This window comes from Glycine max, chromosome 6 (assembly GCF_000004515.6).
Source record: "Glycine max cultivar Williams 82 chromosome 6, Glycine_max_v4.0, whole genome shotgun sequence".
In the NCBI taxonomy this organism is placed as follows: domain Eukaryota; kingdom Viridiplantae; phylum Streptophyta; class Magnoliopsida; order Fabales; family Fabaceae; genus Glycine; species Glycine max.
Genome location: NC_038242.2, coordinates 19,434,092 through 19,506,180, shown reverse-complemented (window position 1 = coordinate 19,506,180; position 72,089 = coordinate 19,434,092). Strand labels below are relative to the sequence as shown.

General features: G+C 34.4%; 2 protein-coding genes across 2 annotated transcripts; one reads left to right on the top strand and one right to left on the bottom strand.

Annotated features, from left to right (window-relative positions):
* Nucleotides 1-11,818: 11,818 nt before the first annotated feature.
* LOC100817381 (hexosyltransferase GAUT11) lies at nucleotides 11,819-16,273 on the bottom strand. Its single transcript, XM_003527072.5, has 2 exons — nucleotides 15,605-16,273; nucleotides 11,819-13,630 (listed from the first exon to the last, which is right to left on the bottom strand). Exons 1-2 carry the CDS (start codon nucleotides 15,755-15,757, stop codon nucleotides 12,179-12,181), a joined length of 1,605 nt encoding a protein of 534 aa, XP_003527120.1. The 5' UTR covers nucleotides 15,758-16,273; the 3' UTR covers nucleotides 11,819-12,178.
* Nucleotides 16,274-20,569: 4,296 nt separating this feature from the next.
* On the top strand, nucleotides 20,570-24,960 carry LOC102664473 (homeobox protein knotted-1-like 2). The gene is made up of 3 exons (XM_006582506.1): nucleotides 20,570-20,840; nucleotides 24,082-24,260; nucleotides 24,910-24,960. Exons 1-3 carry the CDS (start codon nucleotides 20,570-20,572, stop codon nucleotides 24,958-24,960), a joined length of 501 nt encoding a protein of 166 aa, XP_006582569.1.
* Nucleotides 24,961-72,089: the final 47,129 nt, after the last annotated feature.

Sequence of the window (72,089 nt, the reverse complement as noted above, 5' to 3'; positions counted from 1 at the left end):
TTGTTTGACTCGACAACAACCACCAGTATTGAAAACATATGCTTTGAACAAGGAACAATTGATTAAGACCCGTGAGGGTCCCTTGCGTCAAGCTGGTGACGTTAAAGAAGTGCTTACTGGGACAAAACCTAGGAATTCTAACCTTTTCTTCTTTTCTATATACATGTTTATTATACTGTTTAAACTATACTGTTTAGATAGTTGCATAGTTTATCTGATATCTTTGTGATTTGGTGCTTGATGCCTAATGCCTTGATTGTTTGAACTTGCTGGCTTAATACATGTCATTTTGATAATTGATTAAGTTCAAATTCAAATTGTTAGCATGTTGGTTGTTGTTGAATCTAGGCTATGTTTTAATTCTGCTGTTGTACGCTAAGCGCACATAGCCCATTTTTGCCTACGTGCTAAGCTGAAAGCTTGCACTAAGCCCAAATATCTCTTTGTTAGAAAAATTTTGCTATTTGGACTTAGTGTGAGATTACTTGCTAAGTGTGAGCTTCCTGTTTTGTGTTCTAGCTAAGCGAGCACGTCTCGTTAAGCTCATAAACTTCTTTGTCTGAAATGTTTTTTAAATGGGGCTTAGTGAGGACATGTAGGCTATGCATGACTTTTTGTACGCCAACACCCACTAAGCGCATCCCTCGCGCTAAGCCCAAAAACCTCTTTGTCTGAATTTCATTCAAATTGGGCTTAGCACACACACATTCACAAGCTAAGCGAGAGGAACTTGCTAAGCCAAACCTCAACTCTGGAACTTTAATAGATTAATTGGCTTAGTGAGCCACCATGGGCTAAGCGAGTACCAATTACTCGTTAAGCGCATCATGCACGCTTAACGGATCTTGCGGACCAAAATAACCTGCAAATCATGCTGAGTCGGGTCAACCCGCGCCCAACCCAATTTCTCTCGAGTTTGCAAATTGGGCTTAGCGCACATGTTCGTGCTTAGCGTGAGTTTTCTTCACAAAAAAAAATTATTTTTTTGAGTTAGAAAGGTGGAATACCAACCGTTACCATCACTGCGTGGTAAGCGAGAAAAGCTCTCACTAAGCGTGATAAACGGTTACCGCCTAAAGCCGCTAAACAAGACTCTCTCACTAAGCGTGACAATAATTAATATGTCTAAAGCTATAGGAGTTATGCGCTAAGTGTGAAGCTCGCGCTAAGCGCACAACTCATAATTGTTTAAACCTTTTCTTCTTCCCTCTTCTATTTTCTTTCTCCTTACGCTTTAAATCACTCATTCATGCCTTTACTCACTCTTGCTCTCAAACGCACTCACTCAAGCACAATCACTCCTCCCTTGTGCATCATTCATCTTCCTTGCTCCCAAGTACATTCCATTTCTCCATTTTCTCTTTTTCGTTTTATTTAATTTTTATAATTTTGTTGATTGCATATATATGTGTCTTGATTTCTTTTTGTTCATTGAGTTTATACTTTGCTTGTGCGGTTAATTGGGGTACATTGTGTATATACATATGTGTTGTTGCATTTGTTTGTACTGTTCATGCAATTTTGGGTTTTGAAATTCAATGAACTCGCTAAGTCGGGCTTTCACTCTTAGTGAGTTTTCATGCAACCTGGGTTTCTAAAACATGAACTTGTTAAGCCGGAATGTAGCGCTTAGTAAGTTTATGAATTTCTGGAAATTTTGGATGAACCCGCTTCATAGGTTTGTTTAATTACTTTGGCAGTTTTGGGTTGATGTTCTTCAACCCTTATGAATGTAATTTTCTTGAATCTGTACTCGCTAAGCGCGCCCTACGCACTAAGCGAGTCTTCTATTTTGATGTTATTGTTACTTGGGCTTAGCGCTGGCTACGCGCTAAGCCTTAAATGTTTCTTTGTTTTCCATAAGTGGCTTAGTGCTGGCTACATGCTAAGCCCAAGAGACTTTTTGAATTCTGAATACATGCTTAGTACGCACCCTCACACTAAGCGGGCTAGACACTGGGACAATTTTTGCAATTGCCTGGGCTAAGCGCCACTCTTGTGCTAAGCCCAAATATCTCTTTGTGTGAAATATTTTGCTAATTCAGCTAAGCGCACACCTCACGCTAAGCCCAATTCCTTCTCTGTTTTAAAATTTTGTTAATTGGGCTAAGCGCGCTACTCACGCTAAGCCCACACCTCTCCTAAAGGTTTTATTTTTTGTATGGGGGCTTAGCGAGCCATATGCGCTAAGCCCAAATATCTCTCTGTTTCCTGTCTTCAATAATTGGGCTGAGCACGCACCCTTGTGCTAAGCCTAACCTCTTTTTTCTGAGTGTTTTGCTAAGGTTGGCACTAAGGCCCAATCCACTACATATTACCTTTATTTGTACTTTTTACTTTTGACTTTAACTATTTTAGCTTTTAACTTATGTTTTTTGTCTTTTTTTTTTTTTTTTGCATATGGCTTCTAAAAAATGCAAAGCTTCCATATCATAGGCTATGCTATAGAAACTTGAGCTAGAATAAGACTCCACCAAGTTCACATCAGAAGTGCCCTAGCACAAATATTAGGAGAACATTCATGTCTGGAACATCCTTCTGGAGAGGAACATACAACTGTCCTACTTTGATTTTGATGAGTTCTTGAAGGAGCTCGAGCGAAGGCATTGGGACAGGAAGCTCACTAGGCTTCTAGAGAAGAAGATAGATGTGGCCTTGGTGAAGGAGTTTTACTCCAACATTTATGATCCTGAGGACGACTCACCTAAACAGTGCAAGGTCCGAAGGAAGGTCATCAAGTTCAATGCTCATACATTGAACACTTCCTAAAAACACATGTGGTCGCACGAGAGGGCTAGAGGTACCCTGCCTTCTCCTAGTTTCTCCATACCTACCCCGACCACCAGGCCATTGAGGTCAAGCTCTGCCTACCTGGAGGTCATTTCATTCTGAACATTGAGGGAACTCCTTGGAAGATTCTGAGGAAAGATATGACCACCCTGGCTCAGATGTGGAGTGTTTTCTCCTACTCTAACCTTGCCCTTACCTTCCACACCTTTGAACTCAACATGGACCAAGCCCACTTCATTTATGGTATTATTACGAAGATGGACATGGACTTAGGCAGCATGCTCTCCTCTCAGATCACCCAAATAGCCCAGTCCAACTCTTCCAGGCTTGACTTCCCAGCTCTCATTGCGTCTCTCTATGATGCCAAGGGGGTCCATTCTGATATCTTGACCTTCAAGTCCTTAAGCCCCGTTATTAACTTGGCATAGATATTGAAGAACTAGTGTTGGTCCCTCCTGCACCACAACTAGCTCCTATTTTTGCATCCACTCCTCCTCCACTGTTGCCACCATCTCAGGAGCTTTCACAGCCCATGTTGCAGAGCATTCATCACGGCTAGTTCCTAATCATGCAGACATTGTAGTAGATTGGGATAACACTCCACCTGCCCATCATGATGCTAGAGGAATTCCTCTAGCGGTGGCCTAGCCCGAAGACCGACCTTCTTCAGCTGATGGGGGTGAGCCTACTACTACTGCTACTAAGGAGACCATTATTGCCACCGTTGAGGAGTCTTCTAATACTGCTGCTGCTGTCGAGGAATAGCCTACTACCGCAATTGTTGTTCCTAATGAGCCTATTCCTGCTAAGGACCCTGCTGCTGATGTTGTGGATCTAGGACATAATGAGGACTACATTGTTGATATCTCGATGGCTCAGACTCCAGCCTGGGATCCATCATCTACACATGATTAGGCCATCTAATTCTATATTTTATTAATTTATTATTTTGTATTTATTGTCTTCTTTTTTGGTGATATTACTTGTACTGTAGTACTTTAGTTTATTGCTTAAGTAAAATGTTTTGCATGATAGATAATTATTTGATATATTTTGATTTATTTATTTGGCAATTCTTTTTTGGAAGTATGCGTAGTTGAACCGACTGCATGACTAAGATAAATTGCGCCTGATTAGTAATTTTGTGAAGTTTCCAATTTGTGAGTGAGCACACGTTGTTGATGATTTTGTGAATTGAATGTGCGTGAGTGAGTTGGTTAGTTTGCATGACAGGAAATTGTGAATGAGAAACTTAATGCTTCACAGTACTGTGTGAGTTGTGTGCACCTTAATTGTGAGAGAAACGACTGATTTTATTTTCTTGATTTTGCATGATTCTTAAATTGCTTGAGTGCATACATGATATGGATATGATCAAGGCCTTATTGTTTTTAAATTTCAGTCACTTGGCCAAATAGCTAACCTTGTGGTAAATGGATAATTGAATCCTTTGCACCCTTTTAAGCCTAAATGTGAATAATTTTGTCATTGAACCCTAAGCCAAATTCCTGTGCTTTTGTTATACACATACACCTTTCTAGGTTGTAGGAGAGCATTGTTATGGATCAAGACAAATTTGTTCCAAATTTGAGGGTGTCTTAGATGAATTTTGATTCAGGGAAGTGATTTATCAAACACACATAGAGAATTAGAACTATGTTCCCTTGTAGTATCTATTAAAAAAAGAGAAGAAAAACAGAACAAAACAACAGAAAAAAGGAACAAGATCTGAAGGTAAATATATATCAACAAAATCTCTGTGTGTTGTGAATAATGACTTGATATAAAGGTTTGGTGGTCACCAGCAGAAATGGATTCTTCAAGTGGACAGGGAATGAAGAATGCTCTCCTAGAACCTAAATGTTCGAGTTATGAGAAAAACCATGATTCCTTGTTAGTCCAGCCAAGTTACAAGCCTGATAAAGTCCGTAGTGATCCATATTGTGTGTGTGTAATTGCATTGATTAGATGATGTGTGAATTTGAGATTTATAATTTTAGTCAGTTTAAATGATAGACACGAAGCAAAGACACTTGTGTGCTGAGTGAAACACTAGCCTTGTGAGGAGTGAAGCATGGTTAATCTTCTTGAATACTTGTCATGCCAGCTAACTCTGAGTGCATTTTTTGCACGATTCCATCATAAAACCATGACTTATGTGAGCTTAAGAATTAGAAATTGAACTTGTTGAAGGATATGCAATTACCTCAGTTATTGTGATTGGTTACAACTTAAACATTGTCATTGATCTAACTTAGTATAGTTTTAGTTTACTTTTGCTTGAGACAAGCAAAGCTTTAAATTTGGAGGAGTTTGATAAGTGTTATGCATACGTTATTTGTATATTGAAATCACATAGCAATTATCTCATTTTCTTATGTTTTATTGCATATTTTGTGTTAAAACAGTAAGATTTAGCTTCTTATGAGTTTTTATTCAGAAGATACTAAAGTTAATGATTTTAGAGTAATTTTTGTTGTATTTTGTGTATAGTTCAATGTAGCAGAGACATAAAAGAGGATGAATGAACAAAAGTGACGTGCTCAGTGTGACCTCCTCGCTCAACGAGTCAGAACCGCTAAGCCCAAGCTAGCCGCTTAGCACAAAGAGCCACATTGGAAGACAGTTGTCACGAACAAGTGCATTAAGTGTGCATCCTGGGCTTAGCGATTAACCACTTGATCCAATTGGACATGCGCTCTTAGTGCGAGAGTTACGCTAAGCGCACAAGAGAGTTCTGATTGGCCAATTAGTTGGTGCAACATATAAAAGGAAAGAAAACATATTTTGTTTCCTTATGCACGAAGGAACCAAAGGGAGCAAAGAAACAAGGAAACAGAGGAAAGCAAGAAGCAAGTGCAAGGGAAATCCTTTTCCAGAGCTCTAGCCGATCCGTTTCAATCCATTTTTCTTTCATTTTCTTCCCTTTCATCCCACCTTTATTTTTTGTAAGTCTCTCATGGCAATGAGAGCCTAGAATCACCCGTTATTGGGAGCTCTGCATACTGCGATGTAATGATTCTAACATATTTGTTAATATAATGTTGTTATTATTATTCATCCCTGTGCTTATTTACATACGTATGATCATCCATCTTTATGTACTGCCTTAGGATATAAATATTGAGAAATGCTTGTATGTTAAGAACTTGGGAAGGGTATCTAAAGTGAGTAATATATAGGTTCATGCATCTCTGCTCTTAATGGAAATTATTTAGTAATCAATTGCCAAGGGATTAGGAGCGATATTAAGTGATTTAGGTTTTTTCATTCGACGGATTTAGTTAGAATAGACTAGTAGATGCAGGTAATAACCATATTAATGTTAAGAAGAGAAAAATTCATTAAGAGATTACATTAAGAGAAGTTCTGGCAAGTAGAGCCCCCAACACATTCTTTAGATCACCACAACACTATCTCACAACTTTGAGTGTTTATTTTCTCAACCTTCATGTTCCTTGCTTTGTAGTTAATTTTTTTTAATTATACTTGTTGTTAATCAATGAACAAGATTCGATTTGAGTCAATAATTGCTTAATCATCATTATATATATATATATATATATATATATATATATATATATATATATATATTACTCTGAGTACATGCACAATTTCTGTGGAATACGAAAGTCGATCTTATCGTTTTATACTCCTTGGTACACTTGCCAAAAAAACAACAACTCACCTGTCATAGTTGCCGGCACATACGCCAATGAGCTTTGTGCCATGTTAGCAACAGGCAAAGGTGAAACAATACTGTGTGCAACTGTTGCAAGAGATGTTGCTGTCTTGATGGAATTCAAAGGTGTTTTTCTCAAGGAAGCTGCTAACTGTGTTGTGCATGAACGCACATCAAAAGGCCTTGTTGGTTTGGTTGATGTGTCTGCTGCAGGAGAAGTTGCTATGCCTTATAACACATTGGGCATGTTCCGAGCATGTGCTACTGAAGATGGATATTCAGAGATTGCAATTTGGCCTTCTTCCTAGATTTTTTGTCTTAAGGAAACTTATTTGTTTTCTATGATTAATTTGTTCCAGATTAATATCTTCCTGCTTAAGTTTAATCACCTTTTCATCATCGGTTACTTTGCAAGCAGCATTGGTAGTGTGTGTGTCCTACAATTCTATGTGATCAGCGTTTAAATGCTATCATGATTTTCTCCGTCATTGTGTGATTCAATGTCAGAATTGGAGTGTTATCGGGAATTTTTGGTAGTGAGACCTAATGTAAATGTACAACTATGCAAACATATGGAAATCACAAAGTTGTTATCTCACACTTTATTTAAGTGTAAAATATATTTTTATTTCTTAAACTATTTAGAGGGTTTTTTAGTCCCTCCACTAAAATGTTGACCGATATTGATTCCTCATCTATTTTTGTTCGACTGTTAGTCTCCGCCGTTAAGCATTCTCAATAAAGGATAACATGACATTTAATTTTAAAATATTTGTGGCGGTTTTTATTTTTTGGAGGTTCAAAATCATAAAAAATAGACCAAAAGAATGTAATGAACTTCCCTCGAATCAAAACACATTTTATTTTCTTTCTGGTGTTTTTTAGCTTGCAAAAAAGAAAACTGTCACAAATATTTTAAATAATTAAAATTTAACTGATATGTCTCACTAAAAATCAAACGAAAAAATATATAAGAAAACAAGATCAATCAACATTTAATAGAGGAACTACAAAATAAAAACATAATTTAAGGACAACCCTTTATTTAATAAATTTCCTCATGATTTTATTGTTTTTAGGATGAGGCATCCTTAGGATTTTTGGATTGCTTAGGGTGAGGCATCCTTATAAAAAAACAAAAATATATTTTGGATTGTAAAGATTGTGTTGTTGTACTATTTTGATATTAATTGGAAAAAATCTTAAACGTGACTTGGGGACTAGAAGTAGGTAAAAAATGGTTGGAGACCAAATCAAAATAAAATCATGGTGCAATTTTTTCTAGCCCTACTCATTTAATTTAGTGTATTCAATTGATAATAATTTTGCATATCTTAAATATATTTGTAGCATTTTTTTAAAAATTACGGATTTAGTTATCGTTATCAATTGAATTGTTTCTACTTGGTTGTTCCTTTTCAATACATTAATATATCCTCCACTTGTTTGATAAAAGCCATTTGCGAGAAAATAAAATCAAACTCAGTTCACCCATCTTATTTTTACTAGCCATTTGGGTAACAGAGGGAAAACTGGAAAAGGGATTAGGAGTATATAAACCTAGGGAGGAGAGGTCACATAAAAATTAAAAGCAAACTTCATTCATTAAGTATGAACATACTTGCATTCTCTTTTATTTAATGTTTTATTCCAATAATATTGGTATCAACTCTTATTCTTGTTATTGCCTTTTAAAAAAAAATCAACTCTTATTCTTGTTTGCGTGATATATGAAATAATTTATTTGTCAAGTTTACGTTGCTAATAATGTTTGACAATTAACTAATTATTGGAGGTTGATGCCTTTCACATTTGAAGGTTGATTGATGTCTTTGATACAAATGAATAGCATATTTATAAAATCAACTTTATTATCATTAATTCATTTTTTAGTTTTTTCTGTTCATCATTAAGACTATCTTTAGTCATATATATAATAAATAAATACATAATTAGTCAAGACTAATAAAAATGATTAAATTGGTTAATTTTAATTTTATTTTAAAATTGTCTATGATATTAAATGATTTTTTTCTTTCAAACCACATGTATCATCTACCCGAGTCCATCATATTCGAACTAGATAGGATCATTATGTATAATAAAGTTTTCTTTTCAAGTATTTAACACAATTACTTACTCAGAACTCGAATCCAAGATCTCTTTGATTAAGTTGGAACAATCTCTTGTTAGATTATTCATGTGCTTGGTGGTTGACATTAAATGGTTTAAATGGTGGTTGTTTTTCAAAAGATAATTTTTTCCAGCAAATGTTTGTTTTGTTAGTACCCTATAAATGCATTCACTTTCATGTGAAACGGGTGTATATCTTACAATTAATTAAAACAAAAACTTTGCAATTAATTTATTTGAAAGTAGTCTTATGTTTCTTATAATTGAGACAAAATGTGTTTTGTTTCTTATATGTAAGACGAGAGATAGTATTACAAGGGATAGAAGTAGAAAAAAGTAATTAATAACATTAAAACATAAAATGATTTTAAAACTTATTTTTCTTCTCACATGATCATTATTATGGAATGGAGGAAGTATCACAAATGGCTATGTTTGACAAATGTTTTTAGCTAATTTTTAGTTTTTTACTAGCTAAAAAGTTTATTTTTTCTGATAAACTAACTTTCTTTTAATAATTTCTATTAATTTTTTAGTAGATTCTAACATTTTTTAAACATTACTCAAAGTAACATTTTTTAAACATTAACTTCTATTTTTTTTAAATTTACTCTTTTTTTATTCCTAAAATATTTATTTAATTTTGTTATTACCTTTTTAAGTAGAACACAATTTTATTGTTTATATATTTTTTTCACTCATTCCTCCCTGTATATTTTTTTTATATTACACTATTTATTTTAATCATTGTATGATCTATAATATTTTTTTTATTATTTCAACATTATACTTTACGAAATTGACAATAGTACATGTTAGATTTATTTAATTTTTAAATAATTATATATTAGATATTTTTTTAACTATTACACTAATTTACATAATAAAATTATAATATCTACTTAATTTTATTTTTTAAATTTATTCTAAATTTAATTAAAATATTTTAAGATATAGTATATAAGATTAATAATAGAATTCATAATATGAAAAATATAATAATTGAAACTAAAAATGTAATGAAAATAATTTATTTACAAATAAAAAATTGTAAGAATTTAAAATTAATTAAAAAACTAAAATTATAACACTTCAAAATTTATTTTTATTCATAAAAAATTGAAAGCTATATAAAAATATCATATAAATATGTCAATTTTTATTATTTTATATTTTCCAGCTATTTTAACTGTTAATCTTTTCAAATAATTATGATTTAATAAACTGATTTTTCACTTTCTAATTATTTAGTTATGAACTAACGTTTCAGTTTTCGGTTTTATAATTTCTTCATGACTTTTAAGTTTTAACCTTAACATAGTGATTGGCTGCATCTTAGAAACCGGTCTTTTTCACATTTAATACATGTGATTTGCTTTCATTTTGAAGAATCATTGCATACGAAATCCCTTTTCTTTCCCTCCTCTCATTTATTGTTTTTGTAAATGAAAACATCTCTATCTTGAAATTCAACATATGTCACCATTATATTGTCCATTGTGTGTAAATATGGACCTATTGTTCCAATTTGAACTACAGAAGTTTTTCCTAGGTTTTTACTGTCATAACAGCATGAAATGTTCGCTGTCACGTGTGGTATGATAAAGAAAAAACTTACCTGGCATGGCAATGGTTTTTAGTTCTCCAACCACCTCTAATAATAAATTATTTTGGAATACGTCAGATATTGCTAAATGTTAGAAAACGTTGTATTAGAAAACTCCGTTGTTTATCACAAAATAAGCTGTTATTCAAAATTCTAATCCACTCAAACATCAAACAAATGACAGAACAACAACCACTCGGTGATTGAACCGGGTTTCCACATCAACATTCCAAATGCATACCCTTGCACCGACAGAATTGATTGAGTGACTGTTTTTTTAAGATGAGTATTAGTAATTAATTTATTAGTTTTTATTAGAGAGAAATTGGATGTCACATCTTCTTTCACACATTAACTCAATCTTCTAACTCCTCATTGACTGATTGGTTATATTAATGGTGATCATGACATATTTAAACATAATTTATTATTGTAAATATGTTCCAATTTTATATAGAGATCATAACACATTTAAACCTAAGTTATTATTTTATTTCTTAAATTATGGTCGTTTTTTTAATTTACTGTACACTATTTATGATATATTTCAAGCTATTTTTCAATATAATTTATAATGTATGATTAAAAAAACAGTTTAATATATGTGATTCAAAACAATGAAATTGATTTAAAATATAATTTTAAAAATTGATTTTGGCAAAACTGGAGTTTTTTTTAAGAAAAAATAGTTTTACAAATTGAAAATATTAATTTTCTTAAATGATAAAGTATTTTTTTCACGTATAAATTATAAATGTAATTTGTAAGTTTCACATCACACAATTCTTTTTTAAGAATAAGCTTTTACTTTTTTCAAAATCAATTCAACCCGTATTAAATTTGATTTTGAAGGGAATGTTTTTGCCAAACTAGTGTTTAAATTGGAGAATGATTTCAATTGAATTTCCACTTAATTTTTTCGGTGAAAATCTCCACCAAGAAAACATCATGCCCCCATTTTTTATTATTTGATTTTTTTTTAATTAAGGACTGAAAATTTACTAGACAAAATAATCACATAAGAGGATCCAACCCAGTTTATATTGGTGCATTTTGATTCAACCTTATTTTGTAGGAAACCAAACAGGCTATAAATCTTCCAAGAAAATTGATGACGGGCTTGTTAATTTTTGAGTTACTAAATTTCACTCTAGTTTGAAACAACTCACATATTTGCCTTATTAGTCATTATCAAAGACTAATGCTTTGGTATCTAACTTTTTCAGGGCTGACTTTAAGAGTACATAAGTTCACTCTTAAACTGAAAGCAAATCACAGCAGTTTACACGCATTATTACCTGGTTGAGTAAAAAAAATATGTGATCTAAACTATCAAAGGATTAAAGTCATGAAAACTTTGGATGTCATAGTCATATTATAAATTGGTAATTTATTTTCCATACTTTTGTTCCTCAATCCTTTTCTTGCTTCTCTGGTTGCTAAAAATCAACATGACTACATGCATATTAGATTCACATTTTAGTTTTTTTTTTTTTTTCAAATGATGCAAAGTTTCTAAAGGATTGCCACACTAAATAAAATATGGCTGGCTTAGCAAATAAACAAACGATTAATTGACTTGATATTAAGAAATAACTCGAAGGAAAAGGGGAAAAAATGTTTCCATTCAATTACATCACTATTTGAAAGAGCTTATAATTATTACAAATAATTACTAAAGAAAAAATAAATCTACAACTTGGAGAATGAGAAAAGATAGCCCCAAAAGCCAAAAAAATGAATTCTCTCACCTCTTTACCTAACGCATTTTAAACTTTAGTGTATAAAGTAATCATTTTCTATTTCAAGACACTGATAGAAAAATAAAATTTAAAAGGGAAAACAAAACAAAATTCCTAGCAAAGTCAAAACTTTCTACTTCTGACTCTACAATAATGGCCTATGCAATCACTGATCAAAATAATCTGAGATTGCATAATCCATAAGCAAATGAGAAGCAGTGCATTTTAACCTGCGGCACAATCTTGTAGATGAGGGTGACTTTGGTTTATGTACTTGTGCCATAATGGCTTATACCTGCCTATAGCTAACTTCAGCCATGGTTTCATGTTCCCATTAAAATGAATAACTGCTGCACTTTCAATGAGGCGGTTGTCAATGTTTAGGTCATAACCCAACCCTAAAACATGCCATCTTCTGTCAAGTGGTTCTGTCAAACCATAAAAACTTAAAAGAGCAGGTGGAAGCGTACCGAGTTTCCAGAGTGTCCCATCAGCATTCTGCTCCTGCCAATAATGATACCTTGCAGTCACATTTGCTTTCCTCCATGCAACCAAGTCAAAAACATTCATACCAAGTGCCCATCCACATGCTTGTGGATCAAACTTTGAGCTTATAATTGAATTTGAGAAGTTGAGATACTTGTAGTACCTATGAAAGGCTTCTAGACAAGTTTCAACAGCTCCATTCACATTTCCATGCAAATCCAGTGAGAAAAGTGGGGTTAGGTCCTTCTGAACAACAACATCATCATCGAGGAAAACAACCTTCTCAAGTAGTGGATAAATCTCAGGGATGTAAAACCGAAGATGATTTAGTAAAGACAAAAACTTGGGGTTTTGCAATTTTGGCTCAACATTTGCACCTTGATAAGGTCCAAAATAAAAGGCTCGTGATTCTGGAATGCGTAGTTGTTTGACAATTGGAGAATAAGATTCATTCAACCAATGAAACTTCTCAATATTCTGAACCTCTAAGGTAGCCCCTTTAAAGTCATTACTGAAGAACCATGCTTGCATTGCTCCATAATTGATACCATCAGTAACAATGTGAAAGACTAACTGTTTTGGATGGTCAGCATTCATGACAGTTGAGTTAACAACTACAGATGTAGCCAGTACATTATCTGAAAAAATGCAGAAATGATTTAGATTATTATCTGTGAGCCGTGGGGAGATTCTACTCTCATGTGAGAGTTTTTGCAGGGATGGCATCTTCAGCCAATCAGCCATAAGTTTCACATTTAAGCAATGAAGACTCTTGGGTAGTGCTTCAGCTGATATTTGAGCAAACACAGTACTTTGAATTGTCGCTGTATTTGCACGCTCTTCAAGTGCTTGAATATGTGATTTCATTGTTGCTATAGTGGTTGCAATGTCATAATGAACATCTTGTGCCTTGAAAATTAGAGAAGACAAGCTTTTAATAATTGGCTCAGCTTCCTCCATGGTCACAGGCTCCCCAGTCATGGCAGCTTTTGAAAGCAAAAGCTGACAACTTCTAATCTTTGAGCTAAGCTCCCAGGCAAGGTGAAGATTATTGTGCTCTTTGGCAATAATCACATAAGCCTTGGCCAGAACCATTTGCTCTGCTAACTGCCGTGAAAAGGATGTTGCACTTAAAATTTCCTCAGTAAAATTATATCTCTTGGCAAAATGTTCAACTTTAGCATTTCTCTCCTGCAAAGTAAGTAACTTGCTCTGTAAGTACCCACTACCCAGAGGGGGTGGGGGAAGGAAACAATTGTAATAGCAAATAGCAATGTCACTGAAAGCATAAAAGTCATTCCGTTACATGGAGCACAAAATAGCTGCACAACAATGTAAAATTGTTCAAGCATTAACAGTTATATTACATCGCATCGAATGACTTATACAAATGGATAGGTTTTCTGTGTCCCTTGTCCTTCATTTCAAGTTTCAACAGATATTTCAATTATTTTCCTCATGCATTAGAAGAAGAATCCCTACCAAGGCACACTTACCATGTATAATATACTTCACGTTTTACACTTCAAATGACCAATTATTCAAATTCTGTTTAGAATATCATCCAAAAACTTGAGTGTACAATTCTTTCTTTTCTTTTCTTTTTGTTTTTAATACCATTAATTGCTATAAATAACACCATAATCATGAAGAAGCTTTCACAGACAAGCATGTGTTTAGATATTTTTCTCAATGTAGGATGACTGAAAAAAAAATGAACTACCACAATTGTGAGGAAAGTGATATAATTATTAATTAAAAAGCTTTATAGTTAACACAATGTTGAAAGGCAGATTGTTTGTGCAACATAGCTAGATATATATCTACAAACTGGTGAAATAAACTAAACAAGTATTAGATTAATATTGAAGAGTGGAATGACTATAGGAATTAGTCACAAGCACTGGAGGCATAAGAAATGATGAGCCAATTATTAAAAGCTTGTCTTCTATATAAATGAATACATTCGATGTGATTTCATTATCTTATGTATGTATTAGACGTGGGTCCAAACACACACTAAACAGTTGTCAAACACTACATGAGTTCTATTACAGTATATCCTTATCTGTTCTTCGGTCATTTTTTCATTAAAAGCCAAAAAGAAATATTAAAACAAATTCCCTTTCCAATAGGCAAAGAGTCCCAGAGGGTTCCTGACGCCCAATACCTCATCCACCCACAGACAGTATTACTGTGACCATAACAATGTACAATTATAAGTCATAATTTATTTAATCTATTAAAAAAAAGGCAAATCATAATTTACAACGAGAAATAATCAAGTAACAAGTCTTCTTTCAGTTTTTATAGCACATCTTATTGCCAGAGTAAACTTAAATATCACTCTAACTACTAGACTATTATCTCAGCATCAACCATAGTCCATAGCCTATATAACATCACAAACCACAGGAAGATCGACCTACACTAATGTTAAGCTTCACTTCAGAACAACAAATAGCAAAAGGTGATTTGTCACATATATACCGGTACACCATATTTAAAAGTAACCACCACAATTGACTCCCAAAATTTCAATTATGAAGTAACTACCTAAATTTAACTCACTCTTTTTAGTGTCTAGTATATAGAGGATCAAAAATAAGAAATATTTCTCGAAGCCATAACGCTATGATTTCTGTCTAATTCTTTGCACAAAAGAATAATAAAAAATGGAAACAAATACCACGAATATGAAAAGAGGAAGCCTACAACCACACTACAAGGAAGATTATTAACAAATTAACAAATATTCACAAAACCAATGAAAAAAAGTAGAAGCATTCAATTCCACAGATATCAAACTTGTAAATGTGAAACAAGAAAAAGACACAGTTGTGAGATTCAAGATCGAACATGATGCACATTGACAATTTCCAATTCAATTGCTTCAAAACATTCAAAAAAAAAATCCAATATCTTCTTGTATGCTAAATTGCTTTATATGTGTGTGTGTGTATATATATATATATATAACAATTGCTAAATTGCTAATGCAAACAAAACAGTATTAAGCAAAATTGTAAATACAAATATAAGTTACCACTTACCAGCTAGAAATTAATATAATTACAAAAACAGAATCATTCTTTCATTTGTTCATTTATTCATTGAAATGGATTGATAGAAAACAGAGGGAGTGAGGGTACGACGTCGTTTTACCAGAAGGGGGTGATGGACCCGATCTTCGCTATGATTGTACTGCACAAAGAACAAAACCAAACCGGCGAGAGAGAACGCGCCGAGAAGCAACCAGATCCAATGGGAGAACCGCCGCCGAACCGGGCGCCGAAACTCGGCGGCGCGCCGCCGCATTTTCCGGCCGCAATTCACCGCCGCAGAAACGAAAAACCACCACACACGCCCATCTTCACGATTCGATCCGAGGAATGCACGATGACCCTGTTGTTAGCACCCTCGTGTCTCAAAAACCAATGATCACTCACTCCGCGCCACGTGACGCGCACGTGCCGAGCAAGAAGGAATCAGAAGAGAAATAAAGAAAAGAACGAACCCAGTTGGTTGCTTGCGAAGGAGGCGAGAGAGCGATTTATTGTTATAGCTTTTGTATGTGAGTGACAGTAAAATAGTAAAATGGGAGTGGAGAATGTTGAGACCGACAAATGGGAAAGGAGTAAAAGAAAGAGGAGGAAAAAAAAAAAAGAGGAGCTGAGAGTTACTTGCAATGTTTGGCTTTGGATTCACCGTGGATTGGTGAAACAACCTGCTAAAATATTTAATTAGAGAACCGACGAATAAACAAATACAAGACAAAAAAGATTGTGGAGGAACGCCGGCACATGATCGCATGTGAGTGTGATAGGGTTATGTGGTGACACTTTTGGATACACTAGTTAGATTTGTCCCACTAAATGTATTTAGAGTTTTAGACCAACAAGAAATCATTTTTTTTTTTATTTTTAAGGTGGTTTATTATTATTATTATTATTTAATTATTATTATCATCAAAAAATTGTTGAACCGTCACAACATATCTGTTATTAATATTGAAAGTCCTTTTGGTTTTGAATAAAATTTATTCAGTCGTTGTCACATTTCGATTATTGTTTTTGTGCATCGTTCTGGTTCTGAAAGAATCTTCTTCCTATGTTTATTCTTCTGAACCTCATCCTTTAGATTGTCCTTGAGAAGAATGTTAATTCATCATCCTCTCCTGAAGTGAAGTAGTACCTTCTTTTTCTTCTTCTAAATCTACTAGTTGACGTACAAATTTCCTATAGGAGGTACTAGCCTTAAGGACTATTGCCTTCCCTTTGGTTGAATCTCATCCATGATTTCTTTCTAGTGGGCCTTTAAAGATCCTAGCAACTTATCTAGCTTTAGTGTGTGTAAATATTTTGCTTTTTAAATGGTTGTTACCTTAGGTCTCTACACTTTGGTAAGCTTCTTAGGATCTTTCTGTTTTGATCTTAGGTATTGTATGGCTTCTCCTCTGATTTGATCTTTACTTGGTTAGTCCCATCATGGGCCACTTGAAGTGTATCCCAACAGTAGTATTAGTCACTTCCTCAAGATCTTCTCCTCCTATGTTGTTTGGTATGCTCAACCCTTAGACGTTGTGTTCTGATACCAACTAAAGTGGATTGGTTGGTCATCAGTTAATCACTAAAAGCGGGGTTGAAGTGGACCAATTTTGATACCCTCATGTTCTAATACTTGACTACGAATACTTTTAGAACAATGTTTCATTGTACAATGAATCTCACAATCAAGTCTCACTTGATCTGCCATTGAATGAATCATGTATTCTAAGGGCATTATAACACTATATAATTAATAACATAATAATTGACATGCATCATGTATATACAATATATATATATATATATATATATATATATATATATATATATATATAAAATTTACTTCCAGAAAACAAAAACAAAAAAATTAACTAATTGTATAATTTTGGGTCCTCTCTTATGTGAAATGGAATCTCAATTTCACTCTCAATTGATGGAGTTCTCTTCTTTTTCTCTTTATTTATTTGCTTATTTAGTTGAGTGCTTATTTAGCCTTATTGTAAGGGTCTTGCATATGATATGTTGCGGGTTCGAACTCTAGTCTCCTTAGGAGTGAGGTAAATGTAAATATCTCTATAAGCGCTCTTTGAACACGAAAACTTTGTACTGGATGCTATACCCTTGCCTTAAATTTTAAAGTAACAAAAAAAAGCGTTGTTGTAACTGAGTGGTCAAATTAGGGCATGGAATTGATATGTGAGTATGGTTGAGCATGAAGGATACTCGTGGGGTTTCGAGTGACACGTGTTGGGAGATAGCATCTTTGTTCAGTGACTGTGAGAGCGACAAATGTATGATTTGGCTCGATTCAGTTTATCATCACAAGATCTATCTCTTGCTGGATTGGATGCCATTTCTCAATTGTTGTGTCATGTACACATCCTCAAGAAAATTTTCATTAAGGAATACGGTATTGACATCCATCTGCCAAATCTTGTAATCATGGTATGCAACAATAGCAAGTAGGAATCAGATGGACTTAAGCATTACAATTGGGGAAAAGGTTTCATTCTAATCTATATCATGAGAAATTAGATGTAGCTCTGTTTGAGTGAATCAGTATAAACTCAAGTGTTTCTACTTCTTTATAAAGTTATTTGACTTTTATTCTCTTGTGCTTATTTTGACAAACTTTGTCACACAAGTGTTTAATTGAAAACCTTTATGAAAACACTATTTTGTCAAGCATTGGACGATAGTCTATTGTTTAATTGAAACCTCTGTGAAAACGCTTTCTATTGTCAAATTTAATAACTTTTGTGAAAATGCCCATTTTTCTTCTGGTGAGGATTTCACTTAATTTAATCATGAGCCATTAGGATTGTATGAATTTTGATTTGGATTAACATCAAATGAAATCTAACTATTTAAGGATGTTTGGTTCATTGTCTGCACCAATCAGTAGCTTATTGTGTGATTCATGGACATGAATAGGGGCGCATTCAATGGGACATAAAATATCCATGTTTTAGATCCTTAGTTATTATTTTAGGCAATATTGACTTTTTTGGTACTTGTCTAAGCACTCTTTGGTGATTAAGGGAATGCAATATTGGATTGTTTTGGTACTTTTACGTTGTCAAAGTTGAATATCATACTTACATTCATTCCTTTTCCGGTACATTGTTGGTTTGAACAATGTTCCTCTCACCTTTTTTTCACTTTGTTTTGTAGCTTTGTTTTGGTATGATTCATTTGTGAATACACAAAATTTTTCCAGTCTCTTTAAATAGCACCAATTTCATAACCATATTCTATTATGAATAAATGTTTGTTGTACAAATCTATCTTTATTTGTATTATTTTGGTCAAAATTTTGACACATTGTGTTTTTATCTAAAATTTTGTTTTGTTAATTTTTGAAATAAGTAATATATGACATCCTTGATGTGAAGTGTCCTTAGCGATTTATGTGATATGTCATATTGACTTACAATTAAAAACTCAAAAATACTTTTGAAAGACAAGACTATATTGCTCAGACCATGATTCCTTATTGCTCCCTTCATTTGTTACAAAATGACATGTGTTTGCCAATTAGATTTAATTTTATTTGTCTCAATTAGATTGTTTGATCAAATATATTAACATATGAATGTTGCATGAAATTTTTATTATAATTACCCATTAGTTATATTAGATATTAGTTCCTTGTTGCTCCATTAAACACATAATTTTTAATCAATTAAGTAGATTAATTAACTAGTTAATTGGATCTTAAACAACTTTTCATGTAAGTTCATTCTTATTTGATTCTTAGAAAATTTATACTTCCTACATTGCTTTTACAAAAATTAATTAATAATTTCAAGGGAGAAAGTTTAAGTATGAAACTTATATAATTATGATATACTTTTGGCCAAATGATTTAAAACTTTCAAATTTATTACTAGTTAGAATTAGATTATCACTCTTTAATTGTCTCAATGTTTCTGTCACGTGCCTTTATGTATACATTTTTTTTGTTGCTTTGGTTTATTATACTTAGTATTGGTTGTAATTATTAAATTTCTATTTCTTAAGCTTGTAAATGTCTCTCAATCAAGTTGTTGTGAAAAGAAAGAAAGTTGAGTGGATTGATAAAAATATTGAAGATTTCCTAAAAGTGTGCATCAAAGAGGTCCGCGTTAGAAATAAACCTTATACCCACTTCAATAAGATTGGTTAGGAAAATATTGCAGAAAAATTCAACAAGACATCAAAGTTAAACTATGAATTCAAACAGTTCAAAAATAGGTGGGATAATTTTAAATAAGAGTGACAATTACAGACTAAACGTATTGAAAATGATATTGCTATTGGTTAGGATGTAGAGAAGAAGATTGGCTACTAATGATATATGGTGGGAGGCCAAAATGCATATATGCATATGTGTAGTATTTCTTTTTAAAATAAAATTTGTGTTTTCATACGATGTTAATTATTTCTTACTTCTTTTTATAGGAGTCCTAAAGTAACAAAGTTTAGAGAACAAGGCTTGAAATTTTTGTCTGAGACGATATTTCCCTTTAAGGGGATTATTGTTACTAGTTTTGCAACATATGTACCACCAGAAGATTCCACTACTACAAAAAGCATTTTTTACAACGTTGATTTTATGTTGGTTGATCAAAAACCGACATAGAAAGAACACGATGACATTTTTGAAATTAAATGCAATAGCTTTATGACCGTTTTGCAAAAATCATCTTAGAAAGTTGTCATTCTAAGACGATTTTTGATAACCGTCTTATAATATTTTGCACTATATTATATTTCTCCTTCCACTCTCTCGCTCTCTCACAACTTCCCCTTCGAATCTCCCTCTAGGGTTCCCAAGCCACCACCTTAGCGCCGCTCTAGGCAACGCTGTCCTTCCCAAGGAGACCACCCAACGCCGCTAGCAGATTCACTGTCTCCAGTCCATGCTCCACCAATCCACCGTCACTTACGACACCAACCTCGCCTTCAACATCTAAAATTTTGTCATTTCCATCTTCTTCAAAAAAACCAACTTGAGGAAATGAACCTTCACTTCGACACGCTCGTTGGAGAAAAGGACTACGAGGTTGCGATTCTCAAGCGCTAACTCAACGACCTTGTCATGCATCTCGAGAATGAAACCAACACTCTTGTTAAAGAGCGTGACAGACTCGTTCGCGAGACGAAGTGGCTGGAGGAGAGCATCAACAGAGAAAGGAAGCTATTGGGGAAAGTTATGAAAGTGCTATTAGGGAAGGAGCTTGTGGTTGCAACACGGACAGATACAAAGGGGCAAACAACACTTCACATGGCAGTGAAAGGACAAAGTCTTGAGGTGGTGGAGGAGTTGATAAAAGCTGATCCCTCAATAATAAACATGGTTGATAATAAGGGTAACACAACATTGCCATCAATTCAATTAATTATCTTAAACTTATTTTCACCCACTTTGATAACAATTACAGGGACCAATATTTAGAGCTCCACAAAGAGGGCAAGAACCATGGCCACATCATCCACAGCCATTGAACCCGCTTTGAAGGAGGTTGTTTCCATATATACTCATTGTCTCAATGACCTTGTAATGCTTCTGATTCAACTTTCTCTATTCTTCAATTCAAATTTCCAAGGTTTTTGAATTTCATTATGTACATTGTGTAAAAATGTAGTGAACTAAAAGGGTTTAGGGATTTTAGTAAAAGTGTAGTATATTGAAGTTGAAAGCTTTATTTTGGAGGGCCTACCCTCAAATTTTATTTTACTGTCTACATTGTTATACTTTATGAGACTAGTGTTTCACTATTCATATGGGATTTTAGGAATTATTGTTCTAGAGCACTCTACACACTGCCCCTTTATACAATAATCTTGCTTCACTTACTTTACAATAGGTTAACTTGAAGGTTTGAATATATTTACAGTATTGGGTAGCTAAGAATATCCTATAAAGTCAGTAACTTTATAGTATTGCTCTATACTATACAACTCCAGTTTTGGCTGTTATTTTGATACTTTGTAAACTTATATTTATAGAATGACAAACATGAAAGAGTGATCAAAGCAAGTCGTGATGTAACAATGAATAGTAAGAAAGTCATATTTCAGCTACACAGGTTATCTCTTTCTTTACTCTCCCCCTTCCTCCTTCTCTCTCTCTCTCTCTCTCTCTATATATATATATATATATATATATATATACATATTTGCTCATGAGGGTGTTACTTGTATCAGTTGAATTACTTAAAAGTAACAAGATATCTTTTTCATGCTTTTTTCTGTGATTAATTTGTCTTCTGTGCTTTATTTGTTCTTTAATTTTGCATCCGAATCAACTTAGTTTGTATCTTAAAATTGTTATAATGTGACAAGTTAGTTTTCAATTGCATTACTCTCGCATTCATTCTTTATACCTCAATCCCCCTTCTATTTTTTTTAAATGCAAATAGAACGAGTAAATATGAGTTAATAAAACCTTTTCATCTTTTTGAAATATTTTTCTATAGTTAAAGATAAAATAAAGGAAATAGGAGTCCAAATTCTACTCTGATTGTTAATGGTTTATTGTTACATACTTACATGTGATCTTCATTTTCATGATCTTCTTGGCATTACCATATTTGAATTTCTTAATAAGGATGAGTAAATACAATAAAGTGGAACTACTTGAGAAACCTGAAAAGGATTTAGCAGTTGTGAGAGATCAGTACATGTAATGACTAAGTTCAATTTAGCTAAGTTCAATTTTTGTCTTCCTCAAATAGAGGTTGTTGTAGGGATGGTTCTCATTTTGTTTTAGGTTAGAAAGTTGAACAGTGTGTTTGTGAGTTTTATGGTGTTGGGGGTAAAAAAAAATAAGGTTTAGCTTGTAAGGGAAGAAGTGGGCTGGCAGGGTATTTATAAAGCGGGGAAGATGGAAATGAAGAGAAATTAAAGTGGGTTATTTGCCTTCTATTTTGCATCACGGACTTGGCCCTATTTTTTTGTTGCAACATGCAGGGTAAGGTGGTATTGTGGTAGGGTGCCCTTTAACTCTTTATAGTATTAACCAATTTCTATCTAATACATTGTGTTATTAACTCTCTTTTTATTCCTTTTTTTTTAAAAAAAAAATCTCTTACGAATTGAAATTTTCAGTTGTGTGATTATATAAAAATTAATTGAAATCATAAATAAATATAATAATAATTTGGTACTATGTAAACCCATTAGATACATTTGACACAGTCTCTTCTTTTTTATCAGGGATGTGGCAGGCGGTGCTGTCATTGTTAGAGAAGCCGGAGGTGTTATATTTGATCCGTAAGTGACTTTAATTGGATGTTGTTGTTCTCAACAAGATAATATGTTATGCTATTCTAGAGTGTTTGAAGTGTTAGGTAGTAGGTATGTTATTTTTTTTACCTGCATGGATCTTCATCTTATGGGCATTTATGTAAATATCATTGGATGGACATGCAATGTGGGAAGAAATTTATGCGCTATTGGCCGTCCTTTTTATTCATTGAGGTTGAGTTACCTTTCAATGTTTTGATTAAGGCTATGAACACTTAAATGAATCACTGCGTGTTTTTATTGAGGTTGACTTACCTGTCAATGTTGTTGATATAAGGCTGAGGCAAGCACATGAAATCATAGAAGAACTACTCAAGCCCATGGTATCTCCTTATAGTTTTAAAGTTCTGAATATTACTTATTATTTTGCATTTGTTGACTTGTTTTACATTGATGAAGTATAATGGTTTGTGTGCCAATTTAACAGGAAGCATCTAGTTTGACAATGCAAACTTCATGTCACTGTGCATTTTGGAGGCATGCCACATAACTTATTCATAATCGTTTAGTTAAAGTTAGAGTTTCACTTTAATAATATATGTAATACTGAAAAGTCTGTATAAGATATTGGAGTGAAACTCTAATTTTTAATTAGAAAATGGTATGAAAAACATGTAAAGAATTGCGTCTAAATTTTTTAGCAAGTCTCATTAATAATCTCAATGTCTATTTTTTTCTTACATGAGATAGTGCAGTTGGCTAGAGAGGATCCAAATCAATGATTAATGGGTAGATGCATATTAATTATGTTTGACACTTTTTTGCTAATAAAGTGGGGACATGGACTCAGTGATGTTTGTCACAGCAACAAGATATTCCCTTGCACAACTTAAGTTGTCAACTAAAATACCATGGTATCTTTGGTATGTCAAAAATCAGGTGAGTGCATTTGAAAATTGTTCTTCCTCTCTCATATATATATATGCACTAATATTAGTAAATTACTAATTAGTTGCTATTTTGTGTGTCTTATATATTGTAGTTTTATTGCTACTATCTATCTAGCTAGCTAGCTAGGATTTATAATAGAGCTACTCGGAGTCTCTAAATAAGATTAAAAATTATATATAACTCTCCAAAAGTTTGACCCTCCCCGACCCTTGTGTGCAAAAAATTTCTATGATTAATTAATTGATTGATTCCTTGTTTGTACAATTCCGTGAAGGTGAAATGTTTTTCATGGTGGGACCATGGTTGAATAATGGACATGTACATCAAACAACCAAACACATATTGGTTCATGATGGGCAAATGAACTTTGTAATGGGTTTATGCTTAACAATTTGTGTTTTGATGTGATAGATGAAGTTATTGGATCACCGGGAAAATATCTTAGTAGGGTGGAGAAAGAGGTAATTGAGGGCAATGGGATAAATGAACTTCAAGAGCTGAAGGATAACCTTCTACATAGACATAACAGTTATATTACTAATCTGAAGCATGAAATTTCCAAAAAGAAGAAGAAAGAAAAACTGCCAACGGTAAACATATTTTCTTCCAAGAACTGTGTTATAAAAATTGGTGTGGAATTATGTTTAGTACATTTACTAGTCTTGCTTACACTTTAACACATTCATTGTAATATACATTATGTCGTTGAGAACTACAAAATCAAGAGAGAAATTAATTAAACAAGAAATGAGACTTGCAGCAAAAATCTGTTTTTCAATAAATTTCACCATGAGAGTAAGTTTTTTTTTTTAAATATAGAAACTACAAATATTTTTTACTAGAGTAAGGTAAGAAAATTAGAATAGCCTTGTATCAATTGTAACAAGTACTTATAGAGAGTATGCTTAAAAAAGTGTGTTGGAGAATATGATATTAATGTTTATCATATAATTACATAGAGCTTCTTATATTCGTTTGTAGCATCTATAATATTTTTAGATTATTTCAAAATGCTTTTTGATGAAACTTATAAAAAAAATTCTTTTTTCTTACTCTAAGTAAGTCTCATGATTAAATTTATAGTAAAAGAACTTATTAATAAATAATATTTATGAGCCTTTTTTATTATTGTTCATTAAAATACACTCTTAAGATTCGTATGAATTTAGCACTTGTGTAAAACCAAGTCTGACTTGGGTATGTTTTGACCTTTAACTATGTTCTCATTGGCCCATGCAGGACGCAGGCAAGGTTGCCTTAGCTAAATGGACTGATTTAGATCAAAAGTAATTAAATAATTGATTTATAATGTAGGAATGCTTTAACAATTTATTTTTTTAAAAAAAAGATTCTAAAACGGTTGTCCTAAAAATCATCTTAGAAAATTTATTTTCTAAGACGGTTATTAAGAAAACCATCTTAGAATCATAAATTTATTTTTTTTAAAAAAAATATTCTAAGACGGTTATTTGAAAAATCATCTTTAATTGTAGTTATTCTAAGACGGTTTTCCCAAAAATTGTCTTAGAATCCTATTTTTTTTAAAAAAAAGTTACATTCTAAGACGGTTTTTCAGAGAACCGTCTTAGATTGTAGACATTCTAAGACGATTTTTGGAAAAACCGTCTTAGATTGTGATAATTCTAAGACAGTTATTTTCAAGAAAACCGTCTTAGAATAATAACTTTTCTAAGATGATGTTTAAGAACTATTGTAGAAAGTTTTGACTTTCCACGATGTTGGCTACAAAGAAGGTTCAAAATCATCTTTGAAAGTGTCATAGAACCGACATAATCTTTTTTTTTTGCAGTAGTGTTCAGTGCAAGATGAAGAACTCAATGTATGAATAGATAATATGCATGATGATAATGATAATGAGACTGAGATGAGAGTGAATCATACTGGGATAAAAATGACAACTCAAAAAACATATTTTGTAAGAGAAAGTGGGAAAAGGATGAGAGATGAAAGGGTGACAAAAGAATTAGGGCTATTATTAAGCTTTCATCTCAATTAGATCAAGTTCTTAAAAAATTTAACTTAAATTCTGGTAATTCTCCTGATGACCCAACTAGCATCAATGCATGTGTAGAAAATTTGGAAATTCCATCGAGACTTGTGTTTGGGAGTGACATATTTTTCATTGCTTTTAGATTTATGAAGAAAAGGGAAAACATAATTACCTTTGTTTCTTTAAAGGATTTTGAATTGCAACTTTAATGGATAATGTCTCACACTTCAACAAAATTCTCTATTTTTTCTCTATTTGATGTCATGGATACTTACTTGGTTTAACTTAAACAAATATACCTTGTTATGTTAGTTGTGTTATGGACTTAGTTTCCAATTTTGGTTGTGTTATGGATCTTCATTAGGAATCTTAGTTATCTTATGGATCTTAGTTAGTAATTTTGGTTGTTAGGGATGTTGGTTATGTTGTGAATCTCTTTTCTCCCTAATCTCCCATTTGAAGTTGTTAAGTTATGAATCTTGGTTTTAAAATTTATATTTTTTATTATGTCTTCATCTAGTGATGATTCTTCATTATCATTAAATGTCTCTTCTTTGATAGAGTCAGATGATGACCAAATAAAGGAAAAAAATGTTTGTGTTGATAGTAGTTAGTATTTTGAATAACTTAAAAGTACATATTAAGATTTAAGCATGATAAACTATCATTGGATAACTAAAATTTTAAATGGTCATCCAACACATTATTGTCAAATGTTTAGGATGAAGAAAAAATTGTTTCTTGAATTATGAGACTATTGCAAAGCAAGTACAACTAAAAGTCAACTTGAAATGTGAGAATTCATGAGCAAGTTGACTTATTTTTATACATGCTGAGTCAACCATGTTATGCCAATAATTGTGAGGAAAGATTTAACATTCAAGTGAGACAATATCTAGACATTTTAGTGTCTTAAAAATTGTGTGTATGATTGCAAATGACATAATTAAACATATTGATCCATCAGTTAGAGATGTTCCTTCTAAGATTGAGAGAGATACCTAATATCACCCTTATTTTAAGGATTGTATTGGTGCAATAGATGATACTCATATATGAGTTTATGTTCCTCCTCATCTTCAATTCAAGTGAGATTTATTGGTTGGAAGACTTTACTACCACTAATGTCATGATTGTTTGTGAATTTAGTACGTGTTTCACCTTTGTTTGGGTGAGTTGGAAAGGTTTTGCATGTGATACTAAGATATTTATGGAGGTTCTAGTAAGTCTACATTGCATTTTTCACATACTTATCAAGATACTTAACATTTACATATATTATTTATAAACTTGAGTATTAACATGTGATATTCTATTTTTTAGAAAAAATATTATCTTGTTGATGTTGGTTATCCTACTTTTACAAATTTTCTAGGGTCACACAAGAAAAATAGGTATCACCTCCCACAATTCAGAAAGAATTAGGGGGAAGTTAAAGTTTTGAACTAATATTATTATAATCTTCAAAGTACAATTTAACATACATTTGGTTCAAGTAAAGTGAGATAAAAGTTCAATAACAAATAAAAAAAAGTCAAAAACTATTAAAAATATATTTTCAATATGTATTAGATTTCTTTGCTTTTTTTAACTAACTACAATGACTTATATATCTTTTATTTTATTGGACGAAAAGGTTCATCTTCATGAGATAGATACATTTGGACAACTTTACATTAGATGGCACGATTATATATTATGTTAAAAATTATAATTGTATAAATAATGATCAAACTATTAATAGGAAGGTGAGCAATTAGATTGTTACAAAAATAATGTAAGAATTACATTTTAGTTCAATAATTTATTAATGTTAAAACCCGTACAGTTATATTTTTTTATAAGATAATAATATTTTATAAAGAAACATTTTTTTATAAAAATAATCTAAAAATATATTTTAAGTTTAATTACTACTTTGCCTTTTTAATTGAAGCTTTTAAGAATAAATGATATTATTTAATAATTTTAAAATTATGAGATCTAACTAAATATTTTAATTATAAGAGGATCAAATTAAACTTAAAAAATAAATTAAAGGACCAAATTGGTAATTAAACCTATATTTTAATTTTTTTTTAAAATATAAAGTAATTTTAAATAAAAATTTAAAAATAATTTCATTAATAAAATAAAAATATATATATATTTTTATTTTTAATTGTATTTAATTTAAACATTTAAATAATTTAATTATTATGACCTTTTTAGTAACGTTAATCATATAAAAGAAGTTTTGTAATTTATCCAAATAGTACTTCTCTTATAAGCTCTTCTAGATAAGTACTTAAATGTGTATCATCTAAACACCTAATTAACTTATCTAAGATGAGTTTTTCATAATAAAGCTTATGAATAATGTCTTCTCCATAAGTTCTTCTAGAGAAGCTCATTCAAACACACTTCATATCTAGAGTTGTAGACATTTTTAAAAAAAACAAAAGTCATTTAAAACTACAACTTTTACGGAAATCACTCTTTCAAAATCACACTCTAAAACTAAGTTTCAGCTGTTGTAATCAAATACATCTCATTGTAATCAATTAAAAAATAATCTTGCAGGTCTATCAAATGGTTATTAGAACTAAAAATAATCATTTAAAAACTCTTCTAATTAATTTATTTTAGTCCTTAAAGTGAGAAACTAACCTTGACGACTCAAAATAATTGATTATCAAACTATGTAATCGATTATTACAAAAAAAATCATCCTCTAGAGGTTGTTTACAAAGTATTTTAATAAATTAAAATGATATTATATACCAACTTTAACCTAGATATCAAATTTTACCATATCCAATATCATTCAACACCATATGAACATCCCAACAACAAATTCAATCACCATTAAGATGTTTTCAAAGATTAAAATGCCTTAAAACATCTTATATAACTAAATCAACAAACTCATCTCAAAATCCAAATTTTATTCCCAAAAAAAGCCCTTAAGTTTAAATGATTTAAGTGATGGTAATATTTTATGTCAATACTCCTAATCCAATGGTTAATATTTATACCAATAAATATTGTACTTTTTAAATGCCAAAATGAATAATTTCTCACTAAACCTTAATAAAAAAAATTCATTGAAAAAATTAAAGCAATAAAACATTCCATGAAATTTTATCAAATTACACACAATCCCACCCTTTTTATTTTCTTAAACTAAGTCCTTTTACTCCTTTAAGTTCGATGAAAACATTACACTAACACTTGCTCAACATTCTTTCACATTTTAACTAATGCCTCCTACAAGAAAGGTGAATGTAATATTTAAAAAAGCTACAGGCGCTTGTGTAACTACCCAAAATCTCAAAGAGTGTTTTTATAATTTGTTCAAAAAATTGTCTAAACTAATGATTTTTTTTTACCTTTTTTCTTAAAAAAAAATAAAAGTCATTAAATGATTAATAATAAAATCGTCTACCCTTAATTCAATTTTCCATAAATTATAACAAACTCCACCCATATTCTTAAAAACCAAACTCATGATCAACTCGGTTAAGACACTGGGTCAATGGCCAAACCAATGGATCACTAATTGACCCACATGACCCAGTATAAATGATTAAAATATTATATATATATATATATATATATATATATATATATATATATATATATATATTATTCTTCACTTATAAACTAATATCATATAATAGCTTAGTTGTTAAGTTTCTCTCTTGAGATTTCAATGACCAAGGTTCAAACTTAAGGCTTGTGTCAAACACATGTGGTGAGTGGCTCCGACCGGGTCAAAAGCTCATGGTTTGGTTGAACCTTAAAATCATTTAGGTTACACTGGACCAACTACATGTCTGATCTAATGTCTTACTTGACCCAGGTGGACCATTAGGTCACTGTTAAATCGGTTCGACAGGGTTGGTTTGGGTTTTAAAACACTGACTCCACCTTCATTCACTTCATTGGAAATTATAACAAGCTTCACTAGAAATAAATCTCCTTCATTTTGGTTCAAAGATGCCAATAGAAATAGACTTGAATGTTGCTTTAATTGAAATTGGTGAAAAATTGTTTTTCAAAAGTTAAACGATGACTATGTTGGTGCCTAAGTTGAGAAAATTGTCACTTAAAGAAGTTGAGGAAACAATCTCACTAGTGTGGGCATGTGAGGAAGATGAGGTAGCGTTAGCACCAGTGTGATCCCCTGAGAAAGTGGACAAAGCATTGAAACTTGACGAATATGAAGAGACATTAACGCCAATGTCAACACCTGAGGAAGTTGATGAAAAGTTGGAACTTGAGGAATATGAATAGGTGTTAGCATCAATGTTGGAACTTAAGGAAGTTGACAAAATGGCAGCACATGAGAAAGTGTTAACATCATCTTTTGCACTAGGTGAAGCATAAAATGCCAATTTGCTTTGTAATTGATTGTTGAAGTCATTTTTATTATTGTAGAACATCATTTTCTCATGTATAAACAATAAACCAACTAAATTATACTATAGGCATCATGTAGCTTGATTTCATCAAATGCTTATCTTTAGGTAAATGATTTTTTTATTTTAAAAGCCAATTGAGTTCATCAAATGGTTAAGTTTAAACTCTTTATTACTAATTAATAATAAATAATTAATAATTAATAATATATTTTATAAACCAACATCACTCTTTAAAGACCAAATGAGATGGATATCCTTCCTTTGTCAAAGAGGATGTTATGTCTTAAAATTTTGTACTGTAAACATTTAATCTTTGGTCATTCTTTGGGGACCAAAAAGGTTACTACTCTTCCCTTGCTAAAAGATACCCTTCAATGTTTATGACAACCACATTCATTTACATAGGCATAGAGTAATTACAATAGTTAAAACACATTTAATCTATCAATTTCTTTCTTTTCACTCACAGGTACATCAACATAGATGTGCTCCATGAAGAATAATCATGCTTTCATCCAAAGCACCAATCTCCAACTCATGTACAAGCTTGATTCACTAAGCACAATCATGCTCCCTTTTTTTATCAAAAAAAATTATCATGCCATTTTATTATAAAAGGTACCAATGGTAACACAATTACAACCATAACATTAGGCAGCCTTATATTTATAATTTGTTTCACCTCCCCCCCCCCCCCAAGTAGCAAAATATGTTTACAAATATTCATTCTAAATATCAAAGAAAAACCCCAAACTCTGATAAAAGTTTCTACATAGCCTTGCTTATGAAGTATGTTGGATTCATATACCACTCATAGGATGAAACTCTGAAATTTGTTACCTTTGCCTTCACCCATGACCAACTTCGAAAGCGAATTGTTCCATCATTGTATCAAAGTCTAGTTGCTCATCCTTAAACACCATTCTATTTCGATGGGTCCATATGGTCCACACTATTGTGCACCACACCACCCTCTAGAGATGAGATTTCCTTTTTCCAACCAAAAACATATATGCATCATAAAGTATGCTCTTGGTTAACAATGTTGCACCTATTAAGTTCCTAGCCCCTTGTAAGTTGTAACACTCTTTCCACACCTTGAAAGCGAAGTCACATATGAATAACAACAAATGAGAGACGTTTTCCTCCAAATTTTGGCACATGGGGCAGGCATGAAAGGGGTCCTGCATGATGATGTTTCTTTCGATGAGGTTGTTGTGGGTGGGTAGTCAATTATTTGCCAATCTCCACAAGAACACAGACACATTGTTAGGAATAGGCAAAGCCCAAAGATTCCTATAGAAAAATGAATCAACATGGTCATTGGTTACAATCAAAGTGTTGTATGCATCCTTGATTGTGTAGTTCCCTGTTGAGCCATTTTTCCATAGTAAATAATCTTGCTTCGCCATAAGCTCACTATATCCAATTCCTCAAAAAATTTATTCACCAATGACACTTCCCATTCTAACCATTGCCTTTTCCACCTAAGATCCCACACCCATCCTCCATTCATCTAACCCCCTACCTTGCCTATAAAAGTTGTTGATTTGAGTTAAGAAACACCCTTCTATATTTACTTTCCAAACTCTCATTTCCCACCCAAGGTTGTTGCCAAAACCTAACCTTCATACCATCACCCACCTAACCTAACCTCCTTGATTTTTCCTACAAATCAAATATCCCTCATCTCCCATACTTTGAACACAAAACTTTGTACCAAAGCTCATTTTGACAACTAGGCAACCTCCACCTCCACTTTCTATGAAGTGCTACATTAAATTTCCTAATGTTCTTCACACCCAACCCACCTTTCTCTTTAGGCAAACATACATCTTCCCACCAAACACGAGCTACTCTTTTCCTATCCTCACCCCCCCCCCCCCCCACACACACACATAAAATTCATTGCAATTTTACGAGTTTATTAATAACACAAGATGGAGCTTTGAAAAAAGAGAAGAAGAGTAGAGAGAATCAAATTTATGAGAGTACCACGTTTGCCCATTGAAAGTGTTCTTTGCTTTCGCATCGCTAATTTGCTCCTAAACTTTGTAACAATTGGCTCCCACATTGCCTCCTTGTGTGAATTTGCTCCAACAGGAACGCCTAGATATTTGAAAGGCACCTCCATCACTTTACAATTAAGAATTTTAGCATACCTATTCAAGTAAGTCTCGTCCACCTTAAGCATGCTTGTGCTTCAAATCATGAGAAAAACTTTAAGTAGGGATCCAAAGATCTTGCATGGTAGTGCTCTTTGTAGTATGACCGTGCTCATTGTATTATGTTGGACTTCAATAAAGGATGCTTCACATGGTCTCTTATTTCTAATTATACACATAAATTGACACATAGATAGGTGGTGAAACACATAATATAAAATTACCCTCACCTTAGTCCCTCAATTAATACAAGAATAAAAATGGATAATAAACCATTTCTAAACCTTAGCATGACATAATCAGAAAACTCCATCGAAACCCTTAACATGGCATCATCAAACATCAAATAAAGACTTAAGGCAAGCTATATAAGATAGAGGAACACAACTGCAAAAAAGTCATTTAACGACGGTTAAAAAGGACTTTCAATGACGGCTAAGAATCGTCTTTATAACCAACATCGTTGAAAGTCAACACCATTTAACGACATTTTCAACAAAAACCGTTATCGAAAAATAGACATTTTTAAGACGGTTGTTACATAAAAACCGTCTTAGAAGACATACATTCTAAGACGGTTGTTACAAAAGAACCGTATTTGAAAGTATACTTTCTAAAACAATTTTTATGTAACAATCGTCTTAGAAAATATGTTTTCTAAGATAGTTTTTACCTAAGAACCGTCTTAGAAAACAAACTTTCTAAGACATTTCTTATGTAACACTCATCTTAGAAAGAATCATTTTAGAAAGCATACATTCTAAGACGGTTATGCTGTAACAACCGACTTAGAATGTATGATTTCTAAGACGGTTCGTACCTAAGAATCATCTTAGAAAGTATACTTTTTAAGAGGTTTCTTATGTAACACTCATCTAATTTCTAATTTCTAACTTATATATTTATAAAAGAATTCAACCAAAATTAGCATTAAAAAAATGAATCTGTACTTGTTTGACAGTGCAAATCAAGGAGAACTATTGACATTTTCTTTTAAAAACTTATTGAAAATTAATTTAGAAATATAAATAAAAGGGGCTAGATTAAATGGAATCGATGGTTAAGAAAATCAAGTATACAAATAAAAATAAAATAATGATAATTTAAGATGGTTAAGAGAAATTATTTGGGAAGTATGAGGATAGTATATGAAATGCACGTCTAAATATGAGATTGAAAATGTCTAATTGAGAAGATGTGCATCTAAATATGTATTCAAATTTATAATATAAGAGTTCGATATCTAGACTGGCATGAATGAATAAAGGAGAAAATAATGCATTCTTAACTTCAACTATACTCACTCTCTCCATTGCTACCCTTCTTCAAATGCCTATTTTTAATAAGAAAAAGGTGTGTTGGGGTAGGGGGAAAAGCCTTACAGAAACTTCTTCATATGACTGATAACAATTTGTTGAAACAACAAAAATAGGATTGTGTGAAATCTATTGTCAAGAACAGTACAAAGTTATGAGAAATCATCTTGCTTCTCCTTAGCCTTAGGAGTTACATAATGTTACATTACTTCTTGAAAAATAGAGCAATGATACAACAAATTAAGGTCCATATAGAGTAAGCAGGTGATTGCTAAAGCTTCTATTTCAGAAGAATGAGAATGGAGCAATAGAACAACCATATAGGGTGCATATAATAAGTGAATGAGTGACCATATGAAGTCCCTATTTCTAAAGTATAAATAACAGAGAATTGGAACGAAAATTTTCTTTTCATTTGACAATTTGAGCTTCTTTGAATTTAAAGTTTCTCATGAATATTGGAATGAAAAATAAAAAATAAATGAACAAATTATTGAATCTTTTGTCTCATGTCTATGATATAGAATTACATCAATTCAAGCATGCATCACACAATTCAAAGCCATCTACAGTTTATCAGAAGAAACAAATTACTAGCTAGGAAAATTGCATCCAACTGTGCAATTTGAATACTAAATCATATCATTCTAACAACCACACAAAAAGATTAATATGCGGGCATGGAAACACCAAAAAGAAAATCACTTTGAAAGATACAAAATACCCATACTTCTCTCTATTCCCCACTGTCGCAACCTACCCTTCGGTGGGAGGGCGACGCGAGACTCGCGGGATGCGTGTTCCACGAAAGGAATACGCGCGGAGTCGCCACCAACGTTTATTTGAGGAAAACGTCGGAAAAACCGGAAAAGACGCGATCTACGAACTTTTAAGTGAAAGGTTCGGGAGTTGTATTTACGCGCGGGGAAGGTATTAGCACCCCACACGTCCGTCACAAGGGACGGCAGCCTTTAATCGAATGTGCAAACATGACTTTGATTTTTACGTTCCCTTTTATGTCCTTATATCCTTTATACCCTTTTTATATTTTTTCTCTTTTTGTGGTCGACAAGGGTGTTTCCCTTTGCTCCTACGTATTCCTCAATTGGGATGAGAAAATCAGACCTACGTAGTTCTTTCGGAACAAAGTGTTTGGGTTAAGTTGTTTTTATCTTTTTGCAGATATATTTTGATTGACAAAAGGTCATTTGAGTGTGGACCATAAACGGTCTCTTTAGATTTTGAAAGGAGAGACACGTTAAGGCATTGGACCATTAACGATCTCTTGTTTTTGAAAGGAGAGAAACGTTAAGGCATTTGGACCATTAACGATCTCTTGGGGTGGTCGACAAAAGCGGGGCTTTTGCTCCTACGTATCCTCAATTGCGATGAGGAAATCAGACCTACGTAGTTCTTGCGGAACAAGTAAAGTTACATGTTGATTTTATGCTTTTGAACGGTCCATGTTAACCGATAAAAGCAAAAGAGGACCGTTTAAGGCGTTGGACCTTAAAACGGTTTTTAGTGATTTTCGGACAAAACTTGATTTGTGAGTCTATTTTAGTCTTAGTTTCACTTTGGTTATTAATCAATTCATTCAAGGAAACTTCCAAAGAAAAAACGTCCGATTGATTTTTTTGTTTTATTCAAAGATATTTTGATTATTTTATTATTATTTTTCAAGATATTTTGATTATTTTATTATTATTTTACTTTTTTTGGTTTAACCGAGGTTATAGCGTGAACGATCGGTTAGATTTCGTTTTAACAGTGATTAAACGAGATTACAACACAAATTATCGGTTGAAATTCATTTTATCATTTATTAGACGAGAAAACGGCTTAAATAAATGGTTAAAGCACGTTAAAAACGGAAGAAAAGAAAACTAAAAGTAAACGAAATTAAAGTGAAAGTACACAAAACAAGAAATGAATTGAAAGTCTCGAATTCGAAAACTTACCCGTTGAAGAACGAAGAACGAACGAAGAACGGATGAAGAACGGTGAAGAACGATGAAGAATTTCCACAGAATCGCTTACGGAAGCGTTACGGAAGTACTTCGACTTGATTTTTCTTCACGAAAACGTGTTTTTGCCCAAAATAGCCGAAATGCATAGCCAAAGGGGTCTTGAACATTTTGAAATAGCTCCCCCCTCCCCTATTTATAGAAAAAAAAGGAGGTGCTTGCCGCCCAAAGACTTAATGAAGAAGATTTCTAAGCGCACCCGAATTACTAAGTTCACCCCCCTTTTCGTATTTTACGGAAAAGTTACGGAAGCCTTACGGAACTGTTTTCGAATTTGATTTTCATCTTTTTTCTCTTCCCTTTCACCAATGTTAAGTGGAATATGCTTACCCAAGGTTTTCGGAAATTTTACGGAAGTATTACGGAAGCCGCGGAAGCCCCGAAAACCATTTTTCAAAAACGTGGAGGAGCTTGCCGCCCAGTTGCTTCCTCCTTAGGCAACCCAACTTCCAAAATGTTCTGGAAGGGCCTAGATTTGAATTGCTGTTTACACCCCTATCTTGATAAGTTCACCCCCTTACCTTTTTTGGTGATTCTTTTTTTCGTAAAGTTACGGAAACTTACAAATCTCGTAACGATACTTGTTTTCTTTCCGTAATGTTACGGAACCTTGCGGATTACATAATCATCCCCTTTTTGACTTACGGAATGTTACGGAATCTCACTTAATTATGCAACGATGCTTCCATTTGATTTCTGATGTGTCACGGAAACTTACGGATTGTGCATCAATATTTTTTGGTTTTCTGGCATGTCCTGGAATTTCACAAATTGCCTAATGATGAGTGCCAAGCACCTCACAAGGACCAAAGAAAGGTCGCATGTCATCAAGCAAAGGTCCCCGGACGAAATTAGGGTATGACACCCACATATATGATATACCATACTTTTTCTATCCTTTTGCTAGGTTACCATCATAACCATAAAATAGCATTCCTAACATATTTAAACTTGTATTATGGTCCAATTAAATTCTTAGACATGCCAAACTAGGGAGATACACATCTGCAAAAAGTCAAGGTCATTTACTACAAGATTCTTTTGTTTCGTCCATTTTCTAAATTTTATTAACTTCTTGAATATGAGCTATTTTCAATAAAAAAATGTTGTATATTGCTAACAAATATTCCTAATTATTCAAAGTAGTAATTATTCAACAATAATGTAACCCTTTTGGTATATGGTTTTGTTATGTGTTGTTGCTTGTATTTTTTGTTTGTTTTGGCTTTTATGCTATGGATTGTTTTAGATTTGGACTTTTGTTGTAATCTGCTTCAGACTTTTCTTTCAAGTCTGGAAATTCAAAATTTGATTGCTTGCTGTGAATTTTGGGGAAGAGGATGACAATCGGTTGGTTACTTGTTTAATTTTCTGTAGTACCTGAGGAAAATCAATTTATTTCCTAATTTTAAAGGAATAATTCTATATTTTTCCTAACAAAATTCTCCTAATTCATTAGAAGAAAATATTAATGATCAGATGCATTTGAAGTTTCGAAGACAGTGAATGTTGTTCCAGAATATAAACAGAAAAAAATGGACATTGATGAACAAGGACACATTATAAAAACATTGTTCTTGCATATTTGTAAGATAATTTACCTGAAAATTGCAATGATAGAAAGCCCACAACAACCTTATCCTTCTCATCCTTACTGGTTTTGAAAAGGCTAGCCAAAACGTGAACTCTATTCTGCGCAATATGCAGCGAAGCACAATCCTTGGGATTTTTGTTCTTCAAATACTGAGCTCTTGCCAATTTATCCGTCTAGAGCATGACGAACAAAGGAAGTATTAAACTATTTTTATACACTGTGAAAGAAAGAAGTTGTTGTTAGTGATGCATTAAAGTATAACTATTCTATATTTCTTTCAAAGATGTCAGCTAAAAGTCCTATAACACTAGTAAGAAATGTAAATTCTTATTAGATATAGCAGCTCACATGCTAAAAACTTAAGATTTCAATTTCTAAGACTTTGTTTCATGTTTGTTAGCCCATATAGAACATGGAGAAGACACTGCAAAATAGTAAAGGATTAAGCATTACCCTTGCACACAATTGAGGTATATTAGCACACCAAAAGCCTATACCATCTAATGTCAAGTTAGCATTTTTTCCGATCTCTTGGCATGATGACACTTCATAATCTCAACACAATACATAAGATAAGAATCACCATTTAAGCTATTAAAGATATTAAGAAAAGCTTGAAGTCTCATGCAAAATAGATTAAATGACAACGTACAAATTACATGCTTTAATATCAGTGTTGCATCCACAAGTCACTGAATCCATAACCATTCATACAATATGAGTATATGAAGAGAAATCTAACATCAAATCATCAATCAAAAACAAATTATTATGCTGAATCCATACAAGAGGACACTCCTAATTTGAAACCATTACTAGCAAGTAGCAAACCTAATTCAATAAACAAAATCCAAAATATGAGAACAAAATACCTTCCTACACTATTAATGATCACCAAAAGGAAAATTGAGCAAACCAAATCATGCCAATAGAGATAAGCACACTGAATTAAATAAGAACACATCAAGTAACAAACTAATGTGAAGTGCCCCTCTCTTTTAATCCACTCTCCACCCTTACTATAGCATCTAATTTGACACAACCACATGAACACTCTAGTTTCATTCATATTGAAGCTAACTGAAAACCCTCATTATACACCTAACCGAACATACATCAACCTTTCTCTCACTTTAATCAACATCACTACCACCAAACCCCAAATTTTTTTTTCCACAGAGTTAATTCAACACAATTGTGAAATATACCTATTGTCACTTGTTGGCCTCCACCACTGCCATCATTTTGGGATGACCTTCAAGTGTCCTGTTGGCCTCCGTCGCACCTATTCACTCCGCAACAAATGTTGTTGTGTTTTACCTAATTTATATCGATGAATTTAATTGAGTTAGTTTATTTATATAAAAACTTGGAGTGAAACTTAAAAGAAATCATGTTAGTACAAAAATCATTAACAATACTTGCAACAGATTCAACATAAATACAAAAATACCAGTACATTCTTTCCTAAGTATACAGTCCTGAGGGAGGTAACCTTTCCAGTAACCTTCAATACCTTTTTGTTTCCCTATAAATGCTATGAAAAGATGACACAGTTGGCAAACTTAGAAAGGCCCAGACATGCATGGCTCCACCTTCCGATTGAGATTTGTGATTTTCAGGCAACAACGACATGTTTACAAATAATTGTTAGTAAGGGTTTAATTGAAAATTGGGAAAAAATATACAAAAATTAAAACCTTCAGATCAACTTACATGGGTCTGATAAGTAAACAAGCTTCAGATCAATTGTCACGTATCATCAGGGCTATCAAAATAGTCGGGATCATAATGACTTGCAAAATTGGCACATTGAACGCACAAAAAACAGTTATCCTATCCACACAACTTCCCCATATTTGTACAATCGTGTTTTTAATGTTTACAGTAGCCATCAAATTCACCATAGTGGTTCGTCCTATATCATCTAAAGCTTTATACATCGGGTGTTTTTAACTTTTACAAAATATGCTGCCCATTTCTTGTGAATTGTTGTAATTGTCTCCATGTCTAATGTCGTGCCATCAGCAAACCACTACAAAATATGAAATATACAAATAATATATCACGTACATGTAAAATGATTAAAAATTTATAGTGAAGTACTAATTTAAAGTTGTTCAAGCAAACATACCATGCTCCAATCATTCTTTAAACCCCCACTTACTATGTTTCACATCCAATTCATCACATAATAGCCATACTCATAGCCTCCGCTTTGAACATGACTCTACATTTAATATAAATCATAATTGAATCGAACAAGTGTACTGAAGTTACCATCTAAACATCACCAGTCATAAATAAACATTGATTAAATGACTAACCTTTACTTCAATCCACATAGGAGTTCCTTGATCATTTTTACTATCCACAGTGGTCTTTAGTGTCTTTATTGCACTGGTGAGAAAAATAAAGCATCAACGTATATACGACGATTAAAAATTGGTCATTCAAAGTTTAGAATACATTAAATGAGTTACAATATAAAACTTAACTTGTTAATGGCGGCTTTGATGTGAATATCGGGCTTCTTACGTAATGAACAAAACCAGGGAACAACATTGTTCCTAGGACACAGTACAACCAGCTGCCAATGAGCCCTAAATTAAACAAAAATTAGCTACTTATAATGCAAACATTTTTTTACAAGCATTTGCATAAATACTACTTACTAATTCAAGTAAGCTCCTAGGTACACCTCTCGTTGAGATTCCTTCACCCATGTTTGTATGTAATGTTCTCATTCAGCACATCGATCCTTTAAATGGTGTATTGACTGAGGCTCAAGGAATCGATACACCGAAGCATGACCAAAACTAGATCTCCACTCATCTATAAACCTATTTTGAACATTGAAATGAAAATTGATAGTGTTGTATATCATAAGGAATATTAGTTATTAATGAATCATATCAAATTTACTTACATCATCCATAATTGTAGTATAGCTATGTTCAAACATTTGTCACCTGATATTATTTCATTTACATCAAAATATGTTAAGAAGAAGGATGCATCTATATTTGGAATCCCAAATTTAGTGCCACCCCACATTAACTCAACGGGCTTCTTGTAAATGTCATATAGGCTCTTAATCAACTGACGCAAGGGATCATCTATAGAAACATTATTCGGGCTTTGAACAAGTTCAGGCAGTTTCTTTGGACTAATATGTGAGTCCTATATGGTTAGTGAAAACAACAATTAAACTAATGTGAGTAACTAATTTATATTGATGTACAAAAGTCTTAATACATGATTGCAAAATAAAATTTACCTCCTGTGACAACAAGTTTCACAAGATTTGTCGATCATGCAATGAATGTTTGAAGGGCCTGCCTGACATACTATATTTTTTATGTCAGGAACGGGACTTGGGTGTCACCGTCTAAAAATTTTCAACACTGACCCTTACCACATCATCGACATAAGCCACATTGTGAATGCTAGATTCCTCCTCATATATTTTCCCCAAGGCCACCCAGTGTGTACAATTTTCACGTTGCACATATAACCCCATAGTCGGTATGGCATGACCATCATGTTCCTCACCTGATGGGTTCACAACAGTTTCAACATTGCTCCCTTTTGTGCTAACACGTGCACCTAATGCTTGTATATCTGCCTCAATCAGGGGTGAATACTATGACCTCATTCCTGACTTCTTCCTTGAGGTTTCCGATAATCTCATTCCTCAACTCTTCCTTAAGGCTTCCAATTATGTCAGCCAACTGTTGTTGGGTGATTGATGTAGAGGAACTGCTGGAGCCACGTGACGCCCTTCCATAGTATTGACTGATTGTCATACCAGACCCCGCTACACGAACACGACCTAGATGCTCCGGTTGCCCAATGGCAGTGTTGAGTATGTAGTCACGACCATGGGGAACAAAACTACCTTGTGCCTTTTTCTCTTGTAATGAGTCCTATAACAAGCACAACATATAAAAACATCAAATGAGGTGGTTATTATAATGCACAAAAATTAGATTCAAATTATATGTCAACCGTGAACTCACAATTCTATCAGATATTTCTTGTGTTGTCTGAGATGTCATCTGCCCATATCACTTTGTGCGAGTCATTTTCCACTTCACATATCTTTCAATGGGAGATGGAGGGTCCTCAAGCAATGATGTATTCTCAGTCAACATTGCCTCCTCCTGTCTTTTCTTTCTTTTCTCGATAGTTTTTTCTCAAGCAAATCATAACCCTTACAAGATAGTACATGGGGGCAGGCATTGTTTTTTTAAATTTGCTATGCCTTTTTCTTGATTTCTTGTGATACACCATACAATATTTCCATGTAATTAATTGAAACAAAATGATATATTTCCATAGCTTATTTAAATTAAAACTAACAAACATCTAACCTGCCAAGTAGGGGTCTTGCGACTTACAGCAAATTCATCCTGAGTTTGTTGATCCATACCATATTTTGTTGAAGGATCTTGTTTTTGTTCACCGTCAGTGTTAGCATACACAAAATTAGTGGCCAACGAAGACTTAAATTGCCTCCATCTTGTGGCCACCGTGGACATCACCTTCTTCTTGGCATTAGAGACTTAAATTGCCTCCATCTTGTTTTTAAGTAAGTTTTATTTTGTTTATGTGATATGTATACCTACATGTTGTCTTATTTCTCTCCATTAGTTAGGAATATGATAACTCACTCCCCGTGTGTTGTTTGTGTTTGGATCCTGTGATGATCTCGAACTTTGTGTTTGTGGGAGCAGATGACTAGGTGAATTGCTTTAAGGAACCTTATGCTGAAGAACGTCGGGATACAATGCTCTGATAGGATGTAACATTGGGGCATGAGTTTTGTTTAATTACATGATGTTTTGAGCAAAAAATGTTTTTGACAAGTTTATCTGGTAATAATGAAGTGAATGTGAGCCTTTTACCCTTTTGAAAGGATTTTATTTAAATGTGTTTTAAGAACTTTAAATTAATTATGATTTCTTATTTCTTTTATTATTAATACATATTTGTGTGAGGTAGAGGGCGTCACATTTTTCATTAAAGGTGTGGCCCTATCCCATTCAGGAAGACATTTTTATAGTAGATTCAAACGTATAGGTAAATTCTCTTTTGTTAGATTTGACGAAATTTCGGTAGCATTTCGCATTGGTCTTCAGGTTCACAAGATGAAAGCGGTGACATGTTGCACAATCACCGCAGTCAAGTATATACACCCGAAGAACAATGTGAAATGCAGTATACCCAAAATTTCTTCAAATCATGCAAAAGAGAATTTACCTATACGTATGAATCAACAATAAAAAAATATCCTCCCAAACTGTCCAAACGGACAATTGAAGATTCAATACATCGATTAATCCAAACTATCCATATTAATCAGTGTATTGAATCTCAAATAGGAAACTAAGGTTCACTCAAAATGCATGTAACTATTAATATCAAAAACACTCATACATCAACAAGCATGTAATAAACACAACAGTTTCATAAATAGATGCATACCTCGAAAGATGATGACTAACAACCACAAGGAGTGCGAGGATGTAAAGATATGGTATAAAAAATTGTGTAGTTGATTACACTTGTCGTAAAAGAAGACCTAACTGGTTCTGAAGAGCAGATATAATTTGTAAGGTGAATAGGGGAAATAATCAATACGTGAAGTAAAACAATACACAGTGAGACACAATTTAAGCTATTAAGGTGTTATCAAATGATTGAAAAGCTGACTTATAAAGATAATGCTTTATTCAGCTACAATACAAAAAAATATGATATATGCACAATACAGAAAATGAAGCATTTGTAATTTCAATAGAAACAAACATCCAACTTGTAAGGCCTGATATTAAGAGGGGAAAATTCATCATGCAAGAAGAACAAACCATGATTCAAGTCCATGGACTGTTAGGGAATAGGTTTGGTTTCTTTTTCAAGGCTGTGGAAATTTTAGATTTGTTGCTGTAGTACTCAGACAAATTTTAAAGTTTTGATACAAATACTTTTAGCACTTTTGGTTGTTTGAGCTTATTGTGTGATTTGATGTATTTCATGTGTGATCCTATTACATGTTTGATCCTTAAAATAACTGGATTGAATTACACCGTATATTACACCATAAACAAGGTTCCTACATGACGTATGACTTAGAAATTATGGCTATAACTTGTTATACCTTGTTGCTGTCGACGGGTTCAAAATTCTACCCAAAGTGAATGCTACGAAAAGACAATGGACACCCTTGTTTTTTATATCGATCTTTCCATCAATCTATTATTGCTCAATATATAAATATATATTCACTAAGCCAAGTTGATAAAGTGGAGTATGCTATATACCACAGAGAATTCAGTTGATAGTGATCAAATTGTAATGATATAGTCCACACACCCATGTACCTTATAACTGCTATTAATTTAGTTTTTTTTTATTATCCCATTTATGCCGCTGACCTTTATTCCATGCTCATCTCTTCATTTATAATTAAGTGCATGTCCCTCTCTCTTTCTCTCTCTTTATATCCTCTATGCCTCCATAGTTTTCTTTCTCTTCATATTGTGCTATATAAATAAGAGGAAAAGCTACTGGAGTCTTTAGTGTTAATTAGTTTCCACTTGCAAATGGGACGAGCCCCATGCTGCAACAAGGTAGGTTTAAAGAAAGGACCATGGACTCCTGAGCAAGATCAAAAGCTCCTAGCTTATATTCAAGAACATGGCCATGGAAGCTGGCGTGCCTTTTTACCAAAAGCTGGTACTAAACACTTTTTTTGGTGTTAGTTTGATGTATATTGTTTATGTGGTGAAAAATAATGTGAAAGTGCACATATATGAAATTATTGCAATGTAGTGTTGATGTTGTGAAATGAAGATGCTTGTGCTCTTATGTATATATAGGACTTTAGAGGTGTGGCAAGAGTTGCAGACTAAGATGGACACATTAAGAGGGGAAAGTTCAGTTTGCAAGAAGAACAAACCTAAATTAAATACATGCCCTCTTAGGAAATAGGTTGGTATCTTTCTTTGTTGAGTAGTATGCAGTGGCAGATCCAAGACTCTAAGTCAGTGGGTGCAAATTATAAAAATTAAAATTAGGGGGTTCAATTATATAAATATAGATAAAATAAAATACAAAAATATAAAATTTTATTTGCAAATTTGATAAATTTTAAAAAATGAGAGGGTGCAAGTGCACCCCCTCAAATAAACCTAGGTCCGCCACTGGTACTAGTAGGATATATCATATATGCTAATTCTATTTTTGACTTTAAAATCAAGTCTTTTGCATCTTAGTTTTTCTTTGAGAAAGGTACCACATACACATATTCAGAACTCAAGACCCATTATGGATTTTTTTTTTCTATTTTGAAAATGTGAAATTGATATTTTTTTAACAAGTCACAAATATTTTCCTATGTTTTGGAATTTTATAGAAAAATGAAAATAAAGATAACTATGTCACTGCACTTCACACCTCAGCTTCATATTTCACCCCATATACTCACTCTACACTAAATATGAATCATTCATTTTTTGTGCGAGAGCTGTAATTTCTCTGCTGTTCCTGTGCTCTTGCTGTGCATCAGAATGTGTTAAATGCAATGACCTCTCATTTTCTTCACCCAAGTATTCCAACCCTCCCCCAACAAATTTTTTTTAGAAACTGTGCTTTGTGCTTTGTGCCATCTCCTTAAATTTTCTCCCAGACATACAAGTCTTATTGGAGACGAATCATAATTGCAAAATGATATATATGGTATTCACATATCTTCTGCCACAACAATCAAAAGCAAAAGTGCAATGGCTATATTATTATTTTTATAGGCAAAAAGCAATGTCATATAGCATGTGATTATCTAATGTTCTCAACGTGGCATACATACACACATACTTCCGATAATCTCATAAATGAAGTCACATTTTTTTATAATAAATTAACATTAAATTATCAATTCAAAACAATAAATAATCTGCATTTCTTGAGTCTCCAGCTTCTACACTATCTTTCTCTAAGAATGCACTACCAATTATGAACTTGGAGTAGAAAATAACAACAGCAACAATGATAGTGCAATGCCTATTATTGAGTTTGTGGGGATTTCAGGCAATTCTTCTTCTCTTTTGAAAGAAGAAGGCGAGCAAGAGTGGAAAGGTAGTTATGGTAGTTCCATCACTAGTTTTAGTTCTAGTCTGCATGATGAGTTCACAATGAACATGGAAGGCACGTGGGCCTCTGAGTTCCTTAGGCCTAGTGGCTCACATGATGATCACATTGTTGAAGAAGGCTTCACCAATCTTTTGCTTAAAACAAACTTTGACGACCCAACTTTGTTGTCGGAGGGTGGGGGACATAACCATTTTCCGTTGCACCGGCGTACGTGTCAAGACTCATTCAGCCTACTGTTGATATATAGTTTATATGGTTCCTTATCAACCCATCAAAGCCAAAACCAACTCCTCAAATCCTTTATATTGCTTGTCGGAGGAGTTAAGCGATCAAGTGAAGAAATTTTAAGGGACATGAATCCGGACGAGGATGTTCGCTCGGTTGCAACAATCCCATCTGTGAAGGAACTCCACAAAGCTGGGATTGGGTTTCAACCTGCGAAATTAGGAGGAATCTCAGGCATTGAATACGATGAAGGAACGTGCATGTTTTCTTTGCCTAGTATCAAGTTGAATGTCAACTAAGAAGTCATCATGAGAAACCTGATGGCTTACGAGTCATTAATTGATTCCAAAAGACCCTTAGTTTTCTCAAGGTACGTTGAAATAATGAGAGCTATTATTGACACTTGTGAGGATGTGAAGTTGTTGGTACAAAGGGAAATCATTCAGCAGACTGAGCTGAGTGACCAAGTCGTGGAGGATCTTTTCAATGGGATGAGAAAATCGATTAGGCCTACCAACACTCTAGACCTGGAAAAAGAGATTAAGAAAGTCAACGCCAAGTACGATGATTCCCAGAAGGTTAATAGGGCCATGGTCAAGTACGTGTATTCTGCAGGGAAATTCTACACGGTTGTGCTTAAAACAATGTTTGAAGTTCCTATTTTGTTATTAAAATAAATTGATTTCACAACTAGTTAAAATTAAAAAGTAATACTAAGCCTTTACTTGTAATTGACATGGGGTACGAATTTTAAGAAAGAAAGTGGGCTTGTGTGAGGATTTTTTTTATAGGATAAATGGATGGGTATCTTTGCAGAAGAAGGGGATCATGTTTTTAAGACCCAAAACATTTCCCCTTACACTCTCATTCTTTCACGCATCCAACCATAGGGGAGAGTGGGGCAGAGGTTCACCCACATACTCACTTGAAGCTGGGGCTTTGAGATGAGAGATTAAAGGTGGAATACAACTGTCTTCCCTGTCAAGTGAACTCACAATAGAAGAAAGGGGGAAAAGAAACTAGCAACCACACATAGAGGCTAGGCCAAAATATAGTGAAGGGGGAGACAAAGGTTGGAGGAGGAAAGCATGTCTTGCTCACCTTGAAGCATGTCTTACCTCATTTCTTTCCTTTAATCTGTTCTTTGACTTGTGTTGTTATTGGATGAAATAACTAAGTGACTACTAGAGTAGTAATAGAAATGTAAGTCCTCAGACTTTACAAAAATATAGTGAATGGGGAGACAAAGGTTGGAGGAGGAAAGCATGTCTTGCTCACCTTGAAGCATGTCTTGCCTCATTTCTTTCCTTTAATCTATTCTTTGACTTGTGTTGTTATTGGATGAAATAAGTAAGTGACTACTAGAGTAGTAATAGAAATGTAACTCTTAAGACTTTACATTCAGGAGATATAACCACAGACATTGTTGTAGCTATTTTTTTTAAATACTTCAGATTTTTTGTGTAAAATAAATAAATAAAAAATACTAAGAGAGAAATAAGGTAAGTCAAAACAGCGGTCTTCTCCCCTCCAAATTGGGGGACAATCACTAGTAAAAAAGTTGAAGATGTTATATAAAGATTCAAAACAACAAACAAGGTTGACATGAAAAAAAGAAAACATGATGGAAATTATGAAAACATAGGAAGAGGATGTGATATAAGTTAACAAGATTTAAGGATGGTGGGAATAGATGTGATTTCAAGCCATAAAATTTAGGGAACCAGCCAAGGTGAGATTTTGTTTAGAATTTCTAAAACAGATGGTAGTGAAGAAGGGCTTAGATTCGTCAACATTTTGAGGTCGTATAGAGTGTAAAACATATGTTCCCTTCACAAAGCAAACATATCAAGATATACTCGTGAACATGTTGATGAGTTCATTTTTTGTAGCTACAATGGACACAAGTGGGTATCTTCCTAGGAAGAATGGTTTCATGAGTAAAGAACACTCCAAAGTGAATCTGAAGTTATTCCTTTGTTTAAAGCATCAATCTGTGACTTCTGTTTCAATCTTGAAATCAGATGTTATCGATCTTTTATTTTAATTTTGTGTGTGTGTGTGTTTTTCTTTTTTTACTTTTAGATAATAAATAATTAGGAAAACAATCTTAGTAATGTACACCAAAATATTTACGACAAAAAATCTATTTTTTTAAATGTAAATTATTTATTTCATGGTATTATAGAAATTTTATACATTTAATTAAAATAAAATCTAAATTCTATCTCCTCCGTAATTCATGTATCCTATTTCTCTCTCCTTCGTGATCACGTTCTCGGTTTTTGTATTTACTTTCAGTTTGTGCAGTGGGAAAGGATATGAAAAAACAACTAAGAGGGGGTAGAAGGTTCTGACTGTTCAGAGTTGGAAACTGCACAAACTAAGCAACGTCGGTGTGACGGAAAATGGTTATGGCCAGCAATTGCACCCGCTGGTTGCGGAGGTAAAACTATTGTAATTTCTAACTAATGTGTACATTTTGCGTGTTTGATTACGTAGGTTTTTCCCGAGGCTTTGACTTTGACTACTGACTTATACGAGGCATTGCTGAAAGTCATAGACAAAGGAGAAACAAAACAACTAGAAAAGGATATGCTATTGATAGGAGGCAATGCCAATTGCTCTCCTTTAGAGAGCAAGGCAAAAGGTAGGTCATCAACAGGATCTCAGCCTTCTTTTGGCCTATTTTTAATGTGTTTTTCTGTTGCTATTCTGGCATTGTTATATAATATGATTTGTGTGTTCTCTAGCTAAATGCATGTAACATTAACTGCATTAAAGAGTATATGGAGATGCACAACCACATGTTATGCTTGGAGCTGTTCAAGACTCCAATCAGGGAGTATGAGAAGTATTAGTATTGCCATAATAACAAGAAATGCAGAGGAGACTGTCATTAATGTTCAACAAAGCACAATGAATGTTGAGCTTATTGATTTAGTATTGGCAGCTCATGCTTCGTGAGCTATTCAGTTTTCACTGTTCTAAAAATCATTATGCTGCCAAAGATTTAGTTAATTTGAGTACACATTTTATTTTGGTGATACTCTTATGATACAACGTTATAAATACAAAGATAAGGAAATTTATGTGCCAAATTGCTGATGAGTGAAAAATAATACATGAAAAACAGAGAAAGAGATTCAAATCCTATGTGCCTCTTTCTTGTTAGTATGTGGTTTCTTTCTCAATCTACCTTCCCTTCCCCAACAAAGGAAAAAATGTATTTTAGGGGGTGTTTGGAAGAGTTTCTAAGGAGCTTAGTTCAACTAATGACTCCTATAAGATGTTGGTGAAGCTGTGATAAAATAATCTCTTTCTAAGTCACTAGTTTTGTGGCAAAATTTATTACATAAGCTCTTATATAACAGGAATTTATTGAATATATACATTTATGGAAAAAATATAATTTTTTAATTAATTTTAAACTCTTATAATTTTTTATTTATAGATAAATTATTTTCATTACATTTTTGGTGAGCAAAACATTGGCCGACCTTGTTGGTTAATTTGAAAAAATCAAGATGATACTAGATAAATCTGAAGTCGTGTATAACACTTTCAGATTGAATCAAATTTCGGGGTTCAACCAAAATTGTTCAATCGGATAAAATCAGAAGATTATAATTCAAGAGTTTTGTTTTGGTTTTGTATGTTTTGTCACCCGTTATGCTTTTTGAACCAGAATGATTATTTATGATCAAAGAACAGGTGGTTTTTTGACAGTTGATGGAAGTTATTATTTTTTTAAAAAAAACTGCCGTTGATGGAAGTTTTAGTAACTTCCATGTAACTTCAAACCGTTGATGGAAGTTTTAGTAACTTCCATGTAACTTCCAAAATTTGCCTAAACCGAACATCTCGTTATTACATTAAAATAAGCATGCACTCTTATTTTAACATAATAAAGAGATCAATTACACTAAAATATCCAACAAACCTCCCCCATTTTAGTGTAATTATCGATCAAATCACCAAAGTCATAACATACAACAAACTACTGCATAGATGAAATATCGTGACGATTGAATTTCATCTTAGCAAATTACACGTTTCAAATATTCGAATATCAGGGTATCACTAAGGATTGAACCCTTTCTATTCATAATGAATACATGAAGATAATTTGCACAATAGTTTATAACATTACTCTTGCTCGACACTAATTTACTAGCCTGTGTCCCTATCCTTCATAAGCATATCAAAGCCAAGTCCCAGCTTCTTGAAGCGGCTAAACTTCATGCTTATATAGGTAGTCCTTTTCTTTCTTGCACCTGCAAATGCAATTTTTCAAAAGAACCATTGAGAAGTTATACTTCAACCTCCTTAACTTGCAGAACCGAACACATACCTTTTGGGATACTTTCGATGATGTGTTCCAATCTCTACATGTTAAGCTTTCCACATTGAATTCAGCACCTAATGTCATATTAGATGAGAATTGGGTATCTTAACATAAGAGATTTCAGATGGACTTTAATCCTAATCCCACAGCCGACCTTTTCACGAGATCTCTACTTAACCCTTTGGTTAAATGATCGGCCAAATTATGCCGAGTTCTCACAGCCCTACATCCCCAAATTTTGAGATAGCTCAAATTTGGTGTCTTTTTGTGCCAAAGTTCATATGGGGTAACCTTATTCCTTTTGTTAGGAATTCGGTTCAACAAGTAACAGGCTGTCAACATAGCCTCACCCCAAAATCCTTCACTTAAACTCGAATAGGATAACATGGAATTCACCATTTCTTTCAAGGTTCTATTCTTCCTTTCGGCTACACCATTTTGTTGTGGTGTATAGGGAGCTGTAGTTTGATGTATTATTCCAGTAGATTGAAAATAAACTGGATCATAATACTCACATCCCCTATTCATACGAAGAGTTTTGATTAGCCCATTTTGATGAAGTTCTACCTCTTTCTTATAAATTTTAAATTTATCAAGAGCTTCATCTTTTGTATTTAATAAATATACATAACAATACCTTGATGCATCATCAATAAAAGTAACAAGATATTTTTTTATGACCTAATGATGGAGTAGCATGCAAATCACACAAATTACTATGAATAAGGTCTGAGACTTTAGTCTCACTTTTAACATCCTTAAAAGGTTTCCTAGTGGTCTTGGTCAACATGCAAGTTTTGCATTTTTCAATGTTCATATCAAAAGGAGGAATCATACTTGTTTTTGACATATCTTTAAATCTTTTGTAATGAACATGTCCTAATCTAGCATGCCAAATTTCTGATTTTGTCATATTAATTATAGAACTACACGAGGCCATACAAACAGATTCATGAACAAAAGGAACATCAATGTTTAATTTAAACATTCAATTACAACGATAACCAAATCCAACAAACGAACCATGTCTTGACAAGATGTACTTGTCACTTTCAAGTACTTGCATGAAACCACAATTATTTAAAACCATACCAGACAATAAGTTCTTACGAATACCAGGTACAAATAAGACATTATCCAAATACAAACTTTTTCCGGAAGTAAAAACTAAATTCACACAACCTAATCCTAGGATTGGTTCAGTTGCAACATTGCCCATCTTCACAATAGAGCCATCATCGATTGGTCTAAATTCCTTGAACCAACGACAATCTTTGCACACATGGTTTGTTGCTCCCGAATCAAACCACCAAGCAACATCATCATCCTTGTTGCTTTTCAGGATCATTAGACCCACTTGGACCAGCCTTGTTCTTTCCTTTGAACACCCGGCAATCCCTCTTTAAATGACCAGGTTTCCCACACTTCCAACATGACAATTTTGTCTGTTTGTTTGAACCTTTGTTCTTATTTCCTTGAAATTTTCGTTTGTTACCTTTAGCATTGTAATTTTGCTTAACTGTTCCACTTTCCTCTACCATATTAACGGAAGAGGAACCTGCTACGTTTTTATCATTGACTTTGTCAATTTCCTGATCCCTCAGCGACTCCTCAATCATGAAATGACTACCGAGTTGAACCAGAGTCAACTCTTCCTTCTTATGTTTCAAGGTATGCTTGAAGTCTTTCCAAGAAGAAGGCAGTTTATCAATTATAGATGAAACTGCAATGGATTCATCCATTTTCAAATCATGTTGAGTAAACTGACCCAAAATCCGCAGCAGTTCATTATATTGTTCCATAACAGGCCTCGAATCAATCATTTTGTAATTAAAGAAATTACTAACTAAGAATTTGTTACTTGAGGCATCTTCTGCCATATACTTGGATTCAAGAGAGTCCCATAATTCCTTAGCAGACTCAACATTTTGATAAATATCAAAGAGAGAGTCAGACATACCGTTCAGAATGTGTCCACGACAAATGTAATCATCGTTCTCCCATTTCGAACGCTTCCTTGTTTGATCCAGAGTTTCGTCTTCCATAAACACCGGCATCGGTGTACTCAGCACATACACCACCTTCAATGTTGTCAAGAGAAAGTGCATCTTCTTCTGCCATCTTCTGAAATCCTGCCCTTCAAACTTGTCCAACTTCGCAAACTTGCTTGTCATCTTCGAACAATCGTTCGTCATCTCGAAAGATTTGATTCAATCTTTTGTTGGTTAATTTAAAAAAATCGAGATGATACTGGATAAATCCGAAGTCGTGTATAACACTTTCAGATTGAATCAAATTTCGGGGTTCAACCAAAATTGTTCAATCGGATAAAATCAGAAGATTATAATTCAAGAGTTTTGTTTTGGTCTTGTATGTTTTGTCACCCGTTATGCTTTCTGAACCAGAATGATTATTTATGATCAAAGAACAGGTGGTTTTTTGGCAGTTGATGGAAGTTATTATTTTTTTAAAAAAAATTGCCGTTGATGGAAGTTTTAGTAACTTCCAACCGTTGATGGAAGTTTTAGTAACTTCCATGTAACTTCTAACCGTTGATGGAAGTTTTAGTAACTTCCATGTAACTTCCAAAATTTGCCTAAACCGAACATCTCGTTATTACATTAAAATAAGCGTGCACTCTTATTTTAACATAATAAAGAGATCAATTACACTAAAATGTCCAACAGACCTGACTCATCCTACCCAGGTTGGCATTGAAAGAAAACTAAAAAAGCCTCCTGAATAGTGAAAATGACAGAAAAATTATAAATTGTAAGAAAAACGGAAAAAATTATTGTGATGTTCTTCCTATGTATATTGTTGTTACTTGCATGGCCTTGTTTATTAAATATTTTACAAAATTTTATGCCCAAACACTCCATTCCTCTAACAGAATCTCAACATAAAACATAATGATCTATATAACACATATAAGAACAAGCAAGAAACTAATTAAGCTATTCTGATCCAGAACCCTTAACACATATACATCATTAATCCTTTGAACAAACTAGGCAAACCTAAAAAATCCAAATGCAAGTAAAACCTAAATTAATAATAACTATAGAAGAAGAAAGAATGGTGTTACGTTTTACTTGCACGGGAGATCTTCAATAGAGACACTGGTGTTGGTTGAGCATTTTTGTGCACAAGTCACGACTGGAATATTGGAAGTTGGTTAGAACATAATCCTGCATGAAAATTGAAAATTCAATCGTGATTTAGTTTCCAAGAGCATCCTACAAATGACTCTATGACTGACATCATCCAAATATACTATGTAGCTACCAGTTTAAACCTACAAACTGGATTCAGGTCTATTACTTAGTGAAATTAAACACTAAAATTGTTAGATTTTTGAAAGTGCAATATGTTATTGAAGTTTAATTCTATAGACACTGTCAACCTTTTCACGTTATGGTATAATTGACAGCAACTAAAACTTTAAAAAATCAAAGGAAAGTAGCCAATAGGTAGGCAAAATGGAACACTCAAAGGATATAGACAGGAGCACATACTTGAATGATTTATAATGATCAAATTTTGACATCAAAAGGTAATTAACCTAGGCTATCTGTTAACTCGTTGGCAAGTGTACCAAATCGTCACAAGTAGTAAAGTTCTCTGAAGTCCGAGTGTCGAATCCACAGGGACTTTGCTTGTACTTAGATTAATGCAAACCCAATTTAAAAGCAAGAGATAAGAATTTAAAATAAAAGATAAAGAAAGATAGAAGATAAGGTAAAGAAAAGATAAGATATTTAAAGATAAAATTAGAAGATAAAAGAAAAAGATAAAAGATTGAAAGATCAAAATAGAAGATAAAATATTTAAATTGTGATATGATAAAGATAACTACTTCTACGAAATTCAAATAAAGGAGAAATAAAATCTATATAATAAAATTGCTAAAACCTAACCAGTCTAATCAGCCTAGATATTCAGGATTTGTCTGTTATCAATACCAGTGAACTAATTCTGCCCCACATCTATCCATCTACTTGCCCCTGATGCCTCATGATGACAAGCCTACCTTAATTACCTATCTTCCAAATGCCCTGTGTGAAGACTCAATAACTAAGATGCATTAAGATTACATTCAAGATGTTTGCTAAAGCATGGGCATTGAGGCATTAAGTCATGCTAACCCAATGATTTCTTTCTTTTATTGTTCTATTAAGCGTTACCCTCTCCCGAGTGGCCTAACCCTTAAAACCGATTCACGCATTCATTCTTTATCCCTAATTAGGCTTTACCCTCTCCCGAGTGGCCTAAAGACTAACAGAAAACAAAGTCCGAGATGCAGAATAAGCAAGAAAGAAAAACAGATAAAAGAAACTGGAAGAAAAACCCTCTAAAAGATAACCCGATAATTTCCTCCTTTTAGTGTTCTCTTAAGCGTTACCCTCTCCCGAGTGGCCTAACCCTTAAAACAGATTCAAGTATTCATTCCTTACCCCTAATTAGGTTTTACCCTCTCCCGAGTGGACTAAACCCTAACAGAAAGCAAGTTCAGAGATACAAGATGTAAAAAGAAAGAACGGTAAATAAATAAAGAACCTGGAGGGAATTCCTCTTTTTATTGATAACTCTTGAAATGCTCCATACATCATTGGCTTTTTAGGCTGCTAGGCCCTAGCTAGGGGGTTTAGCCTCTTATAGTCATGAGGGCTTTACAATGAGAGGAGGGGTGAAAGAAAGGGAGTAAATGAAACCCCTAGGAGAGGGGGTTTTGTGGTGGTGTCTGTCCCTTGGACTGTCTCTCTATTTATAACTGCTGAAGTGAGCTTTAGGCCTTCGTAGGCGCGCTTAGTGCGACACGCCGCGCTTAGCGCGTGTACTTCCTTAGCCTGTGACGCGCGCTGAGCGCGCGTATTGGGTTGGGCCTTCTTCAAATTTTCTTCTTTTCTTCAATTTTTCTGCCCTTTTTGCTTGTTACACCTCCAATTTTTATATCTGCACCCAAAAATTCAATTTAATTAATTTTCTAACTTTTAATCACAAATAACTGCTAAATAATTAATTTCAGGCCAATATTTGACTAATTTTCTACTATCAAAATATAATTATTTAGTAGTTATCAAAATCCCCCAAATTAAACTTTGCTTGTCCCCAAGCAAATAAAATTATTCCATTCTTAAGCAAAAATTTTCTCAAGTAAGTTCCAAGCATTCCAACACTCTCCATGACTTCAATTCCTTGATCCTTTGACTGGTCTCTTTGCATCTGTCATGATCTTAAAATAAAAGCATAAACAGGTCAATTATCTGGAATTCCAACAGGTCCGGCTTGCCTTACTTCCTTACAAAGCTGGTGTTTCTCTCTGCTCACAAGTGTCTGGTCAAGTGTTTGCAATTTTAACAACCTGTAAATAAAACTCAAGAGTTTTGTACTTCATCTCGGTTAAGGTTAGCCTTAATTACCTTCGGTGGATCACTAAGGACTTTTATGGCTTGTAATGGGGCTTGGCTAACAAAGAATCATGGTTTTTCTTGGAAATTCAAAATATAAGATTATAAGAGAGCATGCATTCCAAAAATTTGATTTCTTGCCAAGACCTATTTCCCAATTTTAGCCCCTTTTGCCTTTAGCACTTTCCACGGACACCTCTCTTTTTCATTCTTGCCCTTTTTATTTATTATATATATATATATATATATATATTTTTTTTCTTTTTCTTTTTCCTTTTCCTTTTTTTTCTTTTTTCTTTTTTCTCTTTTCTCTTTTTTTTTCAATAATAAACATAATAATAATAATAGTGGGCTCACAATTATTTAGAGGTGTTCTAGTGTGTGCTATTTCCTTGGCTACTTTACCCATTTGTTCAAAATCCCCCAAATTAAGGCCTTATTATCATTTGGAACCCTACTGCTCTCTTAGAATCCTACACAAGGTCAGGAATATCAATTTCTTGGCTTAGGGTTCTACTCAGAATAAATCATTATAATTCTTTCGGCTCAATATGAGTGCAAGGGATGAAATTATGTTGGGCTGGCTTTTTGGCTGAGTGGGTGAAATAAAGCAAACATGGCCTTGATCATATCCACCTTAAGTAACTAATTTTAATAGTCCAAGAATGATGCAAAACTAAGAGTTTAAAAACAGGTGTTTTCTCTCACAATTAAGGACACACTCTCACTGGGATTAATTCAGTATTAGCATTCCAGATGTGTCTTCATTCCATCAAGCTAACCTTTCCTTTTCCGTGAATCATGTTTCATTCCTTGATCTGACTTTTGCTTCCAAGACCAATGTTTTCCAATGACTAGTAGCCTTTTGATGCAATCCTATCTCGCAAGGGCATTGGGTAGAAGACTCCAAGAAGATTGGGCTAGAGATCCAAGGGAAGGCCCTAGGGTTCTCATGAGCCTTAGGGTAGATTTCGAGCCCATGGGCTAAGTATGAGCCCACTTATCTTTGTAAATATTTGAATAGGTTTTTCCATCGTTTGGGTCTTGTATTTTGGCCATCCTAGTAGTATAGGGTTTTAGCCTTGTATTTCAGGGCATTTTGAGTAGTCTTTGTAGTAAAGACTTTTTTTTGTATTTTCATGTTTTTTGTCATGGGGGTGAGCTTAGCTATTATAGGGGGTGTGTAGCTAAGTTCTAGCTTCTCATCTCAAGGAGGTGAGCTTAGCTATTAGAGAGGTATGTGTAGCTAAGCTCTAGCTTCTTTAGGAATCTTCTCAAAGAAGCTTCTCAAGGAAGTTTTCTCAAGAAAGCTTCTCAAGGAAGCTACCTAGTCTATAAATAGAAGCATGTGTAACACTTGTTGTAACTTTGATGAATGAAAGTCTGATGAGATACACTTCAAAGTTCCACTTCTCTCCCTCTTTTATTCCTTCAATTTCGTGCTCCCCCCTTCTCTCTTTCTTTTCCTCCATTAAAGCATCCTCTTCAAGCTTCTTATCCAAGGCAATTCTTGGTGGTGAAGCTCCTTCTTCCTTGGCTTATTCCCTAGTGGATGGTGCCTCCCCTCTCCTCTTCTCCTTTGCCTTCCGCTGCATCTCCATGGTGAAAAATCACCATTGAAGGACCTCATTGAAGCTCAAAGATCCAGCCTCCATAGAAGCCCCACAAGCAAGCTTCCATCAAGTGGTAATCAGAGCACAAGAGCTTCAAGTAGGTGCTCCTTAAACCTCCATTAATTTTTTTTCTTGACCTTCTCTTCCACTGTTGTTTCTTCATTTTTCTCCATGTATCTCCTCACATGTCTTGTTCTAAATTTTTTTAACATGATTCTTTAGAGTTTCCACCGATTAAACTTGCTATAGAAACTAGATTTGATTTTCTATAGTTCACATTTCTTGTTCTTGTTCTTGAACCATGAATTGTGTTGAGTTTAGGTTCCTTTGAGTTTTGTCTTGTTATTTTTTGTGGCTGAAACCTAAACCATAAAATTCTTACAAAAATATTAAAGTAGAAGAAAACCTCAAAAATCTAGAGTGACTTGTTCACCTATTGTAGTTTTGTCATAGAAGTCATGTCTAGTCATGAAACTTGTCACATAAGATTTCTTATGTTGTGCTGAATTTTATTTTCTTGTTTCTTTGTCTAACTCATTTGTTCATGAGTGTATGAAATTCTTTTAGCCTACTATTTGATTTGAGTCAAATCTTTCATGTTAATTAGTCCTTAACATGTTCATGCAAAATTCTTAGAGAGTCTTTGATTGTGAACCTTTTCTTGAACTTTTAGGTTTCCTTATGATTGTGTCTATTGTGAATTTGAGTTTTGGTGATTGAATTGTTGGTTGAAATGTTGATCCTAAGTGAATATTGAACTCCTAAAACTGTGGTAAACAATCCTAGTGAGTTCAACATACATAGGAAGGTTGAAAGTAAGCCCAAGGCAATCAATATACCATGCTTAAAGAAACAAATCGCTGGTGCTGGCAGCTTGGACATACAAACTTGTAAAAATTACTGAGAATTAGTTACTTCGAATTTTGAGCTGAAATTTTTACTGAATTTTCTAGACATCTGGAAAAAAGTTATAAAAAAAGAAACAAGTGATTTGGATAAAAGGAAAAAATATGACAAATCACACAAGTTGGCAGGAAAATCAGTATCCAGAAAAAAAAAGGTGAAAGGGAAGTGTGCTTGTTGTTTTGGCTCAAAATTTATTCTATAATTGGAAATTTCAATTGAAAATTAGTGTGAAGACAAGTGCCAAAGCTAGAGGTTTGTTGAGTCTTTTTTTTCAGTTTTTTTTACTCTACTCTAGAGCCATTCTAAGTTTCTCTTTTGAGTCCTAGCTTGCTTCTATGTCCTTTTCATTGCTTTAATTGTTGAATAATCCTTGAAAAATTGTCTTGTTAAAACTCCATTGGTTTAGCTTTCATTTCATTTTTTTTTTGTCTTTGGTTATTGCTTGTCTCTTTGTTTCCTTGTTTGTGGGTTGCCATATAGGGAATTGGAAGGAGGATTGGTGCCATCCCTTGAAGAATTTGAGTCCAGAAGCAAGGGGCCAACCACCTTAAGAGCTATTGGACTAGGAAGCACTCCAAATTGAGTGAATCACCAAAGAGAGAACAACCACCAAAATTGAGGACCATTTTGTAATTTTGTAATTTGCAATTTACTTACCTTCATTACTTTTAAGTTTTGTAACAAAAAGGCCTTTCATTGGAAGTGTGTTGGGAGCCTCCAATAGGTTACCAAACTTCCATTTGTGTGTAATAATTTTAGGCAATTTTTCCTTAGGATAGTGAGTGTTTTGTTGGGAACCTTGAATGTGGTCATCCAAACACTCTTAGGATTCGCCTAGTTTACATTTCTTGCTTACTTTCATAACTTATTTCCTTTACCTTCCATTGTCAAACCGCCTAGATAGCTTTCCTTTTACCAATTAGTTTTTTACCTTATCTTTCACACCTCTTTTAGTGTTTATTTGGCTAGTTTCAACCATAGTTTCTTTTACCTTTTGTTTTCAAACCTCCAACAAGAAAGAACCACAACTTAGGAACCAACATGAGTCATCATTCATCTAGTGTTAATGGCAAGGGTACTAGTCATAAAGACCCTTTATCTAGAATCTTAGATGAGTTGAGTTCCCTCAAGTTATGGAAAGAAAAACAAGAGAGAAAAGAAAAAGGAAAAAAAAGAGTGGAAGAAATAAGTCAAGATGAATGAAAGAAAATAAGAGAGGAAGAAAGAAGAAAAATAATGAAAGAAATGAAAAGAGTAAAACATGCCTCCTATAGTAGTCATAACTCTTGCAAAAGCCTAAGTGAAGAACTTCGTGACTATTACGAAGGAAGGCATAGGTCACATCTTAGACCTCACTCCCATAGAAGAGAAAAGGAAAGAAAGCCTCAAGAGGCTAACATTAAACTCTCATACTTCCATGGGAAGGACAATGTAGAGGCTAACTTAGATTGGGAAATAAGGGTAGAGCAACAACTTAAAAAGAAGTCTACTTCAAAATCTTATGGCTCTCACTCTTATCCAAAGAAAGACCAAGGTCAAGGCATCTTAGGGGTGACACCTTCTAAGCCCAAAGATAATAAGGAGAAGACAATATAAAAGCAAGCCCCTAAGGCTAGTATGCAAGAGAAAACTAGCTCTATAAAGTGCTTTAAATGTCTTGGAAGAGGACACATTACTTCTCAATGCCCCACCACAAAAACCATGATTATGAGGGGCCAAGACATTTATAGTAGCCAAGATGATGCTACTACTTCACCTTCCTCTAGTGAAAGTGAAAAAGCAAAAGGGGAAGAATCTAGTGAAGAAATCTACCCCCAAGAAGAAGGACAACCATTAGTGGTTAAAGAGAAGTGTAAGGAGGTAAGTGTCTCCTCCAAGAGTTTAGCTAAGAAGGAAACTCATTTTACAATAAAGACAAACATTAAAGAAACTTTCCCTCTTAGACAACCTTCACATTTTCTCTTTTGTAAAAAGGCACTTGCTAGCATTGCCACACCTCTTTGGCTTGAGTTTATTCCTCAAGTAAAGAAGTTGTTGGATGAGGGTTTGGTTCACAAGAGCTTAAATCCTTGTGCTTTGTTGGTGCCCAAAATAGGTATATTATTAGGTACCAAGTCCCTAAAATAGGTGGTATGATGAATGTTTTGAGTGGTGAAACCCTCTTTTGTAAAATCGCTCGTACACCTAACATCTTCATGGTGTGTGTACATAGGGACCCATTAGGTAGGTTTGTTCTTATTTTTAGTTTCAATACAAACTTAGGTACTCATATGGGACACCTTAGGTTTGTCATACTTTTTGGTAGGAATAATCAATATGAAAATACAGAAAAAGGTATGTTTTATTGCGTTACTTTTCTTAATTTTTCAAATAGTGATCAAGGGGTTCCCATGAACCCTAAGAGAATAAAGGTCATTCCTAAGTGGCCCACTCCACCAAGTATAAGAAAAATTTGGGGCTTCCATGACTTAAAAAACTTTTACAAAAGGTTTGTCCCATATTTTTCTATACTTGTAGCACCACTCATTGAGTTGGTGAGAAACCATGTTCATTCATGGGAAGATGCCCAGGAAATGGGTTTTCAGACCTTACCTTACTTCAACATACCAAACACCACTAATACATATGTTTTTGTTCTTTTTACAGGTGTTGAGGGAAGGAGCCCAGAGTATGAAAAACCTCGAGATTTGAGGTCAAATCCTTTCCAAGGTGGAGGGAATGATGCAATCCTATCCCGCAAGGGCATTGGGTAGAAGAATCCAAGAAGATTGGGCTAGAGATCCAAGGGAAGGCCCTAGGGTTCTCATGAGCCTTAGGGTAGATTTCGAGCACATGGGCTAAGTATGAGCCCACTTATCTTTGTAAATATTTGAATAGGTTTTTCCTTCGTTTGGGCCTTGTATTTTGGACATTCTAGTAGTATAGGGTTTTAGCTTTGTATTTCAGGGCATTTTGAGTAGTCTTTGTAGTAAGGACTTTTTTTTTGTATTTTCATGTTTTTTGTCATGGGGGTGAGCTTAGCTATTATAGGGGGGTGTGTAGCTAAGTTCTAGCTTCTCATCTCAAGGAGGTGAGCTTAGCTATTAGAGAGGTATGTGTAGCTAAGCTCTAGCTTGTTTTCTCAAAGAAGCTTCTCAAGGAAGTTTTCTCAAGAAAGCTTCTCAAGGAAGTTTTCTCAAGAAAGCTTCTCAAGGAAGCTACCTAGTCTATAAATAGAAGCATGTGTAACACTTGTTGTAACTTTGATGAATGAAAGTCTTATGAGATACACTTCAAAGTTCCACTTCTCTCCCTCTTTTATTCCTTCAATTTCGTGCTCCCCCATTCTCTCTTTCTTTTCCTCCATTAAAGCATCCTCTTCAAGCTTCTTATCCAAGGCAATTCTTGGTGGTGAAGCTCCTTCTTCCTTGGCTTATTCCCTAGTGGATGGTGCCTCCCCTCTCCTCTTCTCCTTTGCCTTTCGCTGCATCTCCATGGTGAAAAATCACCATTGAAGGACCTCATTGAAGCTCAAAGATCCAGCCTCCATAGAAGCCCCACAAGCAAGCTTCCATCACCTTTCAAGTGTTGGACCTTTCAGAACAAACTCAGAATTGTCATTTCTCAAGTTATCATGCAATTTATTTATTCATGCATAAATTTAAACTACTGAAATTAAATTGCTGAAATCAAAATGCATAAAAATAACACAACTATCCTAAAAAAAAAACAAAATGCGATTAACTAAAAGAAAGATAAAGTAAGAAATCCTGGGTTGCCTCCCAGTAAGCGCTTCTTTAATGTCATTAGCTTGACGAGTCAAATGCCTTCAAGGTGGCATGAAGGTCACGTAGAACACATCTTCCTTGCATTCTCGCCTCTTAGTTAGAGACGCCATGAAACTCGTGTATTCTGGAAGCACCTTCCACGTTATTGCAAGAGAAGTGGTGGTGATCAAGGAAAGAATGACACTTAAGGCTTTCTCATGTTCTCCATGTCTTTCTTTCTTGACAATAAGTTGATGAGGAGGGGTATTGACTTGGAGAATACTTTCTTGCTGAATTTCTACTTGTGAGTACTTCTCCCATTGTTGTGCTTTCTCCTCATTTCTTTCTCTTCCTTCCTTCTTTTCTCCTTCTTCATCACGCACATCTTCCTCAGTTTTCTTTTCTTCCTCTTCTCTCTCAGTGAAAATTACCTTGCAATCCTCTTTGGGCTTCATCTCAGCATTTACCGAAAAGGTTTCAGTGGGCTTTTCAGCAGTTGACTCAGCTAGTTGGCCTATTTGTATCTCCAGGTTTCTGATAGCTGCATCCGTGCTCTTTTGATGTGATCTCGTCTCCTGGATGAATGCTTTTGTCTCTTGAGCGTTTGCCTGGATGAATGCCTTCGTCTCTTGAGCGTTTGCCCTTGTCTCTTGGATGAAGCTTAATAGCATTTCCTCTATACTGATAGGCGGCTTCTCTTGCTGACTCGAACCCTGGCTAGGATGCTGATAGGGTGAACCCCCTTGGTTGAAGTTATTACTTGGATAATATCTCCAATCGTGCTCCTGCAAAAAATTATCGCTCTGATAGAATCCTTGTGGTCCTCTTTGATGGAATCCTTGATGATTATGATTGCCCATGTAGTTAACTTCATTGGATGCGTCATCTTGGGCCATGCATAAGCCTGACTCATGTGTTCCTCCACATATGTGACATCCCCTTACCTGCATAATAGAAGAGTGAGAAGGACTTACCGCTTGTAGTTGCTGTGGAAGCTTGTTGAGGGTCTCTGTCAGGGCTTCTATTTGTTGGGACAACAACTTATTTTGAGCCAAGGTTTCATCTTGAGTGGTGAGTTCTTGAAGGCTTCTCTTTGTTGGTGCATATGTGCGATCACGAAGAATGGCGTGATCATTAGCTGCCATGTTTTCTATGAGTTCCATTGCCTCCTTCAGTGTCTTTAGCTTGATCTTCCCTCCTGCGGATGCATCCAGTAATTGCTTTGATTGTGGTCGCAGGCCATCTATGAAGATGTTTAGTTGCACCGGTTCACTGTACCCATGTGTAGGTGTTTTCCTTAGCAGTCCGCGGAAACGGTCGAGTGCCTCACTGAGGGATTCATCAAGAAATTGATGGAAGGAAGAGATTTCCCTCTTCCCTTCAATAGTCTTTGATTCTGGAAAGTATTTCTGTAAGAATTTCTCTACAACTTCTTCCCATGTCCGCAAGCTATTCCCCTTAAACGAGCGAAGCCATAATTTTGCTTTACCTGCTAGTGAAAAAGAGAAAAGATTGAGGCGTGTTGCATTTTCAGGAACCCCAGCTATCTTCACCGTGTTGCAAATGTCGATGTATGTGGCCAGGTGTGCGTATGGATCTTCACTTGGTAGGCCGTGAAATAGATTCCCTTGAATCAGCTGGATCAAGGAATATGGATATGAGAAGTTGGCCGCCTGCACCTCTGGTATGGCTATGCTGGTGAAGTATTTAGGTATAATAGGATTAGAGTAATCCTCCAGCGTCATCCTCTTTGGACGATTTTTTGTCATGATGCGTTCTCTGGAGAAGGAATGTGCATTGTTCACAAAATAAACAACTACCGTGCACGTTATCACAGAATAAAAATTAAACGTAAATATCTTTTTTTAAAAAAATTTTTTTTTTTTATTTTTATAAAAAAAATAAAATAAGAATGAATAAAGACAAAAAAAATTGAAAAAAATAAAATGAACCACTAAAAGAAATAATAGAAAAAAAATAAAATAAAAAATAGAAAGTGAAAACTAATTGCTTTAAAATTGGAATATGCAAATAATCAAGTACGAAAAACAAAGTTCCCGGCAACGGCGCCAAAAACTTGTTGACTCGTTGACAAGTGTACCAAATCGTCACAAGTAGTAAAGTTCTCCAAAGTCTGAGTGTCGAATCCACAGGGACTTTGCTTGTACTTAGATTAATGCAAACCCAATTTAAAAGCAAGAGATAAGAATTTAAAATAAAAGATAAAGAAAGATAGAAGATAAGGTAAAGAAAAGATAAGATATTTAAAGATAAAATTAGAAGATAAAAGAAAAAGATAAAAGATTGAAAGATCAAAATAGAAGATAAAATATTTAAATTGTGATATGATAAAGATAACTACTTCTACGAAATTCAAATAAAGGAGAAATAAAATCTATATAATAAAATTGCTAAAACCTAACCAGTCTAATCAGCCTAGATATATGGATTCAGGATTTGTCTGTTATCAATACCAGTGAACTAATTTTGCCCCACATCTATCCATCTACTTGCCCCTGATGCCTCATGATGACAAGCCTACCTTAATTACCTATCTTTCAAATGCCCTGTGCGAAGACTCAATAACTAAGATACATTAAGATTACATTCTAGATGTTTGCTAAAGCATGGGCATTGAGGCATTAAGTCATGCTAATCCAATGATTTCTTTCTTTTATTGTTCTATTAAGCGTTACCCTCTCCCGAGTGGCCTAACCCTTAAAACCGATTCACGCATTCATTCTTTATTCCTAATTAGGCTTTACCCTCTCCAGAGTGGCCTAAAGACTAACAGAAAACACAGTCTGAGATGCAGAATAAGCAAGAAAGAAAAACAGATAAAAGAAACTGGAAGAAAAACCCTTTAAAAGATAACCCGATAATTTCCTCATTTTAGTGTTCTCTTAAGCGTTACCCTCTCTCGAGTGGCCTAACCCTTAAAACATATTCAAGTATTCATTCCTTACCCCTAATTAGGCTTTACCCTCTCCTGAGTGGACTAAACCCTAACAGAAAGCAAGTTCAGAGATACAAGATGTAAAAAGAAAGAACGGTAAATAAATAAAGAACCTGGAGGGAATTCCTCTTTTTATTGATAACTCTTGAAATGCTCCATACATCATTGGCTTTTTAGGCTGCCAGGCCCTAGCTAGGGGGTTTAGCCTCTCATAGTCATGAGGGCTTTACAATGAGATGAGGGGTGAAAGAAAGGGAGTAAAGGAAACCCCTAGGAGAGGGGGTTCTGTGGTGGTGTCTGTCCCTTGGACTGTCTCTCTATTTATAACTGCTGAAGTGAGCTTTGGGCCTTCGTAGGCGCGCTTAGCGTGACACCCCACGCTTAGCGTGTGTACTTCCTGGCCCGCTTAGGCCGTGACGCGCGCTGAGCGCGCGTATTGGGTTGGGCCTCCTTCAAATTTTCTTCTTTTCTTCAATTTTTCTGCCCTTTTTGCTTGTTACACCTCCAATTTTTATATCTGCACCCAAAAATTCAACTTAATTACTTTTCTAACTTTTAATCACAAATAACTGCTAAATAATTAATTTCAGGCCAATATTTGACTAATTTTCTACTATCAAAATACAATTATTTAGCAGTTATCACTATCCTACTGATATGGATTGAGCCTCTACCCTGGTCTAGAACAACTAGCCTTCATTAAGGGCACATAATTGGTCAACAACCAAAATAGTAGCAATTCCACTAATTGACGTCATCCTAAACTACAACAGAACATGGGAGAAACAAAGACTTCAACAACAAATTCCCACTTTCCCCCAAAATAAGTAAGAAACTTATAGTTATTGTGATGTTTAGACTGAAACTTAGGGTGTTTGAAAACTACCGACTCGATAAAAGATATGTTGTAGCCCGTACGGTAAGGTAGATTTGGTGAAGGCTGAATCAAATCTTACAATGGTAGCCATTGATCATGTAATGGGTTGCAAGAACAATGTGCACTATCCAAGTAGATGATTTTCATGGCTACTCTATTTTTGGCTGAACTATGTTTTTGGTCTATGTAAATATGGTTAAATTTGTTTTTGGCCCTCCATTTAATTTTATTGTATTTGATGTTGATAAATTTGAAAATGGTCCTCTTCACCAATTAGTGGCAATGTGACATGCATTTACTCATACTATGTTAGCGAAGTAAGTTGGTAGTTTTTTGCAAAGGGCTACCTATGAAGGTGCTAACGGGAAAGGTTAAGTTAAGCATTGCAGTGTGCAGCCATCAGAACATCGACTCTTAGTGGGTTGAGATTGCACATTGACTACACATGACCAATGTTGATAAGAACCTTAGGAGAACCACACCACAAAAAGCTAGTTGTTGTAGTTAAAAATCCACCACCACAATTTGCCAAAATTCTACGACATTTCTATGAAGCAAATATTCACTTTAGGATGTACATGCTAAGGTTGGCAGGGTATCATATGAAAATTATGTGCTTTGTGCAATGCATACCAAGAACTCTGTCTCTTGGAGCATATTGATTGCATGTTATACTAAAAAATGAAATTCCTATGAAATCACTAGAACTGTTTTAGCTAATGATGCTTGAGACATATGATTCAGTTCCAAATTCAGTTGCAATGGTTAGTGTGCTTTAAGCTTGTGCATGTCTTGCTACATTGGAATAAGGAGAGTTGATTCATGGCTATATCCTTAGATGGGGTCTTGATTCTATTCTGCCATTTCTTAGCACCCTTATTACAATCTACGAAGATGCAATGAGATTTCAAAGGGACAAACAGTGTTTGATATCTATATTTCACTTATATCAAGACCAAATATTATAAACCAAGTTTGCTAACTGAGAATATATAGCTATAGCTTACGGATCTATCAAATTCTATCTCTTGGTTATTGAATAATATGCAGCTAAATATAATCCTGACAAAGGAAAGCAAAAAAATCAATAATGGAAGTATTAGCAAAATTGGCCTAAACTCTAATTTGCAGGCACTCAAAACATCTTAAGGGATATCCTTAAGGTATGACAGATTCATGCAAGATTGGTACATATCACAACTTCAATAGTTACAACCCTTTCACCTTACTCGTTCCATTAGTTCCCAGGTGATTAAGAACTTGAAGTCAAAAGGGGCGACATTAAATTAAATTAAAAAACCCAGTAGCTGTTTTTACCAAAACAGTCGTCTAAATACTGTGAAATGATCAAATAAGGTTTGAATCTGACACAATGACAACAAATTATTTATAAGGTAAAGGAATGAGAAAATAAATAAAGAAATATGGGAGACAATGAGACAATGGAATGATGAGAAATGGCTAAGCTCTAAAAGTTGGGGTCAAGCTCTCTACATACCAAACCTATTATGACAATTTTGTAGTTTCATTGCTCGCATACTTTGTCATTATTTCCAAATCATGGCTTTGTTATTATCGATGATTTTTGGCCTGTGCGAGAGAAACAGACATGAAATAGCACATCCAATCTATCTATATATGCATACAAACAATAATATAGATTCAAAGGAAGAATGACCAAACGACCTCAATGAGTGAGGTCGCAAGGGAGGGGAACTTCGACAGTCAAGGGAGAGACTTACAATATTAGCGACGCATGCTGGAGCAGAGTGATTGAGGGCACGAGGGAGGGTAGAGTGGTTGACAGAGGCCGGGGAACTTCGAGAGAGGTCGAGGGAGAAAGTGCGGCTAGTAGTCTTCGACGGAGTCACAACTAGAGAGAGGTATAGGGCTTTTGGGAATGAGAATGAAGATGGTTTTTAAGTAAAACCCGTCATAGTTTTCATTCCACATAATTACAGGATTGCCACCAAGACACATTCTAAGACGGTTTTTAATAACCGCCTTAGAATTTAAGTCGTAAAAAGTATTTTTCATTTCTCTAATTACAAATTTGTCATCACGTCATTTTCTAATACGATTCCACAAAGAACCTCTTTAGAATTAGTGTCGTAAAAAAACACATTTCTAGTAGTGGAAATTGGGAATACAAGCAAGATGATAGGCATACACACATTCATATAGTTACATGTTGTGCCGGAGCTTGGCAATTTTTTTTGAAGGGTCCCAAATAATCAAATTATAATGTAAAAACCAAATGTAATAATTTTGGTAATAATTTTTTTAGGAAATTTTAAACATTAATTATATTATTAAAACATTAACTATTTTCTTAATTAATTACTTTTTATGATATTAAAATATTTTTCCTACTTTATTAATAAAACTGTTCATTTTTTACAACTTTTATACCCTCATCTACTACTGAATAAAAAACATTGAAAATTCATTTGTAAATTATTTTTGTGGGAAAAATTGAAAGACATATCAAGTGTTTTTATACAAAATAAATTTGTTCATACAAAAAAAAATACAAAAATTGTACGAGAATATACACAAAAATACAGTAAAATTTCCTATGAATTTTTCAACGTGGAAATAATATATTTCCCAAAATCACAGAAAAATTTGTAGAAATTTTTTTCAAGAAAATCACTAAATTTCTAAAAAAAAATCCATGAGAAACCAATGTAAAAAGTTCCCCAGACAAGATGATTTTGCAGATTTAAGCTTTTTTTCTTGAAAGGAGATTTAAGCTATATTATATAAACTTTTATATACAAAATGGAAATAAAAATAGTTTTATATTATAAAAACAGTTAAATGTAAATTAATTTGTCTATAAAAATAATATTATCAAACAACTGTCATACGAAAGAAATTAAAAACTGCATAATGAAATATGTAATGCTAATATAAACTTTTGAAGAATGCATGTAAAAGAATAGTTTTATATTATAAAAACAGTTAAATGTAAATTAATTTGTCTATAAAAATAATATTATCAAACAACTGTCATACGAAAGAAATTAAAAACTGCATAATGAAATATGTAATGCTAATATTTTTGTAAACAAAATTTAGTTAACAAAAGTTTTAAAAATTATACAGTTTACTTTGACATAAATCATCCTTCACATTTATTATTTTTATAACAAAAAAAGGACTTTCAATTGAAATATTGTCCTATCTCTATTCATTCAATGACTTAGATTAGTTAATAATATTATAGAAAATCTTATTAGAAACTTTTTTCCTTTTATATGTGACCTTGCCTGTTGTGCCTTACGTAGATTATCTACACTCTATAGATCCAAAATAAATTGAAATATGTTGCTTGTCGGTTTAGAAAAATTTCTTGTTTTAATCTAGAAAAGAAAAACGTTCATAACCCACCAAAAAAAAAATAGAAAGAATTTGTTCATATATATACCTGATAAAAAGTGGTAAAATGGGGGACCATGGACCGCCTTGGTCCCAATGAAGCTCTGCCACTGATTACATGGAAGGGGAAACATGCAAGGTGTTCCATGGGAAACATGCAAGGTGTTCCATTCACATCTAAGCAAGCAAGCAAAGGTTCATTTAGGTATTTTTCCTTATCTATTTTCTCTATCTTTCTTTCAAGTTCAAGTGAGGGTTGTGTTCTTACCAAAATCCAAAACCATGACACGTCAAGGCAGACGTAGTTGAGTGGGGTCTCGAACTTCACATGTCATCTTGGAGAGGTACCTTTGATAGGAGGGGGGACCTGCAAAATAGAAGACTCTGACGCTCAAGTAAGAATATGAGTGAAGAGAACAAAACAAGTATATGCTTATGTAAAACTCAAGTGAGCTGGAGAGAGGGTGCAAAATAGAAGACTCTGACGCTCAAGTAAGAATATGAGTGAAGAGAACAAAGCAAGTATATGCTTAAGTAAAACTCAAGTGAGTTGGAGAGAGGGGGGCACAAGCTTGTTGCTTGTGTGCTAAGTGTGTGATGGGATGTGTAGAGGGTTCGATGGAACCTATACTTATAGTATTTGAGCGTGACTATTGGTCCTTGTTTGTAGGGGCTATTATAGTTTTTGTAGATAATTCCTAACTTGCAGATAATAGCTGGGAGCTTACAGATAATGTTAGAGATAAACATTTGCTTGTAGATAAAAGGTAGAAGATAATCGTACCTTGTAGATAATGTGTGACCTTATAGATAATTAATTACCTGCCAATAGATAAGATATTCAAACACATTTGAATATTAGTAGGTTAGAGATAACCTGTTTGTTTGGGAGCCCAACTGCTAAGGGCTAGGTGTTCGCTCTCTTGTGGCATGGTTGACGTGGAGGGTGGACATGTGTCTTTGAGTGTCATGTAGGATGTCGTACGTATTTTTTGGGTCTTGGATAGTACATCAGCCCCCCAAGCTCTTAGCTGGCTTGCGGGTGAAAGAGGTTGTCCAATGCTGAAAGAGACTGTCCCGTGTCGAGGAAGCTTGTCTGATGTCTGGGGTAGTAGTTTTGACAAGCAAAGGGTGACGAGTTTGTCAAGCCCCCAATTGTGGACGAGTGTTGTCTAGTGTCGGGTGTGGTAACCTCGACGACTGTAAGAGAATTGCATGTTGATGTGGCTTGTTAAGCCCCCGAGCCTAGACAAGTATTGTCTAGGTTGCTTTTGTCAAGTTGTTCGTGATGGACATGTCTTTGGCGTGTCAAGAAAGGTAAGTCGTCGGATTTTACAACTTTTCCCTTTTTTGACTATTGGAGAATGCATTAAAGATAGGCATTATGTTCTGTCTATTGCTGCAGGCGTGTGCGGCGCATGCACAATACTTTTGCATACGTGTCGCTCACAGAGTGGGCCCGTACTGGAGTTTGTGGTTCGTGCATGAGTGAGGGAGCGTTGTGGTGTGAAATTTTAGGGCAGCACTTCAGCTCTTGCCAGTTATTGAAGAGTTTGCCTCCCTTTTAAATGCAGTGGGCATTTAATTCTGAATCACTATTCATTTCTTTCTTGCTTCCATGTTTTCTTGCTTCGTTCGATTTCTCAAGGAACTCCCGTCTTTCACAATGTATTTGATGTTGTCTAATTCCGCCATTGGTATGGGTGGTAGCGACTCTAGGGGTTCGATTGAGCAATCCATAATGGATCGAGAGGTCATCTCAATAGGTGGTTCCTCGTTAGAGGATACTCATCGAAGTGCCTCCGACAATGAGTCCTCCTCTTTGGAGAGGGTGTGGGCCTCAGGTTGTACTAGTGAGGGTGCTTCTCACCCTCACGGAAGGGTGCGTCCTTTTGTTGCCACCAAAGAGCCAGTCCCGGTCACTATGATCCTTCCTACTTCTGCTTTGGGGGGGGGGGGTGAGAAAAGGTAGCGATAGTGGAGATGTTAGGGCATCTCCCCGCGTGCGACGTAGCTAAAGCGCTGGGTCATCGTCATCCACCCCAGCGGTCATTGGCTTTGAGTGGGTAAGGGACGATGTTTTAAAGTACAAGTCCTCTCTGACCTCGACGGCGAGTGTCATTGCAATTCAGTGCCAAGTGAAGCTGGCGAACCCTGAGAACTCCTACAAGTTGGTCATTCAGGCTTGCGAGAGTTATGATTTCCCGTTCTTAAGGGCGACGCCTAGTCATCCGCCTTTTTTCTTTATGTAGAGGTGTTTGTTTGAGGTCTTTTGTGTCATTCTACCCTTGACCGCTTTCTAGTGTGCTCTGCTGGAACACTTGAATGTGGCCTCTTCCCAGCTCCACCCAAACAGTAGGGCAATGGTGAGGACCTTTCAAATTCTGTGCCCTTTCTTTAACACTCGACCTAGCTTGTCAGTCTTCTTGTTTTTCTTTTAAATGAAATTTTCTGGGAATATTGGATAGGTCTCCTTGAACAACGTTTCCAAGAAGTTGTTTTAGTTTGATTCAAACATCTTTCACCATTTTAAAGATCGTTTCTTTAAGGTCCTAGCTACTGGTGTTGTGGCTAATGGTATGCCATAGATGTTCAATAAGGAATGCGAGCCCTACTTCCCGTTCTACTGGCAGTCTCACCCTACCAGGTTCAAGTCGTATGTTGAGGATCTGTTGACCCTTATAGAGAAGGTCGACAAACCTATTTTGGAGTAGTTATCATCCTCATTGGACGCACAGGCTGTTCTGTCTCTTCCCTTCGGTGAGTGATCCCCTCATTGCGTTAGATGGTAAAGTGCCTAACCTTGCCTTTGTTTGTGTCTGAGGTCAGTGTCAACCAATGACTAACACTTGCTCGTGTTGTTGTCTTGCTTGTTTTGCAGGTCTTGTGGGTGACTTCGCCTAGAGGCCACTCGTGAATTATGTCGAACTTGCATGGGAGACCGTGACACCATCTATTGCTCCAGTTATTGGAGAAGGAGGTCAACCTGCTGGTGTGGTTGGCCCTATTGCTGTCATGGTTAAGGTTCCCCTCAATGCTCTTTCCTCTATTTTAGCAAAGAGGTAGAGGCATAATGGTGCTAGGCCATCTAGCCGTAAGAAATTGAAAACCCCTATGAGCCTTCGTGCCCTTAGGCAGGCTATAGGGTTGACGCTCGGTGCGGGTCGCCTTTCGGCTATGCAAGATGTGCCTCTGACTCCACCGGTCGTCGAGGCTCCTGCTACTACTTCTCCTTCGCCTCCTCGTGTTGTTGTTGTTCAGGAGGTTACCCCTGTTGCTG

Coding starts and splice junctions, on each gene's coding strand:
- LOC100817381 (XM_003527072.5), bottom strand. CDS start 15,757: ATGCGGCGGCGCGCCGCCGAGTTTCGGCGCCCGGTTCGGCGGCGGTTC. Junction 13,631..15,604: donor GGGTCCATCACCCCCTTCTG/GTAAAACGACGT, acceptor CTTACTTTGCAG/GAGAGAAATGCTAAAGTTGA.
- LOC102664473 (XM_006582506.1), top strand. CDS start 20,570: ATGCATCTCGAGAATGAAACCAACACTCTTGTTAAAGAGCGTGACAGA. Junction 20,841..24,081: donor AAACATGGTTGATAATAAGG/GTAACACAACAT, acceptor TTGATGTGATAG/ATGAAGTTATTGGATCACCG. Junction 24,261..24,909: donor AGAAAGAAAAACTGCCAACG/GTAAACATATTT, acceptor TGGCCCATGCAG/GACGCAGGCAAGGTTGCCTT.